This window comes from Cervus canadensis, chromosome 24 (assembly GCF_019320065.1).
Source record: "Cervus canadensis isolate Bull #8, Minnesota chromosome 24, ASM1932006v1, whole genome shotgun sequence".
Taxonomy (NCBI): Eukaryota; Metazoa; Chordata; class Mammalia; order Artiodactyla; family Cervidae; genus Cervus; species Cervus canadensis.
The window spans coordinates 47,776,976-47,849,064 of record NC_057409.1 but is presented as its reverse complement, the minus strand read 5'-3'; the positions used below and the strand labels follow the sequence as shown (position 1 = coordinate 47,849,064).

The window sequence follows — 72,089 nt, the reverse complement described above, 5'->3', positions numbered from 1 at the left end:
TATTGGAAAGTAATACATCATTAAAATAGTATAGAGGAAAAAGTCATCCTATTCCACTAACAGTATTTAAAGTAATTCTAAATCAATTAAGGCCAAAATAATGGAGTTTTACTGTATTTCACAGAATCAGTCTTACAATAGGAAAGAAACTTCAAAACTACTTATTCCAACACTTCCATCCCATAGCCAGATCCCCTCCAGTAGCCCACCAGTAGCTTTGTGGCAAAGCGTTCAGCGCCAGGGAGAGCCCCCCTTCTGAAGGCAGCTCAGTTAGAAGGTGCTTCCTTATGCACGTGTGCATGCTAAGTCTCTCAATCATGTCCACTCTGTGTGACCCTGTGGACTGTGGCCTTCCAGGCTCCTCTGTCCGCGGGGGTTCTCCAGGCAGGAACACTGGAGTGGGCTGCCGTGCCTTCCCAGCCCCGGGGTGGAACCCACGTCTCTTATGTCTCCTGCCTTGGCAGGCAGGTTTTTCACCACTCGCACCACCTGGGAAGCCCCTCTTCCTTTTGCTGACACATAAGTAGACTTCCTTGCAACTTCCTCCCACTTGTCTTACTACTACCCTTTTGGCACCAAACAGAACACACCTGTTTCTTTCATTCGGCAACTTTTCTAATATTTGGAGGTAATTGTGATGGCTTCTCTCATCCTTCCTCTGCCTCCTCCTCTCTAGACTAAAGCTCCAAATTCCTCAAATAGTGGCCATGGTTCCTGTTCCCTCACCATCAGTGTGTATGTGTATATGCATGTGTGTTTCCTGACTATGATCCAGTTTGTCCACATCCCTCAAAGAGTGGGCCCTCAATTCTCTTGATTAGAGTTGCAAATTTAGATACTCCCAGGGCCCAGACCCTATCAAAGGTACATGTGTGGCTATAGCCCATTGTAAAAACATAAAGCTTGATAGGAGCTGGACTTAACCACTGACTTAAGGCTTTCATGTTTTAACTTTAAACCCATGTGCCGATGAAATAATATTGGTGCATGTGAGCCATAATTGCCCTTCTGAGCCACCAGTTATCTGACTAAAGTAGACTGTCACCCCTCTGATACAAAAGAGACAGCTGACATTATGCTAGCTATTGTATGTATTTGTGCATGTATATCCATATTGGTATATATAATATTACATGTTATATGCACTATGTATTTTTTATTTATGGCTTTTATAGTTTATAATATTTTTATGTAATAGCTATGTACTATAATTTGTATATTACATGTAGCTGAAAGTGAAAGTCTCTCAGTCATGTCCAACTCTCTGCAACCCCATGGACTGTGGCCCTCCAGGCTCCTCCGTCCATGGGATTCTCCAGGCAAGAGCACTGGAGTGGGCAGCCATTCCCTTCTCCAGGGGATCTTCCCCACCCAGGGACTGAACCCAGGTCTCCTACACTGCCTGGCAGATTCTTTAACATCTGAGATAAATGTTGAATTTTATCCTAAGTCCAGTAACCATGGAAACCAACAAAGGTTAAGAAACCTTCCCTCTTATGGAAGGGACAAGATAGGGTTATGGGATTAAGAGATACAAACTGCTATATATAAAATAGATAAGAAATAAAGACATGTACAGCACAGGGTTTTATAGCCATTATTTTGTAATAACTTTAAATGGAGTATAGTCTTTAAAAATACTGAAACATTTCATTATATGTATAATGAAACTAATATAATATTGTTACTCAATTATACTCCAATAAAAATGTAAATATATATTTTTAATGGAAAAAAAGAAATCTCTCCTCTTTGTGTTCTGAAGAACATTTTACTGCAAAGAATTGCCACACCTCTCCCCATATGACTTCAATAAAACTCAAGTATGCCCTCCGTTAAAACTCATCATTCAAAAACTAAGATCGTGGCACCTGGTCCCATCCCTTCATGGCAAACAGATGGGGAAAAATGAAAAGTGACAGACTTTATTTTCTTGGGCTCCAAAATCACTGCAGATGGTGACTGCAGCCGTGAAATTAAAAGATGCTTGCTCCTTGGAAGAAAAGCTATAACAAGCCTAGACAGTGTATTCAAAAGCAGAGGTCACTTTGCCAGTAAAGGTCCATATAGTCAAAGCTATGGTTTTCCAGTAATCTTGTACAGATGTGAGAGTTGGACCATAAGAAGGCAGAGTCTGAAAGAATCGATGCTTTTGAACTGTGGTGTTGGAGAAGACTCTTGAGAATCCTCTGCACTGCAAGGAGATCAAACCAGTCCATCCTAAAGGAGATCAACCCTGAATATTTAATGGAAGGACTGATGCTGAAGCTGAAGCTCAGATATTTTGGCACCTGATTCGAAGAGCCAACTCATCAGAGAAGACCCTGATGCTGGGAAAGATTGAAGGCAGGAGGGGAAGGAGATGACAAAGGATGAGACGGTTGGATGGCATCATTGACTCAATGGACACGAGTCTGAGCAAACTCCAGGAGATGGGGAAGGACAGGAAAGCCCGGCGTGCTGCAGTCCACGGGGTCACAGAGAGTCGGACACGACTGAGCGACATGCCCTCCCTTGTTTACAGGACCAACCTTAGACCCCCTCCAAATTTCCTTTCTTTTCCTCATAAATGATTAGCTGAACTGCTCTTCCCAAATAAATTGTGGTTAAGCTTCTCTTTCCTCCAGGCCCCCAAACTTCAGCCCACTTCAGTCTGAGCCGGTTTACAGTATTCAGTATTCCTGAGAAGAAACTGGCTTCAGAACAACCTCTGAACCACTGTCTGATCATGCTACCCTCTCTTCTCACTTTCCCACACCTGATTCTTTGCTTAGTTTTCCCTAAAAAGAAAAATCTTTTCCCTTGATTTTTGAGAAGCTTGAGGATCTCATGCTCAAAGCATTCTCCCTATCTCAATACAGTGATCTCTTTCCCCTCCTGGCAAAAATGCTTCTCAAATAAGTGTCTCCTTCCTAAGTCTGGATTTGTTTCTTCATTTGACAATGTACATTATAATATGTTAGACATTAATAACACAGTAATATTACTATATTTGATCATCTAAGTTTGCATTCATTTCAGTGATAACCTTAGCACACCATTGAATCACAGTGATTATAATTCTGAATCTTTTCCCAGTATATTGCTGATAAATCTCAGTTTCCCTCTTTGAACAAGTCCTCATATCAGTTGATTTTTTTCTTTGACAGGATATCTCATTACTTCTGGCTGGTCAAGATATTTTAGGATCTTAATTCTATAACATCACTGAGGTAAGTAGTTTTCTAACATTTACCAAATTCACCAAAGAAACTTCAATCACTTCATTTATGTTATCAATAAAACATGTTCATGATACAGAGCCAAAAGTTGAATCCTCAAGAACATTTAGAAAAATTTTCCTAGTCTCTTTTGTTAATGGTTAATGTAAAGTTAATACTCCCTGGAGGAGGAAATGGCAACCCACTCCAGCATTCTTGCTTGGAGAATCCCGTGGACAGAGGAACTTGGAGGACTACAGTCCATAGGTTGGCAAAGAGTCAGACACAACTGAGTGACCGTGTGCGTGCACACACACACACACACACACACACACAGAGTTAACTCTCTAGGGAAATAAAGAGGTAACATGTTAAATATGAAAAATCATTGGTACTCCCTTAAGACAGAGGCACAAGGTGAATATCTATGGAATAAATGGTTCAAGAATAACCACATTTCAATGTAATATCCTTTGATTTAACTGAGCATTTTTATTGTTTTATATTTACAAATTAAATATCAGTAGAGTCATGCTGAAAAAAAAAATTGCCCGACTAGCTCTGACCCATTCATTAATCTTCTGAGCACATGATAGTAGAACCAGGTTTAAAAAATTTGTATTCATTCATCCAAGAAATATTTATTAATATTCATTGCATGCCTTCTGGTACCAGATACCATTTTAGGCACAGAGGATAAATAAGTAAGCCAAACCAAGATCATACCCTTGTTGAGCTCACATTCTAGCAGGGAGCACGTAATAAATGTCAGTCAGCTATATAATTTAATAGCTTATAATAAGGGCCTAGTAGAAAAGTAAAGCAGGTTGCAGATAGAGAATAAAGGGAGGAGGTGATATTTATGACAGAGTGATCAGGAGAAAGCTCTCTGAGGTGACATGTGAGCAGAGACCTGAACAGTGCCAGCCACACACACACCTGAGAAGAGAAAATCCCAGGCCGAAAGACGTGCAAGGGCAGCGGCCCGAGCCGAAAATGGTTACCTTACTGGGGGGGGGTGGGGCGCGGGGGGCAGGGGTGGCAAGAAAGAAGGCCACTTTGGCCACACAGAGTGAGAAGGAGAAGAAAATACGACAGACAGGCAGGGCCCAGGCCACACAGAACCCAAAAAGACACCCTCAGAACTTTGGATTTCATCAGAGATGACTGGAAGCCGCTGCAGAAATGAGGCCAGAAGCATGACATGGCCTACTCTTCCTTTTGCAGGGTCACTCTGGCTGTTGTGCAGAGAACGGACTGAATGTACTGTGAGGCACCAGAGAAGACATGATTTTTTTTTTCTTTGTGCCTTTCTTGTATCTCTTTTACAACTTGTGTAAGGACCTTTTTAGAGTTTTTAAATATTTTAGCACCAAGAAATGGATGGAATTAGTCAAGCATCCAATCAAAGTTGCATGAGCTTTAGAATAGTTGCTTCAAAAGTTATTGTAAAGTTCACCCATCCATGAAATGTGAAATGCTTAGGTTGAAAATTACTTCCAGCTGTTCATGAAGATATATGTAATACCAGGAAACTAATGTAGTTTTGCCCATGTTAGAACCCTGGAGGCAAACAGCTGGGGTTTGGTTTCACAATGCTTCTCTTAAGAAAGTAGATGCCAGTGGCCATTTCAAAGGAAATTATGTGGAAGCTGTAAGTCTATCAAGACTGAAGTAAAGCAATTATCCTTCAATTAAAAAATAAGTTTAAAATAAAAAAAAAAAGACTGAAGTAAAGAAGAGGAAAGGTAGTAAAACTCTCTGCATTTTAAATATGCTTTGTTTGCTATTAACAGTGAAAATTACACTTATATTAAAATAGAACTCCAATTTATGATACTCACTGCTAGTGATTATTCAAACAGCACCACCATACTCCACCTTCTACCTTGCTGACTGAACCCTGATTTGGTTTAGAGAAACAATGTACTCAGAAGTCTCAGATGGATCAAAAGTGGCCTAAGAATAATCATTATCATTTTTTCTTCCTCTTCCACCATCCTATGCAGGTAGAGGGGCTTTATGACTCACTTCTGGCCAATGAGGCATAAGCAGAAATCAACCTGAGAGCAAGGTCAGAGAAAGCTTTAGCCTTCCAGATAAAAAAGGCTGGATACAGCTGGCCTCTCCTTCCCCTTCTTCCTGCCTTGTATTTGGGCATGTTGGCCACTATTTGATATCCTGCAACTCTGAGGGAAGGCCAAGAAGTTTATCAAGACATTGGCCACCATCTTTAGCCACCAAAACACCACCATCAGATGCCTACTTCCAGACTTCTCATTGAGTAAGAAATTGAAATTCAGAGTTCCCGGTGGCCTAGTGGTTAGGATTATGGCTTTCACTGCTGTGGCCTGGGTTCAGTTGCTGGTTGTGGGGAACATTCCATAAGTCATTCAGCAAAAAAAAAAAAAGAAAGAAAGAAATTGAAACTCATGTGTTTAAGCCTTCATAAACTGGATTTTCTGTTACTTATAGCCAAATGAACTTTTAACTGAGACCCTTTAAGTCACCAATATTCTAAGGGGAAAAAACATCCACCATTATGACTTATAATTTAATATGAACAAAGTATTATATATCAGTCCAAGTTCAGCAATCATCAGGAAATATTGATCGTACTACCTAAATCCTTCCAGGATATCATCAAGGAGCATCTATCCTGATCTTTCAGGATTCTCTTAGATTTGTGTTGGCTTAATTTAATTAATGAGTTATAAGTCAAGATCAAGATAGGCGGGAGAAACATCAACAACCTCAGATATGCGGATGATACGTCTCTAATGGCAGAAAGCAAAGAGGAACTAAAGAGCCTCTTAATGAGGGTGAAGGAGGAGAGTGAAAGAGCCAGCTTAAGACTAAATGTTAAAAAAACGAAGATCATGGCATCTGGTCCTATTACTGCATAGCAAATGGAAGGGGAAAGGGTAGAAGTAGTGACAGATTTCCTCTTCCTGGGCTCCAAAATCACTGTGGAGAGTGACTGCAGCCATGAAATAAAAAAAACAATTGCTTCTTGGCAGGAAAGTGATTACAAACTTAACGTGTGTTGAAAAGCAGAGACATTACTCTGCCGACAAAGGCTATGGTCCCAGTGGTCACATACAGTTGTGAGAACTGGACCATAAAGAAGGAGGAACACCAAAGAATTGATGCCTTCGAACTGGAGAAGACTCCTGAAAGTCCCTTGGACAGCAAGGAGATCCATCCAGTCCATCTTAAGGGAGAAGGACCCTGGATACTCACTGGAAGGACTGATGCTGAAGCTGAAGCTCCAGTATATTGGTCATTGGATGCACAAAGACGACTCCCTGGAGAAGCCACTGATGCTGGGAAAGATCAAGGGCAGAAGGAGGAGAGGGCATCAGAGGATGAGCTGGCTGCAGCATCACCGACACAAGGACCATTAACTTGGTCAAACTCTGGGAGATGCTGAGGGAGAGGGAGGCCTGGCGTGCTGCAGTTCACGGGGTGGCAAAGAGTCAGACACGATGAGGCGACCGAACAACAACAACAGTTTAATTAAAAGCCTTTTGGGAAAGATAGCTAACTATAGGTAGAATTTTAATAAGGAAGGAGTGAGAACCTGCTGTAGAGAGATGGACAAACCCAAGAAGCGACTTTCATTTGCTCTGACTAGGTTGGCAAGTTCAAGTTCTAGTACTTTGATGGCAACTAGTCACATACCAGCCCCTCTCTCTGTTGTGAGTGCTGAGTCTAGGCTTGTTAAGAACAGAGATGTTCACTTTGATTAGCTCAGAACCAGGATGGAGAAGCACAGAAATCTTGTGAATATGAAACATATGTTACATGTAGTCTACTACCTACTGTCACTTGTGCCAAGTGAATAAATACTCAAGAAGGATTCTAGTGGACATGTGATTTATTAGCATTTGAGTCCTTTCACCTGATTGATGTGGAAGGTGAAGAGGTGTACCCTGGTTCAAGACTGCCTTTTTCTCTTTGTTTTCCTTTCTTTTTTTTTTCTTTTTTTGGCATCTGTAAAGCATTTTGCTTTCTAATTATGGATTTACAGAGTGCTTTCATGGCTCATGTTACTGTCTTCAACTTTAAGCCCCTCTTCCCACCCCCACTCTTAAATACGAAATAAAACAAAATGAAAAAAGAAGTCAGTGGAATTTATTTTCCTCTCTCTGTAGCAGATGTTAAACTTTTAAAATGAAGGAATATTAAAAGAGGCCTCTTTTTATCCCAGAGCAACTGCCCCCGCATCCTGAGTCCCAGCCTCAAGAGGAAGCCTCCCTGGTCTTTTTATGCAGGGTGCTGACAGAGGCCTGGGGTAGGGCTGGCTTAGCCGCTTTCCCATCGAGGGCCTTGGGCAAGACTTTGAATCTCTCTGGGTCTCAGCTTACTCATCTGAGGGGGGTTGGATGAAAGAATCTCTGAAGTTATTCCAACTCCTAAGGGTCAATTAATTTTCTTAAAAGTTCAAATGTAAAACCACTGTCCATTCCTGTGAGGAAAGTCACTTTCTTTTTTCCAGTTCCTCTTCTCAGTAACCAGGGAGCATTTCATTGCTTTGAGCTTATTGCTTTGTTTTGTTTGGTTTGTTGCTCATCTCAGTCACTTGGGGTGAAAGGTCTCTATTAAAGTAGACGCTCAAGAAGCTGTTCCTGTAATTCAGGGATGTAGTTCTAGTCTGTTTAGAGAGTTTCACAAGACGAATATCAGTACTTCTCTGCTTCACTATTTCTGATGTAAGAACTATCTATTGTTCATGTCTGATCACAGCGCCTGTAAGTTGCTAAGTTCTCTCTCTTCCCAGAGCCTCTCTTTCTCTCCCTACCCCGTGCACACGTGTGTGTGTTATGATCCCTCTATCTAACTCAGTTCTTCAAATTGCCGGCAAGAATTGTTTTACTTCCACCCCGCCTGTGTGTATGCATGCACGCTCAGTGGTGTCTGACTCCTTGTGACCCCGTGGATTATGGCCCGCCAGGCTCCTCTTCCATGGGATTCTCCAGGCAAGACAACTGGCGTGGGATCTTCCCAACCCAGGGATCGAACCCATGTCTCCTGCCTTGACAGGCAGATTCTTTACCACTGTGCCACCTGGGAAGTGCCATCCTGCCTGGGAGCACCATCCAATTCACAGGTGTCCATCTCTTTTTTTTTTAATTATTCACAGTCTGATAAACATCATTACCTCACAATGCTCAAACTATAGATCTTTATGGATGGAAGTTCTTGAGTGTGCCTTTTTAGACAATCTGATCAGATTCTTCCTATAAAAGTGGGTTAGAGAAAAAATGATGGGCTAAAAAGAACTTTCTTTGCTCTTTCTTTCTCCTTAGAGACTAGAATTGTAAGCATGAGCACTTTTTCACACAGTCACGGACAGCCAGCATAGTAGAGGATGGTAAGAAAAAGCAAGATCCACATTCACACAACTCTTTTTCAACTCAAGTAAACGCCTGAGGCCAATTCACTTAAGACTTATTTAAATTTTATAGCTTATTTTTACAGCACCTGAGCCTCTGATTCTGCCCAATTTTGTTATATTTCAACAAATGAAAGGTGATTTTGCTGTTAAGCTGCCTCAAGAACTGAAACATTTGCTCAGGAGAAACACAAGAAGCCAGCAGACATAGGCTGGGTTCATATTTCTCATCGTTATCACCCAAGAACATCTAGCAAGTTTTTTTTCTTCTTCCTTGTGGGGAAGTTTGAAGCTTCAAGGCCCAACTCGGAGCCACATGGTTTTCATTTCCTGGCCTCCTCCCTCGGCTGCTGCAACACCCGCAGCACACACAAAAGCCCCATCCTCTGTTTGCAGACTCAAGACGTTGTCGCTGATACATTTTTCACAGAAGCAAATGAGGCATAAAAAGTCCACACTCTGCATACATATCAGCCCGCATAATTAATGGCCGCTTGCTGGTCCCATTCCGTCTCTTGATTTGTATGAACATTTGTAGTTTGTTCAGACCTTCACAGCTTACAAAGCACTTTCACATTCATTAATCTCACAAAACCCTTGCTGCAAGCCTGAGAGAAGGATACATCTTTCTCTTCATGTACAAATGGCAAATGACTGTGTGATGAGGTGAGGTGACTGGCCAAGGTCACACAGTCAGAGGCAGAAACAGGACTCAACCCCAGCCTCTGACCCTGAGTTCGGGGCTTGTTTTTCTCCCCCACAACTATAACCTGTGCAATATTCTCTCTAGTTAAATTGGAGATATACATGAATGAGGGCCTGCATGGATAAGGCTGGGTTCCAGAAAAGCTTGTCTTGGAAAATGCAGTGTGAAGGGGTGCTAAGAACTCAGGCTATGGAGCCAAATAGCCTACATGTGAGCTCTGCTTCCTAATAACTGTGTAATACTGCATAACTCCAGGGGGCTTTGTTCCAATGGAACTTTACATTAATGGAGTCCCTAGAGGTCTTCAGTGCAGCTGTCCTGGGGATTACTTACCTCCCTGTGACTCTGCTGTCCCAGCTGAGAAATGGGCAGAATCATGACTATTTCCAAGGCTGTTGTGGCAACAGAATAAACTACAGCATGGCCTGATCCAGTAAAAGACACTTGAAGATTATTCCCCTGATCCCCACTACCTTGGATATGTCTCCACCCATATCATTTTCTGTGGAAATGTTTGCCTCTGATAAAAAACGTCCCCTTATTTTCTCCACATTCTCTCCTACACCAACAGCTGGGCCACCCTGTGATCCCATCACGGCAGTCACCGCATACTGGGCCAGGCAGTGTGCTCAGCCTGAACATACATGCCCTCCCTTGACCCTGTCTTTCTGCATCTCCCCTGTCCCATCACTAAGCCTGGTCCCACTGATGAATGAGCATGAAGAGTGTCCAGGGGAGTCTGGATGAGGAGATTCTCATCCAGGTTCTGCCAGTAACAACCGAGGTGACCAAAGGACCAGGATGTCCCCTGAGTCTTATCTAACTCATCTAGTAGGAGAGGTTTCTAATACCTGTCCTGTGCCTAAGAGAACTGCTGTCTCTACAAGTAGGATGAAACATGAAAGCTCATGAAAGAAGCTCCGAATTATTATGGAAAGAAATGGCCAGGCTCCTATTACCTGCAAAGGGCCCAGTTTTAAAAACTGCCTCCAAGTACAAATGGAACTTAATAGACAAGGATGGGGACAAGGTCTAACCACCAACATTATTAAAAAAAAAGACAACGGGATGCTCCAGTTAACAAAGGTACTGCAGCAATCTGGGAAGAGGGACATGGGGGAATTAGAGCTGAACCACCTAGGATTTGCGGACTAAGAGAGAGAAGGCATCAGAGAACCTTAGAATACCCTGTTGAATTCTTTTCTATTCCTAGTTCTGAGCTGACCATGTGGGCTAAACATCAACTTTCTGCCAACCAGACCCAGCCCATCTGCACGTGTCTTGCCTGTGCACACGCACGGGGCAACCACATGGACTCTTCCCCTTTTCTTCCCTCCACTCTGCTTTTCAGGATTTTAAATAATAGGACATTAACAGAGTCCGTCAGGTTTAAGATGGAATAGCATGTGTCTATGGCATGTTTCTAAATGCAAATTCCTCACTTTGTGTATTTATGGGACAACGAGATGTGAGAAACAACTCAGAAACTCCCTGGAGAACTTACATGTGATCAGATCAGAGGTGCTTGCTAAATTCCACACGTTTGCGGGGAACCTGCTTGCTGCATGCCAGGCCCTGTACTATCACTAAGCATAAAAAGCACATGAGTGACAGGGATCTGTGATGCCAAGGCAGATGCAAGGAGCGGCAGACAGTTGGGGTTGAGCCCCCAGTGAGCTGAGGACTTGTGCTTTTCTGGTCTCCCGGGCCCACCCCGCCTGGAGACTTGAGTGGAAGACTGTCCTCATGAGCACAGTGCATGTATCCAACCTGCCCTCGTCCCTGGTCAACAGTGGCTTCCAGCAGATACTTTCCAGGTATGGTGAAGTTATAAAGGCTACTATAACGAAAGATAAAGATACCAGGAGGGGCACAGGGGTTGCATTTATTTTATTTTTGGATAAAGAATCTTGCACAAAGCTGTACTAAGTCAATAAACAACAAACAGTTATTTGGTAGAGTGATGAAAGCAAGCATTGCTATTGGCGATGGAAGAGCAGCTGAGTTCATCAAAGATGAAACTGTATAGCTTGATAAGCCTAAGTGTTATGAATGTGGAGAAAGTGGACACTTAAGTTAATGCCTGTCCTAAAAGTACACTTGGAGGATGTGAACCTCCAAAGAAGAAAAAGAAAAAAAAAAAAAAAAAAAGAAAATTCCTAAGCCAGAAGAAGAAATTGAAGAAGACAGTGAAGATGAAGGGGAAGATCCTGCTCTTAACAGCCTCAGTCAGGCCACAGATTTCCAGCAAGTCAAAATTAAAAAACAACAAAAAATGGAAACCCAGTTCAGGGGGGTCCATCAATATCAGATGATTCAAAATGCCCAGGGATAAAGAAAAGAACATATTTCAATGATGAGGAGGAACTTAGTGATTAAAATTATATATATATAAAATGTAAATATCATTAAAAAGTTTTTAAATCTTGGAGTACTAGGTTCCATTGAGACTAAAACATTATTTTAGAATTTGAACATGAGAACGCTTAGTACCAAATACTTTTCTACTTTAAAATGCTACATAGGAAAATGAAAAATAATTTTAAAGTATCACATTTATTTTGCATCAAGATTTGCTAATAATCATTAATCTTGAAAATAGTTCATTTGAAATAAAAAAGAAAATTTAATACTATCATAATAATGCTATCTCCAGAAGAAAGGTAGATAGTAAAAAGATTTGTTTGAGAAGTTCGTTATAAAAGATTATTCATGTATTGAGGCCTGCGCAGGTCCTAACCTGTCCGTGGTTTGGAGTTGCTATCTGCCTCATAAAGCAAAGTAAGTAGAGGGGTGGTCTTCTGAGAAGGCAAGAGTTGTCTTCTCCTCTGAAAAAGCCCCTAACATAGTCGACAAAAAAAAAAAAAAGATTATTCATGATTGGTTTATATGAGGACTTCTGAAACGAATTTCATCCTTAAAACAAAAACTTCATTAAAAAAAAGTACACGAGGGACTTCCCTGGGGGCGCAGTGGATAAGAATCTCCCTGTCAATGCCGGGGACCCAGCTTTGATCCCTGGCCCAGGAAGACTGCACATGCCATGGGCTTCGTTGCCATGAGCAACGAAGCCCATGCATCACAATTTTTGAGCCCAAGCTCTAGAGCCTGAGTCACAGCCTCTGAGTCCAGGTGCCACAGCTACTGACGCCCGGACCTGGAGCCTGTGCTCTGCAACAAGAGAAGACACAGCAACGAGAAGCCTGGGCACTGCAACAAAGAGTAGCCCCCTGCTCACCACTACTAGAGAAAGCCCACGCGCAGCAACGAAGACCCAGTGCAACCAACAATAAGTACAAGTGTTTTTAAAAATTGCATGAGGCATGAGACTGGCTCCCATGTTTGTGATGGGTAGAGGAGAGATGATTTAGACTCTATTTCCTTGCTGTTACTATAACTGATTTCATTGTTTGTTTGTTTTCTACTTTATATCTTTTTTCCCCAAGGCAGCAAAGGGGAAGGTAGCCACAGCATCTGGTAATAATTTGCAAATCTTGACACTCTCCCTAAGACCAGATGAAAATATTTCATGCCTTAACATAATTTTACAAGTTACTGGCAAAAAAACATAAGCACCCATCTTTTTAAAGATGTTGTCATTGTGAAATAATAGAAAATACTGACTTTTGCCCCAAGTTCCTGAGACATAATTCCTAAATCTCTTGGAATTTCCTGGGTGAAAAAAGGCAAAGTTTGGTGGGCTCCTGGGTGAGTGATAGTCACTCAAAAAACCAGCTATGGTTAGAAGTTTGGAGCTTTCAACCCCATCCCTTATTCTCTGGAAAGGGTAGGGAGACTAGAAATGGAGTTAGTGGTCAATCATGACCTTGTGATGAGGCCACCGTAAAAATCCCAAATGTGCATGTGGTTTGGAATCTTCCAGTCTGGGGGCACGTGGAGGTGCTAGGAGAGCGGTGCGCTAGAGACAGAGCATGAACCTCTTCCCACTCACTCACCTTGCATCTCTTCCATCTGGTGTTCACCCATATCCAACTGCATGTCCTTTTATAACAAATCAGTAAGTGTAACTGTTTCCAAATTCTCTGAGCCATTCTACCAAATTATCGAACCCAAACAGGAGGTCGTGGGTACTCACATTTACAGCTGGTGGGTCAGAAATACAGGTGACGACGTGCGACTTGAGATGGGCATCTGAAGACTCATGGCATGAGTCTTGTGGGGACTGAGCTCTTAACCTGTGAAAGCTGATGCTATCTCCAGGGAGATACTGAATTTGAATGTACACGATATCCAGTTGGTGTCGTAGAGAATTCCTTGATGGGAGGGAAAAAAAACCCAACATTTGGTGACCAAAAGTGTCAGCATTGCAGTGCCCTGTGAGTAGCAAAGGTGGAACACACAGGAGGAAGAGTGAGGCTTTCCTACTCAGTGACAAAATGAGGGAGATGATTTGCATTTAAAAAAATGATCATTTTTTTTTTTTTTTTGTGCTCGCTTCGGCAGCACATATACTAAAATTGGAACGATACAGAGAAGATTAGCATGGCCCCTGCGCAAGGATGACACGCAAATTCATGAAGCGTTCCATATTAAAAAAAAAAAAAAAGATCATTTTTTTCCTTTTAAAAGACTGTGAATTTTTTATAGTGCCTTCAGAGAATATCATTAATAAAAGCCAGCCTTTACCTTGAAGTCTTTATTGCAGTGAGGTTTGTCAGATACCAAGGGCTAGTTTCTGCTGAAAATTGTTAACCGTCTGGCTCCAAACGTCTGTAAGCCACCCATCGAAGGGCCTGCCTCTGTTTTCATGGACTCTGCTGCCCCCTCTCAGAAACTAGAGCTGTTACAGGATATACAGCTTTTTGAACAAAGCTTTTCCTCAACCCCATGATGAAACAGGATATGCCCATACCTTGTGAATTCAGACCAGAGAACTACTTGCTTTAAAATGAGCCTGCTTGCATTGCTGCCTAGAAGTTACTGTAATAATCACAGCAGTAATAGTCTGTCTGAAATAATTTGGGGCAAGATGGAGTCCCTCAGCCCCTGGGCCCAGTCTGCAGGCGCACGCCTTTCACAGACCGCTGGGGAAGACACACAGGCGAATCAGCAGCTTCAACTCGGATAAGGAGAGGCGGGCGGGTGCTGGGTGCTGAGGCAGCGCACCGAGGCGGCACCTCACCCAGCGGGCTCCTGACAAAGTCAGAGGACCCGTTCCTGCAGAAAGAGCAGCGGTCAGCCAGATGAAGACGAGAGCGAAGCCTTCTCCAGACAGGGCAGCTGTGTCTGCCAGGGCAGGGAAGCCCATGAGAGGGTGGCAACACACACATACATGTATGTACGTACATGTATGCAATCCTGATACATTCTATATACACAAATGTATACTTTATCACAGATTTTCATACATTTTAATGCAATAAATTTAAAAACTTCAATAAACTTATTTTAAAATAAGGAACTGAATTATGTATTGAGCCGATTCCCAGCAACCCAGCCGTCAGCCGTCTGCCTGAAAACTGCTGCTGCGAGGCCTCTTCACCTCCCTGCCTCAGACTGCGGCGGAGTCAGTGTTAAAACAAAGGGGAGCAGGAGGGATTCCCAAGGAGGTCAGCTGAGCAGAATATCCAGCCAGCGGCTGCCCTATGTTCTGCATGCATTCCATGTACATCCACCAGAGGTGAAACAGTCAGTTAGCTAACGGAGGACACTCTCAAGACTGGAATCGGGAAGGAGAACCATTAAACTGTCAGTAAAGATTTGCACATTTTCAGAAAGACTGTTGGGCTTCCCCGATGGCTCGATGGCAAAAAATCCCCCTGCCAAGGCAGGAGACACAAGTTTGATCCTGGACCAGGAAGATCCCACACGCGACGGGGAAACTAGGCCAGTGTACCACAGCTACTGAGCCTACGCTCTGGAGCCCAGGAGCCACGACGACTGAGCCCGCACACTGCAGCCACTGAAGCCTGAAGACCTAGAGCCTGCGCCCCGCGGTGAGAGAAGCTACCACAGCGAGAAGCCCATGCGCTGCAAGTAGAGAAAAGCCCACGCAGCAACAAAGACCCAGTGCAGCCAAATAAATAAATACTTTTTAAAAAAAGAAAGAAATACTTTTCACAAGACAACAGAAAAAAAAAGGAAAAAAATCCAGTGATCATCTATGAGATTTCAAAACATCCTTTGAGAGATGCTTAAAATCTAGCGCTCATTTCACCTGTTTTCCTTCAGTGCTGGGCATGTTGTTTCACTTCAAGAAAGTAGTTTTGTCTTTGTCAGAATACACATGCACCAAAGCATGAATTATTTAGAGTTTTCCATTATTTATCTCATTTTCGTTTAGTGCATCATCTTTCAGCAAATCTTATGTTTTCCCCTTGAACAGCATTTTGGCCAAGTTTTTCCATTATTCCTTCCCTTTTCTTTAGTATACTCTTGATCAAATATTAAATATACATTTATTTCTATACTCTTCAATAATATTTTCCATTCTCCTGGTCTCCTAGTGACTTATTTGACTTGACTGGTCCTACATGATTTTGGTGAAAAAAAAATGATATGCTCGCATCAAAAAAAATATGTATTTCTCATTAGCCTAGAAGAATAAGGTCAAAAACTAATTTCAATAGATAAGATAGTTCAAGTGGTTAAAAATAACACCAAATGGGAATGTAAATTATTAGTCACTGTGGAAAACAGGATGGGAGTTTCTCAAAAATCTAAGACTAAAACTACTAATATGATCCAGCAATTCCACTCCTGGGTATATATCTGAAAAAAACCAAACCACTAATTCAAAAAGATACATGGACCCCAATGTTCATAGCAGCATTATTTAAAATTGCCAAGATACAGAAACAGCTCAAGTATCCCAAAACAAGTGGATAAAGAAGATGTGAATAAATAAAGATACACACACATGCATGCACACACACAATGGAATACTACTCAGCCATAAAAAAGAAGAAACTTTTGCCAATTGCAGCAACATGGGTGAAGTTGGAGAGCATTCTGTGAAGCAAAATAAACAGAAAGACAAATACAGTTTGATGTCACTTAGATGCAGAGTCTAAAAAATATACAAACTAGTGAATATAGCAAAGAAAAAGCAGACTCACAATAATCAACTCATGCTTACCAATTGGGGGAAGGAGGCGGAATACGCATAGGGCTGTGGGAAGCACAATCTATTGGGTGTAAGATAGGCTACAAGGGTGTAATGTACAACACAAGGAATATAGCCAGTATTTTGTAACAATGTAAAAGGAGCACAACCTTTAAAAACTGTATTTAAAAATTAAAAAAAAAAAAAAATTCAACACTGAATACATGGACCAGTGGAAAGATCATTGGTTTGGGGTAAGACCAGCCATGGTTCAAATAATAACACTACCACTAAACCTCTCTGACCCTTCATTTTCTCCTCTGCACAATAGGCATAATAAATATCTGTCTTTATGGCTGTTGTGCGAAGCAAATGAGGAAACTGATGCTAAACTGCTTTAGAAATTGTAAAGCATTAATCAAATGTAAGGCATAGTGTTTAATTGCTTATTGAATAAATTCAAGTTTCATAATTTTTCCTTTGAATGCCAAGGTTCTAATCTTCAAAACATTCTTTATTTGCTCATATTTCATTGTTTTAGGACCTTGCCAAAATCAGGAATGATTTCCTTCTTTTTGCTGGCCTCAGTTAATTGATTTTTGTTAAACTACCAAGACAAAAAATTTCAGCACATAAGAAAACAGTATTACATTGAAAAAGGATTTTTCTTCACGTCCTTTTTTTAATCCAAGATAATATTAAGGGAATTCCCTGGTGGCATGGAGATTAGGACACTGTGCTCTCACTGCCGAGGTAGGTTCAATCCCTGGTTGGGGAACTAAGATTCCACAAGCTGTGTGGTGCAGCCAAAAATGAAAACACAAAATTATTTCAAAGAACGAAAATCTATATACAAGATAGTATTAAGTAATAAGTAGCTCTTATCCATCCCTTTTCAGGCTACTTTTTTGTTTGTTTTACAAATTGTTTGGAACTCTTTAAGACAGAGGGGTAACTGGTAAGCCATGGCAAACTTCCATGGACTATACTCAGTGACTACAGTAAAGAGACTAAGTAGCTTGATCCCCTTTAATAACATTTCTTGGGCAGAGATGATTGATACCATTCACTTCTAATTATAAACTTATTTTTCTTACTAGAGCAAGAAGAGGCCATTTTTTTCCTCTAAGGAAAAATTAAAAAGTAGGATCCATGTATGATTTCAAGCACAGACAGTGAAGTATCATTAAAATTTGTAGAGCATTAATTACTTCTGTTTCCTTGCCTTCTTATGACAAGTGTACCTGATCTCTTGGGGTGGCTGGCCAGAGCGCTGCAGTGCCCCGCTCCAAGAACAACAGTGACTGACAGCTCATCCATCCCAACTCCCCTGTGGAAAATGTCCGAGAAGTTGCTTAGGCTGCAAGTCAAAGTAGCCATGGTCTTTTGGAAGGTTCACTATTAACCCTTTCCCCCTGAAAAATACAGGATATTCTAGATACTTTGTGGTATAAAAAATAATTTTTCTAACATCCTCCAGACCTCTAAAGACTAGACATCTAGGGAAAGTAGCCAACAAGTAAGTAATTTGAAAAGCATGAAATCAGCTTGTATCAAGTCCTTCCAAAATTGGCCCATTTCTTTTGCAGTGGTTGTCTAGGGTTGGGGCAGCAACCAGCAGGGCCACAGTGTCACCGTTAAGGAGATAGGAGTAGGGTCTTTGGGTAGGGTCTTTGATTTAGTCAGCTTGAACGTCTTCTTTAAACTAATTCTGTCCTGAGAACACGTTCTGAACAAACTTTATGTGTCTATGCTGCTGATCCAGGAAATGAACCAGGAGTATTGATCTTCCTGCATCATCGTTCAATTCATACCATTTCCTTACTTGAAAACCTTGAACAAATATTTGTTGAATAAATGAAGTTTGAATAGTCAGTGGTTACCCACTGCCTATATAAAGTTTAAAAGATGGCCTAGGAAGTGCTCCATAAACTGAAGCAAAATTACACCTCATTCATTCGTTTGCTCAATAAATATGTATTGGGTACCTAGAAGAAGGATCTCTACTTGGTGCTAGAGGGTCAGATATGAAAACAAATCAGATACTGGCCTGAACTTCTAGGGCTATCTGATCTTCCACTATTTCACATCCCTAGGGCTGCCCACTGCCCCACACTTTCTTCAACACAACCCAAACCTCTCTACTTTGTTAGTTTCTCTTCCTTCCCTCCGACATAATCCAGGCAATTCTAACTTATCCTCAAATTAAAGCTCAAGTGTGCCCTCCTCCTCAAGCTGCCTCCTAAACACACGTTCTCTCCCCTCTTCACCATGAAGAAAGCTCTGTCCTCTGACTTCATGGAGAACTTGATGAGCAGTTTTGTTTGGGCATTTTCTCTTCTATCACCATTACATCAATATTTTCTCCACCGTCTTGAAGGGAAGGACATTTTCAATTCTGTTTAGAGCAGCTGGCCTTCAACTAGTTGGCACTTAGTAAATATTTGTCAAATAAATGAATGAGTAAGTGAATACCTCATGACTTAAGTTATAAATACTTCTTTTACACCCTTGAGAATACATTTCTCAAATCTCCTTAAAATTATGCTTTCACAAACTTAAAAGCCAAATAGGTCATTTGCTCAAGTTTCTTCAATACAATGAAAATGTAGAAATGCCCACGAGAAAATGAAATGTGTTATAATGTGTTATACTACAAATCTCATCAGTTATGTATGGAAGGCAGAATTGTGTCGCTATCTCCAAAGACTTGAAGTTTGAGAAGTGGGGTGTGTTTCTATCCACTGCATGGCACCAGTTCTTTCTAAAATGATGAGAAGATTTGAACAGTAAACCTACACTTTCAGGTCTTCAACTGAACCCAGGCCAGTCCCCTAGTCCTCTCACACCTTCTGCTGCACCTGACATCAATCCAATCAAATATTTTCCCCAGCCACTTGGGCTGCTGAGCAACGCTAGAAAATACTTGCAGTTTCATGGGACTATCAGGCAATCCTGAAGGGCCCCATTCTTTCTCAAGAGTGTTTTACAAAGTCTTCTTCTCAAGCCACCTACCAACATCTCTCTCCTCCAATTTTAGCACGACAAAACGGGTTTCCTCTGTCGTGATAATAAAGAACACTACCATGAGGGCCCAGTGTGCAATGGTTGCAAGCAGCAGCCTCCTCAGTAGTGTGTACAACCTGTTCCCACATAGGTTGCCCTAAGGGACCTTGGTGACAACTCTTTCTGGTGGGCATTCATGACTGGCCCGCTGTCCCCAGTCTAGGCTCCAGACAGGTATGCGCTGTGCCTTTGGAAAGCCCCAGGGCACAGTGGCCAGGGCCCATATTGGCTAAGTCATAATATCCATTCGCACCAAGCTGCAGAACAAGGAGCAAGTGATTGAAGCCCTCCGCAGGGCCAAGTTCAAGCTCCCTGGCTGCCAAAAGATCCACATCTCCAAGAAGTGGGGATTTACTAAGTTTAATGCGGATGAATCTGAAAACATGGTGGCAGAAAAGTGGGTCATCCCGGATGGCTGTGGGGTCAAATACATCCCTAATCACGGTCCCCTGGACAAATGGCGGGCGCTGAACTCATGAGAGCATCCGTGCTGTCCCCTCCTTAATCACGCTCACCAGTAAATCCTATTTCCTGTCAAAAAATAAATAAACTATAGCAACATCAAAGCTGTTACTTTTATCAAACACTATGCTTAGGCCTTTTACCTTATAGGCATTATCTCAGTTAATTTTCCCAAAGATCACCACTTATTGAAGCAGATACAATTATTATCCCCTTTCTACAAGTTAGGAAACTGAACTTGGGAAACAGAAGCATAGAGGGGTCAAGTAACCTGCCCAAGGTCATACAGGCCCTAAGTGTTATATCCAGGTTGTAAGTCCAAGTCCCAGTGAACTCCAGAGCCAACTGGTAAACTTGTATTATATTTGATTCCCTGTTTTACTCTTCCCTTAGAAGACGGTGAAGGAGGGAGAGGATTCTGGCCAGGACGTCTGGCTCTTATCCCAGTCCAGTTCATACAGGCCTCCAAAGAGTACGTCTCCATCCCGTCAGCTTAAGGTTCTCCTACCACCAATGTGAACCAGTTAATAGGAGAAACAATGTGGATATACCCGTCACATTGACCTAGCCAGCTTTTCTTGGTTTCTGTCACTCTAACAGAATATCAGAGACTGGGTGGCTTAAAAGCAAGTGGTTGTTCCTCACATTTCTGGAGGCTGGGAAGTTCAAGATCCAGGTGTGAGCAAGATCCAGTGTCTGGTGAGGGCATGCTCGCTTCCTGTTTTAAAGACAGCCATTTTCTCTTCGCATCCTGCCAAGAGAGAGCGCAGACAGAGGGTCAGCTCTCATATCCCTTCTTATTTTTTTAAATTTATTTTATTGAGGTATATAATTGTATTAATTTCTACTGTACAGCAAAGTAATTCAGTTTTACATATATATATATTCCTTTCCATATTCTTTTCTGTTGCAGTTTATCACAGGATATTGAATAGTGGGGCTTCCCAGGTGGTTCAGTGGTAAAGAATCCGCCTGCCAAGTGGGAGACCTGTGTTCGACACTTGGTCGGGAAGATCCCCTGGAGGAGAAAGTGACAACCCACTCTTGTATTCTTGCCTGAGAAATTCGATGGATGGGGAGCCTGGAGCCTGGTGGGGAGTTGCAAAGAATCAGAAACAACTGAGCAACTAAACAGCAGTGGCTGTATTGAATACAGTTCCTGTGCTACACAGGAGGCCCTTGTTTACTCATTCTATATGTAACAATCTGCATCTGCCTATCCCAACTCCCAGTCTACGCTCCCTCCTCCACGCTCCCTCCTCCAACCCTCCTCCACGCTCCCTCCCACTTGGCAACAAGTCTGCTGGCTATGTTTGAGTCTGTTTCTGTTTTGTAGATAAGTTCATTTGTGTCATCACATTCCTTTTATAGGAACACTAATCTCATTGATGAAGGCTCCACTCTCATGATCTCTTTACCTCCCAAAGGGCATCTTCTAATACTATCATGTTAGGGTTAGGGTTTTAGCATGTGACTCTGGAGTGGGGGGGCACATTCAGTTCTCAGTTCAGTTCAGTTCAGTCGCTCAGTCGTGTCCGACTCTTTGCAACCCCATGAATCGTAGCATGCCAGGCCTCCCTGTCCATCACAAACTCCCGGAGTTTACTCAAACTCATGACCATCGAGTCAGTGATGCCATCCAGCCATCTCATCCTCTGCGGTCCCCTTCTCCTCCTGCCCTCAATCCCTCCAAGCATCAGGGTCTTTTCCAATGAGTCAGCTCTCTGCATGAGGTGGCCAAAGTACTGGAGTTTCAGCTTCAGCATCAGTCCTTCCAATGAACACCCAGGACTGATCTCCTTCAGGATGGACTGGTTGGATCTCCTTGCAGTCCAAGGGACTCTCAAGAGTCTTCTCCAACAGCACAGTTCAAAAGCATCAATTCTTCAGCGCTCAGCTTTCTTCACAGTCCAACTCTCACACCATACATGACCACTGGAAAAACCAATAGCCTTGACCAGACGGACCTTTGTTGGCAAAGTAATGTCTCTGCTTTTTAATATGCTATCTAGGTTGGTCATAACTTTCCTTCCAAGGAGTAAGCGTCTTTAATTTCATGGCTGCAGTCACCATCTGCAGTGATTTTGGAACCCAAAAAATAAAGTCTGACACTGTTTCCACCGTCTCCCCATCTATTTCCCATGAGGTGATGGGACCAGGTGCCATGATCTTAGTTTTCTGAATGTTGAGCTTTAAGCCAAATTTTCCACTCTCCTCTTTCACTTTCTTCAAGAGGTTTTTTAGTTCCTCTTCACTTTCTGCCATTCAGTCCATAGCAGAGCCTTATTGGAAAAAGCAGTTGATTTTATTACCATAAAAAAGCAAACATTTCCCCTTCTTTTGTTCCCTTTTTAATTTCACCCAAGTTTCAGCAAGGGAGCATCCCAGGGTGTTCTGACCATCTCGTGGCTATCTGTATCTGTAGGCCAACCTGCTTTCACACCTACACTCATGTTACTGAAGCTCAGCTCTCACCCTCCGAGGTCTAGGTCCGGGCTCTGTTGTTGTTCAGTCGTTCAGTCGTGTCCGACTCTTTGTGACCCTGTGGACTGCAGCACGCCAGGCTTCCCTGTCCTTCACCATCTCCTGAAGTTGCTCAAACTCATATCCATTGAGTTGGTGATGCCATCCAACCATCTCATCCTCTGTCGTCCCCTTCGCCTCGTGCCTTCAATCTTTCCCAGCATCAGGGTCTTTTCTAATGAGTTGGCTCTTCCCACCAGGTGGCCAAAGTGTTGGAACTTCAGTTTCAGCATCAGTCCTTCCAGTGAATATTCAGGGTTGACTTCCTTTAAGATTGACTGGTTTTATCTCCTTGCTGTCCAGGGGAATCTCAAGAGTCTTCTCCATCACCACAGTTGAAAAGCAGCAATTCTTCTGCACTCAGCCTTCTTTATGGTCCAACTCTCACATCCATACATGACCACTGGAAATACCATAGCTTTAACTAGACGGACCTTTGTTGGCAAGGTAATGTCTCTGCTTTTTAATATGCTGTCTAGCTTTGCAACAGCCTTTCTTCCAAGGAGCAAGCATCTTTTAATTTCATGGTTGCAGTCACCATCTGCAGTGATTTTGGAGCCCAAAAGAATAAAGTCTGGCACTGTTTCCATTGTTTCCCCATCTATTTGCCGTGAGGTGATGGGACCGGATGCCATGATCTTAGTTTTCTGAATGTTGAGTTTTAAGCCAACTTTTTCACTCTTCTCTTTCATCAAGAGGCTGTTTAGTTCCTTTTTGCTTTCTGCCATAAGGATGGTGTCATCTGGACATCTGAGGTTATTGATATTTCTCCTGGCAGTCTTGATTCCAGCTTGGGCTTCATCCAGCCTGGCATTTAGCATGATGCACTCTGTGTGTAAGTTAAATAAGCAGGGTAACAATATACAATCTTGACGTACTCCTTTCCCAATTTGGAACAAGTCGGTTGTTCCATGTCCGGTTCTAACTGTTGCTTCTTGACCTGCATACAGGTTTCTCAGGAGGCAGGTAAGGTGGTCTGGTAATCTCATCTCTTGAAGAATTTTCTACAGTTTATTGTGATCCACACAGTCAAAGGCTTTAGTGTAGTCAGTGAAGCAGATGTTTTTCTGGAATTCTCTTGCTTTTTCAGTGATCCAACGGATGTTGGCAATTTGATCTCTGGTTCCTCTGCCTTTTCTTGAACATCTGGAAGTTCTTGGTTCACATACTTTTGAAGCCTAGCTTGGAGAATTACATCCTGGCTAAGAGGAGGCAGATCTCAGTTGGCGGTGCCCTCAGGGCCCAGTCCCGACCCTGCTCAACTGTCATTGCTAAGGAAGCCAGGCGCCCGGGTCACCCCTGGCCCTCAGGATCCTCAGGCCACACAAACGGCAGGGGATGGGTGCTGCAGACTGTGACCCAAGCGACTGCCACTGCCATTAAGTCATAGAGGCGGGGACAGGGGAGAGGTTCACCGCTTCCTCAAGGCCTGCGCCAACCAGTAGTCGGTCTTGGTGGGGGCTCTGGAGCCTTGCAAGACACAGCCCCCAGCCTGTTTCCTGGGTGGGTGGGCTGTGGGGACCTGGGGAGAAAGCGGGGATCCACCTCTTACCTCACTCTCCTCTCGACCACCACCTCTTGGCCTGACTGTTGACTGAAGGGCCCACTAATGGCAGCTCACTGACGTTGCTTACGGGAGAGACCCACTGCAGCGCCGACCCGTGGCTGAGCAGGACCACCAATGGTCCCTAGCAGTAACCATTGCCTGGTAAGGCGGCGCAGGGCAAGGTTGGCACAGCAATGCCCTTGTGCTAAGGGCTGCACTTAGCCAGGCGAGATTACAGCAGGAACTTCCGCCCCTTATATCATTACTACATGGGGAACGCAGCGGTACTGCAGCCTATGCTTCTCAAACTTTAATGTACATATAGGTCACCTGAGAATCTTACTAAAATGCAGATCATTTCAGGAGATCTGGGGTAGTATTTTGCTTTTAGTACCTAAGTCACATTTGACTTTGTGACCCCACAGACTGCAGCTTGCCAGGCTCTTCTGTTCGCGGGGTCCCAGGCAGGCATATTGCCATTTCCTTCTACACTGTAGTTTTAAAAATTATTTCTTTTTGGCTACATCCCGTCTTGTGGTATGTTGTTGCCCCAGGAGGGCCTCTCTCTAGTTGTGGCCTGTGGGCTTTAGTTGCCAGGTGTCATGTGGCATCTTAGTTCCCTGACCAGGGATAGAACCTGTCCCCTGCATTGGAAGGTGGATTCTTAACCACTGAACCACCAGGGAAGACTTGAGTTTATTTCTCAAAAACTGCAAGTGACACTGACACTTTTGATCTCCAGGCTAAACTTTCAGGAGCAATGACCTTGACATCTGGCATCTGAAGTTTTTCCCGGGTGATCATTTTGGAGCCAAGTGATTTTCCTCCCCTATGTTTAAGTTCTATATTCTGCTTTGGTGATCAAACTATGCAGAGCATCCAGTTGCACATTACACTTTATACACATGAGATACTACAGACGCCAGTTAACTACCAGGTTTAATTTTGGGGGGTTTTGATTTTTTGTACATGATTTTCCTCATTTATGACTACTTGCTTCTGAAGTAGTGGTACTACTATTTCTATATTTTGATGCCCATATGCCATGGACAAACTTTTCATGCCTACAAACTACCACATTGCTGTCTTCCTTATGGACACAGGAAAACATGTTTCTCTTCCTGTCCAAGAAAATCCCTCCATCGATGCCCTGACTTCCAACTCATTGAAAACACATTGTTACTTGTTTTGTTTTGCTTATCAGCCTGCTCTATTTTATCTAGTCCCAAACTTTCTCTACAGTAATACTGGTAAAAAATTGTTTCATGAAATTACATTATTTAAGAACAGAAAGTGAATGCAACACAATTTTAATTGCTGAATTTAGCTGAAGGATGTATGGATTTCATTGTACTATTCTTTCAACTCTTCTCAGTGTTTGTAAATTTTTAAGTTTGGGGGGGTAAATACAGGAACAACTAACAATTTATCCTTTGTTTCTTCCTAGCACAAAGATACTCCCAGATAACATAAATTCCTTCCAGAGCCTCTCACTCATTAAAAATTTCCTCCCACAAATTTTTTTCCGCAAAATTTTAAACATCATTTTGTCTAACCTGACATGTAAGCACACCCTTTTATAATCTTTCTGCATTATGAACTATTAACAAATTTTAAAAACTTTAGCTTTTCTAGCATGAACACTAGAAATGTCATTTACTCTCTCGTTTAGTAACTCTTACCTACATTGTAAATCTGTATTCTCTCTCTATTCTGCAGTCATCTTATTTCTACAGCTTCCTATCCACTTTTTCGCCCCCCTCCTCCAGTCATACACAAGCAGGGCCCTGAACACTGCATCCGAGGCAGAGCACCAAGCTGGCGTTCCTGCCTGTGTGTGCAACTGGTTCCAGCCCGGACTGGAACTGCCGTGTTCAACTCTAAGCGACCCCACGGACTGCAGCCCACCAGGCTTCTCTACCCATGGGATTCTCCAGGCAAGAATGCTGGAGTGGGCTGTCATGCCCCCATCCCGATCTTCCTGACCCAGGGACTGAACTGGGTCTCCTGCATTACAAGTGGGCTCTTTACCACCTCAGCCACAACATGTTCTGAGGACCAGTCAACATCCTATGTTTTCAGCTTGGTTTCCCCAGGACTGATGCAGGTTTATCCAAGGTGGGTGTTTTTAATATTTATGAAATAGTAAATCTAGTTTCTACCGAGGTAATTGCTACCTAAAATGAAATGCTTTTTTACATGACCCTTTCATCAGACATATGTGAGTCCTGCTTAAACAAGTATCAAAATAGTTCTCAAGCTAGGGAGATTTTGCACTCCAGGATACATGAGACAGTATCTGGAGGCATTTTTGGTTATCACAACTGGGGTGGGGGTGGTGTTGCCATCTACTGGATAGTCAGGGATACTGTACATCCTACAATGCCCGCAAAGTGACCCACACAATAGATGTGTCTGGCCCAAAATGTCAATAATGCCAAGGTTGAAAACCCAGCTGTAATTTCTGCTTTATCTAAGCTTGTAAGATTTAGGAAGCACTGAACACCAGAGGACCAAACAACTGAACCTATATGGCTCCAACTGTTTTTTTCAGTTCTTTATTAAAAACCAATATTCTTTGGTTTTTCAACATTAAGTCCCCTTAATTGGAAAAAAAACCCCAGAGTTCAATACCATTAAAATGGCACAACCACAACAGTGTAGTGCAGTAATAATACAAAGTCAACTAAGATTAAAAACTGGTCTAAGACTTTGGATATAATAAGTTTTATTCATCTGGTGGTACTTGATGCTCACAGGGCACCATACAACAAACTTTTAAAAATACAATAAGAAAAAAATTGAACAGCCAGAGAGATCAATTCCATTAGAGGGCCCACAGGAAAATCAACAAAAGCCCACAGAAAAACCCACCCACTGTCCCCTCAGAACATTAATTTCTTCCTTTTTAAGTTTGGCTTTAAGAAACACCAAAGGAAAGTGCGAAAGAAAAAGTCTTTGTTAAAACTTCACATAGCGTCTTTCACATATGTATCTCACAAAATGCTTTCCTTATTCCAGAAGCATATAAAATAATTCAAACATTTGTGAGCGTCATTTGGTCCCAACTTTTACGATCACAGGCCTCAGTATTTGCCTCACCTCTCTGTCCTCAAGTTTTTGTATCAGTAAAAAACCACTTCCAATTGTCTTTGCTCCACACTGCCACTAAAAATCATAGACGTTTTACATAAACAGCAAGGGCCAAAGCAAATTGAACTTATGCAAGAACTTGAATATGTAACTAAATTTTCCAAAGACTGGTTTAAAAGCAAATTTTGGCTTTGAAATTTCATTGTATTCTTTAATTTTCACAATTAGTAATTACTGAAGGTCATCTGACATCGAGCATAAAAGAGAACAGCAAGATTTAAAGTTGCACTAGGGATACCGTTACAGTAACTTCTAAAAATAGATGAATTTCGAAATTTTGTACCGTTGACATTTGTCATGAAGTTATGTCACATAAGAAACTAGTTACTAATTCTGCCTGATCAGCTAATGCTCAATTTTGTACAAGTCAGCCAATTATAAGTTATTTCTCAAGGTTTAAGCCTCCAAAACAGGGAGCCCTAAGTATTAACAGTTCAATAAATTAACCTAATCTCAGGATATTGGTTTTCCTTACTGTGGCAGAGCCATTGTATATTTAGGCTGCTGCGGCAGCTCATTTCTCATCAGAGTTCCCGTTAAGTACTATTACATAAGGAGATAAACTAAAATAGCTATGGGAAGATTAACAACTAAAAAAGTTTATACTTTATTATAAAAAAAGTACTCTATTAATGCTTGGTTCTTCTAGATTTGAATGGCATTTCAGTTTATGCTCAGCACCTATTGATCAATTATTATCTGATAATTGATTGATATTATCTGATACTTAAGCAAAACTAAGCAAACCTAGACATTTCAGCTGCTGCCATTGTGTAGTATTAGTACATAAGTAATCTGCAACTAGATGTTTCCCCTTTTCCATTACACTGTATTTCTTAAAGGCAAGAGGCAGGTCAGAAGCACCTCTGCATCCCTACAACCAACCACAATGGCTGACACACAGTAGGTGCCTAACAGGTAGTGGCTTGTGACATGACATGGGCAAAGATCTCCAAGACTGTCTTATTCTAACCAGCATGACTTAGAGGTAGCCGCACTCCCTACAGAGAGAAGTTTAAGCTCCTTTTCCCACATTCTAAACAGAACAAGAGTTGGATATGACTTGAATTACTTCCCTTAAGCAAATTCATAAGCATTTTGAGAAATCAAGAGATGAAAGGCGCTATGCAAGTGCAAAATAATATTAAAGACAGTTCAGCAAAGGTGCTATATTTTCTAAGGTGATGGAAGGGTTGTGCTAGTTTGAGGTTAACACCCCCAAAGCTACTCTTCCTAATGTCTTTATCAACAGAGCAATGGAATTTTGACAAAGATACCATCACTTTATATAGCTTGTATTCTACTAACTACTTTCTATAAACCAGGTGACAGAAAACGATATTAAGTCACTTATTCTACAGAAACCAGTACTTTATCAAAGTTCCGCATTTTACAAGTCATGTTCAAAAAACACACACGAGTTAGCATTTTGTACACAAATGTTTATTTCTCAATTAAACATTCCCTTTAAACACAAGGAATGAATTCTAAATCTTCATAAACATGAATTAAAAACGAAAGCCCTCCAGCATAGTGTGTGTCATCACTGTTCGTGGTCACTACTGGCGTTTACTGCTTAACATCAAAAACAAAGGTTATTTAAAAATCATGCTACTGGGTTTCTAGCTCTTCCTCTATGACCAGTTCTACGCTGATCTGCAATGTTTAAAAGTTTACATCACCAAATCAAAGCAAGTTTAATGTGTGAAACAGCTGTGCATTAAACACAAAATAAACAATAAAGTTACAAGATATAGTCAAGTTCGTAACGAATATAGGTGTTCTTATCATCGTTGTAGATTCTTGGGTAATGTGCTATGAGAGCATCCTGTGAACCGATGTAAATGGAGTTGTAAATTTTCCAATACACATCTCTGACTTTCCGGGCTGGGTGAAACAAACCCTAGAATAATTAAAAGGTTACATTATTTCAATAACTACATAACCTTAACACAACAAACAAACCATAAAGATGTGGTTCTAAACATCTCCCTTTGAGAGAAAAAAAAAAATGTCAATTGCATAAAACTGCAGTGGCTAAGGACAAAAATCTAATCTTCTCTCCCCTCATAACTGTTTTCCCATATGGCACAAATATATCCTCCCTAAATGATAATTAGGGACAGTGAGTTAATTCAACTAAATTATTTTTTCAATGAGTACTGTTTAAAAAATCTTTAACCTACCTGTAAACAATACTGTAGCATTCTACATGGTCCAATAGCAACTCTCAGGCCCTCCAGGGCGCCCATAACTGCCTGAATTACATGGGGAGATGTCTCGAACACATTGGGCCATACATAGTTCAACAAGTGATTGAGCGAATCTTCGCAACCAAATCCATAAACCCCAAGTGACATGTGTTGCACCACTGCACTAGCAGTCTGTCTGTGTACAAGGTCCCTGTAATGGAGAGGGAAAAAAGCTTTCTATTAAGATGCAGTGTTAATTTCACAGAAAATACTTGCCTGCCCGTTAAGAAACTAAATCACAAATTCAATGCTTGGAATGGATGCAGAGTCATCCTTATATCTCATGTATCTGACATAGGATACCTCTAGAGTGACTAATGATTCTACTTGAGAACTTTTGCTTTAATGATTCAAATCTGCTCACTATGGCTCAAAAATAAGCTGTACTTTTCTTTCAGAGTAATATGAGCAAGAAGGCCCAGCACAATGTATATTTTTGCAAGCTACTAAAAATAAGAGGGGATACATGACTCTTAACATACGAATGATTAATATCTCATTTTAAACTCTGTAAATTTAAAATCTTTGAAAGTAATTCAATACTATATACAGTAGATAACTAAATTGAGATTAAATCCCTTCCCTTGTGGTTTTTTAAAAAGATTCATTCAAGAATTCAATTTGGGGAAAAGGAAGAGAAGGACTAATAATTTTTTCAAACCCAGAAAAAAGAACTTTTATCACCTCCCATGTTTTGACTGACTTTATGACAAATCATTGACTTATTTATTCCACAATTTATTCAACTGAGTACAAGTATCAGATAAAGGTCTATGACAGGTATAAAAACAAGTTCAAACGTTTTACCCTCAAAGGCAGGAAGAGAACCTTAAAAGTATTTAAGAGAAAAAAACATCTTTTTCTCTTAAACCTTAAGAGAAAAAAAAAACACCTGAACCTACTTAGTTACTAGCATCTCTTTATTTCTTATTTATTATAATAATCTATCAGGCACAGATTATAATGAAGCTGTATTCCTCCTTGGTAAATTTCCCAACTAAGTTTCTTGGTATTAGGACTCGATCAATCACCTCAAGCAATACTTTATCAGGGGTCACCATCTGAATAACTGCAGGCCTGCAGTGACAACAGTGTGGCTCTGGCAGGCTGTGTTCAGTAGTTAAAAGTGTCTCTGCTTCACCTGCCATAACAAAAAGCTAAAAAGATCAGGTCTCTTCGTTATATCAATAAGCTCATGCTCATCATCTTTTTAAAACAAAAGTTGACTGGAAATTTCCTGATGGTCCAGTTGCTAGGACTCAGTGCTTCCACTATTGGTGCCAGGGTTCAATCCCTGGTCAGCTAACTAAGATTTCACAAACCTCATAACATGGCCAAAAAAAAAGGGGGGAGGGGTGTTTAAAACAAAGACGGGGCACACTTGGGGAAAAACTGGGGGAACCACTACAGTATGTATCTTTTTTCCCTTTGGCTGTGCAGGGAGAGTCTTTGTTGCTGCACAAGGGCTTTCTCTAGGGCAGAGAGCAGGGGTGACTTTCTTAATTGTGGTGACTTCTCTTGCTGCAGGGTACGGGCTTAGCAGTTGCAGGGCACGGGCTTAGTTGCCTCATGGCACTGGGATCTTCCCAGACCAGGGACTGAACCGATGTCCCCTGTATTGGCAGGTGGATTCTTAGCCACAGGGCCACCAGGAAAAGTCCTATATCATATACCTTATTTGGAGATAGTAGTCACATTTATAGTTTCATAAAAATCCAGGCTAGTAGTCCCTTCTTTAACTACACCACAACAAGCAGGTCCTGTAATGATTACTTCATTAAGTTCTAAAATAAAAGAATTAACTATTTTCTTGTGCTTAGTTCAAGTCACTTACCTATCCATTAAAGCATCCTCAAGTAGTGGTGTTACAGCATAAATGTAGTCCTTTCCCATTTCACCAATATATTCAAACAAGAAGGAAAGTGATTTTAACACTCCATTTTGAACATTCAGTTCAGGAACTCGGTATTCATTCATTAAGGCAGGCAGCACTGTGAAGGGTGAACATGTTTCAGCAACAATAGCTATGGCCACAGTTGTACAAACTCTGTTCTGCCTTTCCTGAACTTTTAGGTTGTTGAGAAGTGTAGCCAATACATCATGAGGGCTGGAAAAAAATGTGTCAGCAAACTGTTAGTATACAAGTCAAAATTTTTTCAGAGGTTAAGAAAAATAATCAAAGGATGGGAACTCAGTAATTTTATGCTATGGCATTACTGTTTCTACTTAAGAACTTCATTTTAATTAAAATGTTCACTTCAATGAAAATATTCAAATAGATTCATTTTCAAATATAATTAGTTTTTAATAAATTTCCTGAAATAAAAAGAAATTTCATTACATGTTTAGTCTGAGTAATTCTTTGAGTAGTCAGAACGTGGTCTCCCATTCCATGACATACAAAAATCTGTTTTCCTTTCATCTTCCCACCCACACACCTTTACCACATTTATTCTCCTTCTTTAAGGATTTATCTTACCACAAAGTTAAAGGGACACAGGAACTAAAAGGCTATATTAGCACAGCTATTCACTGCAAATTGCTTGACTTTCAGCACAAATGAAAACATACTACAGCTCTACCAAAAAAGGGGTGGGGGAGACTCTAATTATATAATCAACTTTTGTTATGTTTGAGAATATCTTGTTATTCTGCCATATGTACATGAAATATCTCATTTTCTACAATGTCTGTTCTAGTTTGGTTCTGGTGGAGTGAAAGCAAATAACTACAGATTATCTAACAAAATAGCTATAATTTTTAGTTGTCTGTGGATTAATTCTAGAAAAATATTTTCAAAACACATGAAGTATTAACATGAGAAGTAAACTATGTTAACTGTTTTAGCAATATCCAAAAAGAACTGGCCTTAATATTTTAAACAATAACCAAAAAGAATCAACAAAGTCCAAAATCCCTCTGAAATGTTTCCCTCTCTGAAAACACTGAAGTGTTATTAAATGAAATTTTATACCCTTGTTTGAAATCAACTGAAGATGAAAGAAAACATTTCAAAAACTGAAGGTCAGTAGTTAGTCTATTTTAACTGCATTACTCATACCTTACCTTGAAAGAGCTTACAGAAACATCTTTTAACACTAAATCAGTCTACTATAAAGTAAAAAAAAAACTACATAGACGTAAATAATACTCACCCAATGGCCTTTGCAATATAACCAAATGTGTTGACTGTGGCTCTACGAATAGCTTTTTTGTGAGCTTTTAAGAGCTCTAAAAGCTCAAAGCAAATCCTCATCCATTCTCTTGCAGACACATATTCAGCTCCCCTAGTTTTAAAAATAAAAGTTAATTTGTTTGTGACAGTAAGTTTTAAAAGGTAAATTTACAAATTCAGTTCTCAAAACATGATTACCAACTCATTTTAAGCCTTATATAAGTTATTACTGTTCAGAAGAGATGGATTATTTTTAAATAAAAGCAAAATTTAAAAATATACTGCTACTCCCTCATTATCAAACTGAAACTTCACTGAAAATATTAGCCTGACTATATTAGCAAATTTGCAAAGTGAATAAAAATGTGAAAACCAATACTACTTATAAAAATATTTAGGTAATCTGCTTACCTATCAGCAATACGCCCAACAAGATCAATACAATTCTCCTGTACTTTTTCATGCCTATTCTTTAAGATGGGGGTGAGTCTAGGCAGCAGATCTTTAATTGGTGGGGTCATCTTATGCATACCTATTTAACAAAAGTCAACAGACTATCAATTAACATGTAAACTGCAAGCTTTGCTCATTTTATCTTTTACTTAACAATGTAATATATGTGACCAGGCATAAATACAAACTTACAGCTGCCTATGGAAAGAAAAAGTCCCAGATTCTGACCAAACGCAGAATTTTTAACTTTTCATTAACAACTTCTGATTATGTATAAAAATGAAAGAAATTAGTGAAGTGATTTAAAGAATGATGGATACTCAACAACAAAAAAATTCCATTTAGTTCTGAAATGTATTTGTACACTGACATTTAAATATGGGGACAGCTTATGTTCCGGCCATACACAACAATATAAGCCAGAGGGAGACATGTAAATTAAAGCAAAATTTTCCAGAAAGGGCCCCCTTACCCTTTAACTGCAAAACAAACAGATCTCCAGTCTCCCTGCAATGCAGGGCATACTTGGATGGTATTTACACCTATGAAGAGAGAAAAAAGGAGGCAGCTGGCAGGGGCTCTTGTTCTAACTAGAATTGCTTGCTCTGATTCTCTCTCCATTGCTTTTCCCATGTTTCTCTGACCAACAATATGGTTTATAATTCCCTGCAAACCAGAGCCCCACAAGTGGCCAAGTAACTGATTTTTAGCAAATATCTCCAAATATAGAGGACAGGGCTCAACTGCGATTTATATGTAAATGCAATGGTTCAAAGACCTCCTATATTGCATAAAAACCCCTTACTAAAATGAGAAAAATAGTGGCTTATTTCAACCTCCTGATAAGATTATTTCTGCCCCTCTAAACTCTGCACAAGTCTACAATAGTTCTATTCAATTACAGTGAAACATAAAACACAAGACCATATTTACTGCTCCATCATTAAGACCTTTAAAGAATAAAAGCTTCATTCTCCACACCCAAAAGAATTTACTTGTTTTAACTTTGGGTAAAAAGCTGAAAGGGCAGTTTAAAAGAATTGGATTTAAATAATGAGATTATTTGATCGATTCACTTTTCTCCCTCGTTATCATTCCTCGAACTTAATGGCAAGCAGGAAAACCTACCATAACCATTTTATTCAAGTTGAGTAAATATACCATATTTAGTCTTAAAATTTCAGAGTTCTCTCCACCCACCACTGCCCTCCTATATATTCCAGGTGAGACACTGTATTTTTAGGGCCCTCTTACCCCATGACTTCAAAGTTTTTGAGTTGTGACTATTCTCGCTCCTCTCTTTCAGGTCCTAAAACTTGCCCTCTTTTCTCTTTTAAAGTAAAATATAAATAGGTTTTGGGAGGTAAGATTCTTGTGACATCCCAACTTAACTATATTTTTTAGTAGTTAAAAAATTGTAACAGATATCATCACTCAACTCCTAAATAGGATTCTGTATTTTACTTTCAAAAAATCCAAAGAAGTTTTAAAAAGCAAAAAACAAAAAATTCTTCGATAACCAACGAATACCATACCTATTACATTTACAATGGCCTTCAGTGCTCCAAGAATGCTGCCCAAGACTTCAGGGTACTCTTCACCCAAATACTCATACAAAACAACACCCAAATGTCCCATCAATTTTTCCTGTTAAAAAAAAAAAAAGATGAAATGTTACTGTTTATGCTATTTCTTTTGGTGAATAATTAAGAATCTGATATAAAAGTTTACCTCTTGACAAGTCTTCATGACAACAGCTGTTCGAGAGATCAAGTCAGCTGCCTGCTGCCTAACTTTTGCTGATTTGTTATTTAAACGCCACAAAACTGTACCACAAATCTGAGGCAAGTAAGGTTTGACTCGTTTGCCGAGAGCATTGACCACTGTACCAAAGCCGTTCAACATTACTGAGTCCTTATAAAGTAAAATTAAAAAAAAAAAGGCCAAGTTAAATTTAAAAACTATATTCAATGTGAACAAGAATTCAGTTTGTGACAAAACAGTTAAAATATACTAATATTCAGCTTCCAAAAATCCATTCTAAAAATGTGATGCAGAAGCACATTTCTTTGTAGTTAACTGCATACACATGGGCATTTAAAACTTTTAATTACTCTTTAGTGATAATATTTGCTTGAAACTCCTTTTTACAAATATGAGAACCAATGGCAACTTGCCATAGTAATTAGTATCATTACCTCTGTAGTCTGTTCTTGGAAAGCATAAAGAATGCCATCAATCAGTTGTTCCTCAAGCTTATGATCAATATCGGCTGCTCCCAAGTTGCCCATGATTTTCTCGATGGTCTCCATCACCATCTTTCTGTACTGCTCCGCCTCGTCCTTCAGATCATCCACGATCCTGGATATAATCTCTGCCGCACCGACTTTGTTTGCCAACTCCACAGTAGTATCAACTAACTAAAAACGAGGAGGGAAAAATTAATTTACTGCTTTTCCAAGGAAATAGAGACATCATGAAGATGGAATATTCTAAGGATACTATTTAGCTACTCAGTGTGCCGAAAACAGCTGGCTCCTACTATTAAAACTTTAGACGGGACCGTCCCTGGTGGTACAGTGGGTAAGAATCTGCCTGCCAATGCAGAGGGCATGGCCAGGGAAGATCCCACATGCCCAGACCAACTAAGCCTGTGCACATAATTATTGAGCCCACACTTTGGAGTCCATGTGCTGCAACTACTGAAGCCCAAGAACCCATGAGCCAGAGCTCCACAACAAGAGAAGCCACCAGAATGAGAAGCCCATGCCCCGCAACAAAAAGGAGCCCCCTGCTCACTACAACTAGACAAAGTCCAAGAGCAGCAACAAAGATCCAGCACAACCAAAACCATTTTTTTTTAAATAATAAAACTTTAAGAAAAAGGTGGCCAAAAAAATTAAGTATGAGTCTATGTCAAGGGGATTAAGATTATATTCATGCTTCATTTAAGCCAGATTAAGTAGTTCATTTACTAGATAAAAATGTCAATTCATAGTTGGCTATTTATTCTAGAATGCAAACTCAAAATGAAAATTGACTTGCTGACTAAAATCCATCCTCTTTCACAATCAAGCAAACAATCTATGAGATCCTCAAGGCAAAGTATGATTTATGTAATATGTAATCAAACTAATGGATTAATTGAAAGAATTTCTGAAAATGTTCAACAATAAAAACTTACCTGTCGGTAATTTCTTCTATCCAAAGCCATTCTATGTTGCCAAAAGTGTTTAAAAAAGGGAGGAAGGATCTCTGTTTTAATGTAGTTTGCTTCTACACCATCTGTTCCACAACACTGCTTTACCACCTAAAATGTTCAAAAAAATAATAATAATAGCACACACAGTCCTGGTCTAAAATATATTTTTTAATGATATAGAATTCTCTTTCAACAATGAAACATATCCAATTTAGATTAATAAATATGGAACAATCTGGAACAAGTACCTTTAGCACAATTTTCTTCATTTCTTCATCAGGAGACTGGAATTCTCGAATAAGAATTAACATCACTTCTCTAGTATAGTAGTTGGCATATTCTGCATCCATGAGAGGAATAAGATACCCAATAGCCTTTAAGAAAGCGGCAAGACCCTATTTTAAAATAAAAAATATATATATACTTAGTAAATTAGATTTAGGTAACTTGAACTTCAATGAGTACAAATAAAAAACACAACCAAACTGGTGAATTTACCTTTCCTCTGTGTTGGCGGATACCCTTCCATAGAGGCTTTAACACAGAATCAAAAGATTCGATACCATAAGGGGTTGCTGCTTCAGCCAAGGCAGCAATAGCCAAAGCGCTAATGGTCCGAACTTTCTGCTGCTCATCCACAAGACCTATAGAAAGCCAAACACAGGTTTCAACTAAGCAACATTGCCTAATTTTAACTCAGATAGTACTACTGAGATCCCGGCAATACATCTAACCACTTAGTCAAACTGCAGAATCTGTTCACACTGGACAAAGTTAGGCAAAAACCAGGATGAACTACAGCCTATTAGCAGCTATTACAAATCATAAACTATATGGTGTTTATGTAGGTCACCTTCCACTTCTCTCTTCAAAAAGCAGTAGCCCAAATTTCAGGAAACCTATCTGAAAACAAAAGTTATCCTACAACTTACCATGTTCAATGATTTCAACTAAACTTCTGAGATGCGGCAAGATGGCACAGCCCATGAGAATAGCTATCTGCTGTACAATCTTTATACCAGTATGTCTCGCTTGCCAGGACTTCTTGCTTTTGCACACAGCTTTTAAGAAAGGCAATAATGAAGGAATGCCCAGAGCAGAGGCTACAACAGCAAAAGCTCGAGCTGTTGTGTTACGGACATACTCATCCATGTTGTCTATATCAGGTCTCATGGTAGAGATCATAGTAGCCAGTCCAGCAGCCTGAAAGTTCAAGAAAAAAATGATAATAATGAGTTGATAACATTAACCTTCAATCATTTTGTTCTAAAATTGAATAATCCTATCAACAAGTATAAAACTTTCTTTCCCAGAAACATAAATACCTTTGCCAAATTAGAAATAATCTCTCTGCCTTCCACTCGAGCGTAGTAATCTTCATCAATCAACAATGGCTCAATGACCACTAGGATCTGAAAAAGAGAAGGAGCTACATTTTCACACCAGTTACTGGTGCAATGCTCATGTAACAGAGTACATATAAAGAAAATTTTAATTTCCAGGAATGTGTTAATTAAGGGACAAATTAAGAATTTTAATCACACAACTTTAAACCCAACATAAAAATCAGTATTTGGGAGAAATGGTAATATAAAAATTATTAAATACAACATACACACACCCCCCTATCTGCATTTTACAATTCTAAGCCATAATTACCATCAGCAAAAAGATGGTTCTTAGTACTAAATGGCTAATGATACAGGAACATACATTTTCACATCCTAATATCAATAAAAGCAAATTAAAAATATGAGTACTATGAACCCATTATACAGGATGGCCAAAAGTTACATCTATTTATACACGTATTTGTATATGTACCTACATGCAAATAAAAAGGTCTGAGGGCATGTAAATGAAACAATGGTTAACTGAGTATTCTTTAAAAGGAGCTGAAGTTTCCTTTTTTTATTGTAAATGTATAGCATCAGTTGTTACTTTTAAGAATTTTTACATTTCACAAATATATCTATTGATAAGTTGGTAAAAAAAAATTATGAATTCTTTTTATATCAAAATATATCAAGTCATTAGAAACACAACTGAAGAACAAACCTTGTGTACATATGGTCGAACTAAGTCATCAAGTTTGTATAATATTCTATCAATAACTTTCACAAGTAAATGGCGCTCTTGATCCTCAAGTGTAGGTGACATCAGCAGAGGAAGAATCTGATTAAACAAAGGACCAGCTCCAAATTCACGAGCTTTATCAGTAATCTGACGCAATGCAGCCTGGAAGAAAGAGTAAAAGGTAGGTTTCTGGATTACAAGCATTTTGAATGGGAGCAAAATAATTACTCCATGGTTTTCTGTAACTGAATATTTTAGTGTAAACTTCACGGATATTTTACGTACAGAAGTATGTGTTCATTCCCATCAAAATTACTCTGAAGTTTGAACTCCTGTGATAAAGGCTTAATCAATGTTTTCAGATAATTCTAACAGGGTAACTGAATGCTAGAGAAGGTGTGGAGAAAAGGGAACCTTCCTACACTACTGGTGGGCATGCACGCTGGTGTAGCCATTGTGAAATCAGTATGGAGGCTCCTCAGAAAACTAAAAATAGAATTATCATAGGATCCGGCATCCCACTCCTGGGCATACATCCAGACAAAACTCCAATTCAAACAGATACACACACCACCTATGTGCACAGCAGCTCTGGTCACAGTAGCCAGGCTGTGGAAACCACCCGAATGCTCACTGAGAGAGAAATGGACAGATATGATGCATGTGTACAACAGAACACTACTCATCCATAACAAGAACAAAACAACGTCATCTGCAACAACATGGGGGCAACTAAGGATTACTACTGAAGTAAGTCAGAAAGAGAAAGACAAATACCACACAATATCACTTAAAGGTGGAATCTAAAATATAACACAAATGAACCTATCAACAAAACAGACACAACAAACAGACTTGTGGTTAGGGGGCGGGTGGGATGGACTGAGTCTGGGGTTGGTAGAATGCAAACCATTACATTTAGAAAGGATAGAAAACAAGGTCCTAGTGTATAGCACAGGGAACTGTACTCAATACCCTGTGATAAACCGTAATGGAAAAGAACACTAAAAAAGAATATATATACGAATATAGCTGAGTCACTTTGCTGTGCAGCAGAGATTAGCACAAAACAGTAAATCAACTATACCGTCACTAAAAAAAAATGAAAAAATATAAGAAAAAAAGGGTAATTTAATAGAAAGAGTCACATCAGTATAAGGTAAAACTCCTAAAGTTCTCCTAAAGGACCATTTTCAAACCACATATGATACTAATTTCCCACATAACTCTACTAATTCTCTTATCTTCGGCATGTTTCAAAGGCTTAGAGGATAAAATGGAGAATCTCTAAGATTATAATGAACATGATGATTTAACAAACTGGTACTTACCTTTCTCATAGGAGGTGTTCCATTCTTAATTTTTAAAAGCAACTTCATTATTTTTCTCTCTTTTTGCTCTTCTGGACTAAGAGTTGATTCATCGACATCAACCTAACAGTAAAAAGTAAAAAATTTAAAGGTTAGTGGAGATGTGATAACTTGTAACTGCTAAATGAAAAGTTAGTATTTTATATCTGTTATTATCACTTACCAAAAGTTTATCAAAGTACTGAATATCATCAGGTTTTAAAAACGGAAGATTTCCAGATGGTTGGTCATTAACATTTTTCATAGTTCTATCTTCCGTTTGCATGTGGAAACCTGTCATACCACCCAAAGGTGTTGGAGTTGCGGTCAGCTTTCGAGCTGGAGTTCGAATAGGAACATATCCAGCTGGAGGAGGAAGTACCTAATACAATTAAAAGACAGTTTAGGACTTTCTTAGCTTTATATAGTAAATGATAACAAAAATGAATAATATGTGCACATAAGCAGCTTTTTGCTTAGACAGAAGAATTAACATCAATTAACATAAATCTCATTTTTCTATTTTAATTGTATGTTTAAAATATATAGCAAGTATTACTCTTTCTCATCAAATTTAAATTTAGATTAAGTGTATTAAAAGTGTGGGGAAATGAGATACATGAAGCAGGCTTACAAAATTCTCATCACTTTCAAACATTAGTCTATATGACATATTGGTGAACCAGTATCATATAAATGCAAATAAGCTCACAAAGTACACAGAATGCATAATAAAAGATTAATAAAAAATTTAAAATTAATTAATGGAAATCTCTGCGCTACAAAAGCAAATCTCTTTTAAGACTGTACAAAAATGAGTAACTGCATAAAAATCCAAAATGTTGAGCAAAGAGCAAAGCCCTATAAACACACACCATTTGACTAAAATAAAAAAATTCACTCAATATTCACAAGGGAGGATTTTCCCCTTCTACTTATAAAGAAATCAATGAGTGAAATTGAGACACACACTCAGGCAGTCAACAGGAGGCTGGAGAGTGACTATACCCACAGTATTACATGGAAATTTGTGGTGATTTACTCGCTAGGTCGTGTCCGACTCTGTGACCCCATGGACTGTACTGCATGCACCAGGATTCCTCTGTCCATGGGATTTTCCAGGCAAGAACACTGGAGTGGGTTGCCATTTCCTTCTCCAGGGGACCTTCCCCACCCAAGATTACAAAAAGTTATGAAGAAGTTAATTCATGCATACTTAAAAAAAAATACTCTAGTACAAACCTAATGAGGAGAGAGGGGAAAATACATAAAACTGTTAAAAAGCAATAGACACTGGCAGAAAAGGCCCAGTAAAGACCATCAAATTACTTAGGTTCCAGCCCTGATTATAACACATCAGTTATATGACCACGTTTAGACCATCAAAAGGTCCTTGAGTCAGAGGTACCTAACAAAATTTTATACTTCAAGTTGCTATGGTAAAGCAAGAACATTCTTTGTGTTCACTGGCAATCCATGAACTAAATACGCAGGATCTTGTGAGACATCAAGTAAAATAACCATGATCTAATGTGGAAATGAAACACACTTGGAAATATCTAAAGAATGAAACAAAGTAGTAAATTTGGGCAAGACCAATGCAAACTTGACCAGATATTTTCAAAGAATATTTAAAACAAAAACCAGGCAATTCCCTGATGGTCCAATGGTTAGGACTTGTCACTTTCACTGCCGGGATCAATCCTCAGCCCCAGAATGACTGGGAATTGATATCCTACAAGCCTCATGGTGCACCTCTCCCCCGCAAATCCACATTCTAAAAACCAGATTCGTGTTGTTATTACCTTATATCCTTCTGGGAACATAGCATCTAATTCTTCATCAGACAATGGGCGATTTCTCTCATCAATTTCGCGCTCCCACCGCCAAGCCTGAAGCTGCTCAGGAGTCATACTCATTATGTGACCTACCAAAAAAGCAAGTATCTGTAATAATCTATATAGCGCAAGATTTTTATCATTACATAGGTCCTTGGGATTGGATATTTAAGACAGTTAAGATAAATTCTAACATTCATTTTTATATTATAAACTCAAGACTTCCTTTTATGTCCTGTTATTCTTGCTAAAAATAGGCATTAATAACACACAGAAAACCACAAACAAAAAGTTCAAAACACTAACAGGAAAAAAAAATTATTTCCAATGATAAAGTGTCTACCTGGAGTAGGGGTGGCCATGTTCATGGCTGGTGTGCCGATTGGCGTCTTCCCAGGGGTCAGAACAGGTGTGCTCCCACCCATCTGGCTAGCTGGCGTCTCATCCCAACGTGACTTTCTTTTACTGGCTCCGGGAGTTGGCGTTTCACCAATGGAATCTCCACCTCGATCCGTTCGAGGAGTCTCAGCCCAGCCACTTCCATGCCCAGGAGTATCTTTAAAGAAAAAGAGTGAATAAGCCTAAAATTTTAACCACTGTCAAAAAATGACTATTCTCAAAGAGTTAACAAACTCAAACTGATGAAGTTCAGAAACAAGAAAAGGAAACAGGAGCAAAGAATTTTTTTAATCACTCATAATACCACAACCCAGAAATAGCCACTTTGTGTATCTTGAGCCATTTTTCATTTTTCCAGAGTGAGGTTACTCTGCATGTGCAATTTTATACTGCTTCTCTTATCCATTACAGTACTGTTTTTGCGGGAGGAGGAGGAGGCGGTGTGTGGTTTGCGGAATCTCAAGTCCCTGACTAGGGATTGAACCCAGGCCCCTGCAGGGAAAGCACTGAGTCCTAATCACCGGACTACAGAGAATTCCCTACATTATGTGTTAAAGCACTCTGCCCTATCATTAAACATTCTTCATAAGTTTTTAATATAGCAGATATACTATTAAATCTTAACTTTCAAAAACTATTCTCACAGCTTCAGAGAATTCATACAAACAACAAGATTTAGGCAAATTTACACAGACAAAAAGTAGATGAGAGGTTACCAGACGCTGGGATGAGAAAGAATGGCGAGTTATTGTTTAATGGGTTCAGCTTTTATTTGCAATGAGAAAGTTCTAGAAATGATAGTGATAATGGCTGCACAACACATGAATGTACTTAATGCTACTAAATCATACCCTTAAAATGAGTAAAATAGCAAACTTGACATATGTACAATAACGATGATATTACATGACAATAATTGATGTTATTATACTACAATAGAGTATAGATTATGGCCTATAAACTTCATGTTCTCCTAATGTTCTTCCTGGGAAGCCCTGATGGCTCAGGCTCAGCAGTAAAGAATCCACCTGTAATGCAGGAGACGCAGGTTCGATCCCTGGTTCAGGAAGATCCCCTGCAGGTGACAACCCACTCCAGTATTCTTGTCTGGGAAATCCCATGGACAGAGAAGCCTGGCAGGGCTACAGTCCATGGAGTCACAAAAGAGTGGGACACAATTTAGCGACTAAGCAACAAGAAATGTTCCTCCTAAAATAAATCTTAAACCTCTTTAAGAAGGGAAAAGATTTACACATATAATCTGCTCAGTTCTTAAACTGTCCTGAAAACATCTGGTTATTTATCTGCCTATCCAGGACCAGAAGAACTGAGTTTCACCCACAGACATACCACTCATCAAATCAGCCTTTTACCCAAACACATGCCCAGATTCCACTAGAAGTACCTCTTTCTGTTTTGGGGGTCTCATCCCATCTGTTTTTACGAGCACTGGAAGTTGCGCCTCCATGGCCTGGTGTTGCATGGCCTGGTGTATCGCCTCGTCCAGGAGTAGCAGCTCCCGCAGGTGTGTGACTAGGGGTAGGATCCCATATTTTTGAGCCTGGAGTTGCTCCAGGAGTTTCGCTTCCCTTTGCACGACCTGGTGTTTCATCCCATCTTAAGGAAGGGGTATGTCCAGGGGTCTTAACAGAGTAAAACATTTTTATTTCAGACATCCACATGAAAGTAACTAGAAAACTTAAAAAAAAATTAAATGTTTCAATTCATGATTAAGAGAGTAGATTATCCTTCTGCTTAAAAGATACCTACTTTCTAAGCAAACATGTTTATGACTAAAAACAATTTAAAGATTTAATTTAAAGCAATGAAAAAAGCCCTAGCTTAAAAAAACAACATATTTTGGGTAATAATCTTGTTATGCCACTAATGGCTCTGTTAACTTTGAGAAAACATTAAAGTTTCTCTGTTGAGATCTCAAAAACTTTCAGTTCTAATGATATACACCTCTCAAATCTGGGGCTTAGAAACTTAAGCACCAAATTTCCCACTAAGAATATTTTTGTATTTTTGTTCAATTTTATGTGTTTAATTATTTTAAGCATGTTTTGAATCACTTGAGTAATTGTAACTTGATATTGCCACATAATTTCAAATCCTTGAAATGAGGTTATATTTATAATCATCTTTATATTACTCTCAAGATTAATGAAAACAAAAAATTAGAAGCTGACTTAATCAAAAGTTCCATGGTAGTTCAAATAAAGACAAATAGTGAGTGATATACGGCATCAGACAGTGTGATAGCAAAATAACCTGCACAATGCAGACACTATCATATCAAAAATGGTAGGTCATCAGTGGAAACAAAATTTGTATTTAAATAATTCTATAAGTTTTGTAGTATATTTTTACATATTTCTTTTAAAGTTGGATGCTCCACCCAGAGTTCTATTTAGCTTTATGTTTGCAAATAAGAATCAGTTGTTTTTTTCTTTCAAAAGATTCTATATATTAATCAGGGTTGAGAAATTCTTAATTAGGTGAGTAAAGCATATAAACAGTTGGACCATAAAGAAGGCTAAGCACCGAAGAATTAATGCTTTCAAATTGTGGTGCTGGAGAAGACTCTTGAGAGTCCCTTGGACTGCAAGGAGATCAAACCAGTTAATCCTAAAGGAAATCAACCCTGAATATTCATTGGAAGGACTGATGCTGAAGCTCTAATCCTTTGGTAACCTGATGTCAAGAGCTGACTCACTGGAAAAGACCCTGATGCTGGCTGGGAAAGGAGGAGGGAAGGAGAAGGGAGCAACAGATGATGAGATGGTTAGATGACATTACCACCTCAATGGACATGAATCTGAGCAAACTTCAGGAGATAGCGAAGGACAGGGAAGCCTGGCGAGCTGAAGTCCATGGGGTCGTGAAGGGTCAGGCTCAACTTAGTGACTGGACAACACTGAACAGTAACAAGGCACATAAACTGTTAAAAAAAAAATATTTTTGGCAACTGCTCTTCCTGCTCAATCAGGTAGGAAAAAATTCTTCCTACTATCCACTGTAATTCCTACAGACATGATTAGAATGGAATTGTGTTAAATGAGAAGCATGAAAGAAAATATGGTCTGAATCTCTAAAGTTTTTATAAAACAGACATCAACTCTTGGGTTATCTTTTCTGTTAAAGAGATACAAGGTAAGTTCTTTTTCTCAGTTTTAAAAATGTACACTGAATGCCAACCACAGAATTTAACTTAGTAATAATATTTCTCTGCAGAATCAAGTCCTCTCATGTATCAGCAAGCAAATGGGAAGTCCTCAAGATCTACCTGAAACTAAATTGTTTGGAAATTATGTGTTAGGTTTAGAACTCAGTTATGAGTTTGGAAAAACACTGCCATGGCCTGACATGCTTTTCCTCATTTGTAAATAAATCTGCAGTAGCCTATACTAGAGTGGACAGTGACTTAGACTAGGGTAGTGGGGACAGAGATCATGTAAAGTGGCTAGATCCTGAATATATTTAAAAGTGGGGCCAACAATTTATTTTGGATAGGATGTCAGATTAGAGAATAACAGGAATATACGATGACCCTGAAGGGTTTGGTTTGAGCCAATATACATGGGAGCAGGATGGAAAGAGTGAATAGGGAAAATCAATTTTATTTTAGAAATACTGATTTTGAGATGCCTATCAAATACACATCAAGGTAAATGTGTTGGGTCTGAGGAACAGAGAAGTAAGGATGGATTTATAAATTTAGAAGTTGTCTTACAAAGACAATATGTAAAGACAGGAGCGAGATCCTAGGAGTTAATTTAGACTGAAAACAGATCTCAGGATTGAGCATTAGAGTACACTAAATTTAAGGAAGCTGAGGATGATACAGCAAACAAGACTAAAAAGTAGTAGCCACTAACAGGAGTATTAGGAAAATCAAGAAAAACTGAAACCCAGAAGCTAGGGGAAAAAAGGGTATCAAAGAATGTCTACTGATACGCTGAGTAGTCTGAAGATTGAGACCTGACTTGGATTTAGCAATGGGGAAGTCACCTTGACAAAATACAATCTGTTAGAGGGGGTGCAAGCTAAAGCACAGAGTGTCAAGTATAGATAAATGACTCACTCAAAGCATTTAGTAGTAACAAGAGAAAGAAATGGGATGGTAGCTGGAAGGGGATATGAGGATCAAGAGATGATTTCTTGCAATTTTTTTTTTTTTTTAAAAGATAACAATCAGGAAAATGTGTTTGTTGATGATAATAACCTAGAGTACAGAGAAAAAAACTGATATTATATGAGAGTCCTTGAGTAATAAGAGATGGGAAACGGTACATAAACAGACCGGTTAAGCTGTATATAGTCAATCTGTACCAACAGTCCATATTATAAGAGATGGAAAAGCAGAGTAGATGAGAACATATACAGGCATACCAATAGGTTTCACAGTGGGAACATTTATACTTTTGTCTTTTTAACCATTCCTATTTGGGGTGGGAAAGAAACAGAAAGCAAAGTCACAAACTAAAAAGCAGCAGCTGAGCAGGTACAGGCTTCACAGAACATAAGGAAGTCATCTGAAGGGAAGGGGAACAGAGCCACTGCTTGATGATCAGTGTTTGTCTGAAGTGATGAGAAAGTTTCGGAATATAAATCATGGTGGTTCTCATGCAAATAAATCTTGGTGGTTCTTGTACAACATTTTAAGAGTAATCAATATCATTAAATTGTACACTTAAAAATGGTTAAAATGGCAAATTGTTATTTTACCACCAAAAAAAAGTTTCTAGGAAAATAAACTGACAAAGAAAATGCAGTAGTAGTGTATATCTGACAGCTGTGGTCAGACTTAAAATCATCCACCCAGAAAATGAAGAGGGCTGCTATGTTATACTCAACCTCCATATAATGTGACATACTTCCATATCTGTATTTAATATTTCAAAACAAACATCCCTTTACTCCAAGTTTTAAACAGAACTGTTTCCCCCAGAAGTCATGCTGAAGCCCTTATCCTTGCTATAACTGTACTTGGAGACTGAACCTTGGGTGAGGTAATTAGGTTAAATGAGGTCACAAGGTTGGGCCCTAACCTGACAGGACTGGTGTCGTTACAGGCAGAGGACAGACACCAGAGCTCCCTTGCTCTTTCCACGTGTGCAAAGGCCACATGAGGACACAGCAAGAAGGCAGACATCTGCAAGTCAGGAGGAGAGCTCTTACGAGGCACTAACCCTACTGGCACCTTGATCTTCAAGCCTCCAGAAATGTGAGAAAATAAATGCCTCTTGTTTCAAAGTCTGAGGTTATCTTATTAAGTCAACCAAAGCAGATCAATATATTCCATGAGAGAAATAAATTAAAAATAGTAACAATAAAAAATAAAAGGAAATTACCTCTGCTTGATCCCAACTTGATAGCTTTTTTGGAGTGGCACCAGGAGTCTGATCAGCTGTTTGATCCCAACGTCGTTTCCGTTTTGAGGGAGGCTGGGATGCTGCTGCTCCATTGACGACTTTTAGTTCTCCAGCTTTAGCTTTTTCTGCTAGCTGTTGCCTAATTTCTCTCTGAAAAATACACAAACAGTGAGCATCTTTAAAACACTTTCAATATATTTTCATACCATTAGTAGAATTATTTCTACATAACACCATTTTATTCTTCACTCATTCTCCTTTCTATGCTACTGGTATTTCCATTCCTTATTTTCCCTTTCTTTCCTGTATTTTGAAGCTTTATACAGTCTTTCTACGTAATAGATGAGCAAATATGGAACGTATTACATAGACAGCACTGCTTTATATATAGCTAATGAAGTAAAATCTTCAGTCAATGGCAGCAAACCAAAGTGTTTCCACTGAAAAATACTTCAAAAAAAAAAAGAAAAATGCTTCAAGTAAAACTCATAAAAATAGCAATTAAGACTATGTAATGAGTTGGGAAAGTGATAAATTTTCAAAATGTTATTGTAATTATAACTACAAAAGTATTATATATAATATAGTCACAACAAATATACATTTAATTTACCCTATGATTTTAAAGTGGAGTTCTATAACCCCACTAGATATATGGAGTTCCATGACCTCCAAATCTAATATATATTCATAATAAAGTTATGAAGACAAAGTATTAAAACAGAGCAATCTCTGCAGGCCAGCAGGAACTCATCAGAACATTCAAACTGAATTTCCACACATATTCAAACTGAATTTTGTGGAAGAGTAACAGGCTTTTCAAAAAATGATTTCACTATTTGACTTTTCCCTTACACAGTGACTTCAGGGACACACCATTAATAGCCCCCACAGATACGTCCACTATAAAATATATATGTATACACATATATATACAATATGTAGCATGTGTGTATATATATGGCCAAGGGGCCAGGCACTAGAAAAGGACAGTACAAACATATGAAAAGTTCAATTTGGGAGGTGGCAGAATTCTGGATAAGGTTCTTTCTCAGCTTTTTATTAACAGTAACAGAAATAATAAAGTAAGCAGTATTTGCACAGCAAATAAAAAAGGAAATATAAAAGTCTCTCAATCTCAGCTTCCTTTACACTCTTCCAACACCACGAAAATAAAAAGCAGGTTTACAGACCTCTTCTTTAGTTAAATGCTGTTCTCGCATTACATCCATGTAAGTCCTAGCATTCATTTTGGGATCAGGGGTCTTCCCTCCTGCAGAAAAGAACAGCAACAGGACAAGAGTACAATAAATAAAAGATAATTAGGTTCAACGGATTTATCTGCCCTGCTCTAATATTACATTATTCCATAATCATTTAATTTATTTTTTGATGAAAAACTTTAATAATTATACATCTTACTTTTTATTGAGTTTGCTGATCAATTTAACCTGTTTGAACACAAACATATCTACAGCAGTTTAAAACAAAGATTTTAATGCATATAAAAACAAAATGACAGCACAGTTTAGTGTCTTCAGAAGTGATGGGTTCCTGGGTTGCTAATCCGGAATACGTACACTTTCGTGCCTTTGTCTCCATCAGCAGTTCTGACTTCAAGCAGCAGAATAGAAGCCTAGAAAATTATCTCTTTACCATTAGTAACACTTTGGAAAGATATTTATATTCAAAACATTACCTGTTGCAAGCTGTTAAAATCCTGACTACAAGTAACTATGACTAGATAAGTTCTTCATACAATGTTCTAAAACAGTTATAGTTTAGAAAATCTGACTTTTTAAAAATATACCTCTAATCTCATTCTGATGTCATGTTACTAAAAAGGGCTTCATGGGCTTTCCATGTTTTGTTGACCCAGAAACATATTTTTATCTTCTTAGAAAGTATAAATAACTGGAAACATATTACTTGAAATATATTACTTCTACCAGTTATTATGATGCATATAGAAAAAAAGTGGTGTACAAAGAGATGTGTTAGTCTCTTGGTTAAAGATTCAGTATTTGCTTTTCAAACTTCGAAATATCTTAAAGAAGCCCAAACAAAATAATACAAGATTCACAGAGGCACACGATGTTTTAGAAATGTGATAATTAGCTATACAAGTAGTATAGCATCATAATTTAGGAAAATATAATAAAATTCTAAGACATTTCCTATGCTGAAGATCATGCCCAATTGATAGTGTCATTCTTTCTGACACTAGCTCTGATAAGACTTCCTTTGGAATACTTTTTCACCATAATCTAGAGAGGATGTGTTGAACTGCACCCTTAAGAATGCAGACAGGACTGGCATATAGCAGTACTGCTGTAGGAAAGAAATTAAGGACAGTTAGTATGGGCCTGTGAATTCTGACATACATGTTTAAATCAATTACAATTATGCAAGTAAAAAAAGAATATCCCTACTAATTCATGCAGGCTGAAAGTCTAATTTATAAACCTGCAGCAGAATCTAATTTTAAGAAACAGGCACCTAATTTTGACTTTGAAACTCACTCACCTGAGGAAAGCATCCATCAGGCTCACTATGCCCCTTGTGCTGACCTGCACACTAAAATCAGCAAAACAGACTCCAACTATTAAAAATATCAAAGTCTTTGTATACATACTTCTGTTTTAACTTTAAGTTTGCTTAGAGCAAAGTAGGTGCATTTATTAAACTATATTTAGAGCAATATGGGGGGAGCTCTAATGTGGAAACAGTTTCTCAAAAGTAACAATCCTAAAAATCTAGATTTGGGATGAAAACTTTCAATAATTTGAAAGTATCTTGAGCAGAAAAACACATTTGTTCAAAGTAAAGAAAGCGTACCCAAAACAAAAGTAAAAGAAAAACCTTTAACCCTTTGCGTTTCTATGGCATTGGCTCATTAGTTTCTTGTCCTTCTACCTGGAAAGAAAACTGGCATTATAAAGATGAAGAATATGGCATCTGTGACTTCAACCAAATCTACACAAATCTATAGTAAGGGGGATTTTAAAAAAGAAAAGCAAATTCATAAGCATGCCAAAAAAAATCAAAGGGCTAAAGACAACTTAACACAAATAAATTTCTGAATACTTATAGAAAAGTGGGAAAGAATTACCATCTGCAAAAGGATCAAGACGCTCAGGGGAAATTATCATGGTCCGCCTGTGCTTTTTGTATTCATCTTCCCGATCTGCAATCTTTGGAGGTCGGTGCTCAGCAAATGGATCATACTGAAAAGAGGTATGTCTCACTTAATATTCACTTATTAAATAACCAAACAGAAAATCACAAACAAAAGTCAGAACATTATAAAACATAAAAATGTTTCATAAATGCCTACTAATATTCTTTATCATTACTCACATTAATGCTACTGTGAGAGTAAGGTATATGAGAAATTTCCATAGTTCAATCCCCTTCATCCAATGATCACCTTTGTAACATAACTATTTCTAATTTTCTCAAATCAACTCTCCTCAAAACATTAATTTGACTCCTAAAATAAATGAGTTTCCCTGGGAGTTGAGACATTCAGTTTTCTTTAACTGAATAAACTCTGGTTTCATTTTTTTTTTAAGTTACCTGTTCTGTTGACTGTGGTATATCGTTAAGCAATGCCACAGGGGCATGATATCCTGGCTTCTTCTGACCAAGCAAACTTGTAGATGATGAGTAGTCATCGTCATCCTGCAATGGAATGTCCCCAAAAAACCAAACAGAAATGTTAGAACTTAGAAACTAGAAAGTACATAGAGATTCAATATGAAATCAAAATACAGTATGATGAAACGGGTTTTCTGTTCAACTCAAAAAACTACTTAAAAAATTAAATTTAGTTTTCTATGCTCTTAAAAAGATTAAATAAAGACTGCTTTCTGTGGAAGTGTATTAAAATAAGTTATACATGGACTAGAAAAATGTGAGCATTTCATTTTTCTCAGTGGGCATGATTAAATTTGTTTTTCAGATTTGGAAACTACAAACAGCTTCTTTAGAATTCTCCAGTTTCCTGGTCTAACTCTTCTTTAAAAAACATGGTTTAACCACAGAAAAAAGTAAAATGTAATTAATTTTAAACGTATTTCCCTCATAGTATTACTATGTTTCGACAGAATAATGTTATATTATTATTTTACTAATGTAAGAAGTGCCACAACAAGCAGATCTCAAGAAGATCTTAACGCGTCATTGATTTTATTTAGAACTGAAAAAACGATTTCCCGCTCAGCTTCTGGAACACAGAGCCATTATTGCCTCTTACCATTAAGGTATGATATGCAAAGAGGCCTGACTGACTTCTACAAATTTTGCTTTGGCACTTTGCTAACTATAAAATAAAATATGGCTTGAATTTCATAAAAACAACAAGTTTCACAATCTATATACACAGGTTACTGAATCACACAAAAATGATAAGCTACTTCACCAAATTTGGATATTTGGGATGGTCTGACAAGATATAAGCTCTGTGGAATATATGAAAACACTTTAAGAGATGTGTTTCAAAATGAGAGGTAGTCATCCTTCAGAGTAACTAAAACAGGCTGAAAAAAGCCCATTAATGTCAGTACCAAGAAACAGTTCATTCATATTAAGATACCAAGGGAGGAAAAAAACCAGTACCAATCAAAAATCAGAGGTCACAAGCCATTTAAAATGAAATCACTTCTTACAGGGCTCCTCCAGATAGAGCTCAGTAGGTTACTTTTACAATGGTTAATGATTTCCAGGTGCTTTGCTGAATAAACTAGTTTTAAAATAAGAGTCAGAACTGAGCACTTCCAGAAGTCTCAGAAGAGAAAGACACCTTCAACAGTTTATCCTCCCAAATAAAAGATTTCTCAATCTCCAAAATGTCTTGCAAAATTAAATCAGATGACTCAAACAGAAGATTCCTTTATATTTCTTGCTCTCCAACAAAAAAATGCTTGGACTCTTTGTATACTATGAAACTTACATCTTCAAGTTCAGTTGCAGCAATTGATGTCACGTATCCAGCAAACCTGCTGTCACTTCCACCGTAAATTTCCTGGTCATAATAACCCGTAGAATCAAGGCCCACTCCTTGAGCTTCATCAAGAGCTGCCTTCTTGCCTTGAATTTCTCGGATCTGTGCTTCAATATCTGTAAGAAAATACATATTTTCTTAATCTCGTTTTCCAAACAGGACTCAACATAATATATTTCTCTATTGGGTATTATCAAAATAACCATAAAAAGTATTGATTTTTAATAAATTTAAAATATCTCCACCTCAACAGAAGGTACTTATGCACACAAAAGAAATCCTATTTCATCAACTACAAGTTACTCTTACCTTAAAAACAGCTTGCCAAAGTTTATTAAACTACCGTGATATTCTAACCTTTCCCAACTGAAAAAAATCCTGGTGATGTTGATTAGGGAGCTAGAACAACACTTAAGATCATATAAACACTACCAGAGGTAAAAACAGTACTGTAGAGAGTGGGTCTCAAACCCAAATGTACAACAAATAGTCTATGGGTTCTGATTTTGTTAGAATGCAGAAGGCCTAGATCAGACCCAAGTTTCTGCATTCCTAACAAGTTCAGAGGTAAAAACCTAAACATCTTCAAGAGTAAAACAACAAAGGATAAAATCTAAATTCTTAAGCATGTAATACAGAGCCCTACATTTTGGCTGCAACTACCATCATATCAGATTTATAATTTAGAGTCCGAGCTTTAGAATAAAAATGTATGCCTTAAAGGCTCTTTACCTACTAATTAATACACTGATCTATGTATCTCAGTTTCCTACAACAGAGAGTTTCATTTTAAGGATTAAATGACATAATGAGCATGAAACACTTAAGCATTCAATGAGTCCCCCAAGCACTGTGTCTATAGGTCTGACATTCAGAAGATGCACATATGGTGAATGAAGTCAACTCTTCTTAACTGCTTTGCTAATTTTTAACTCTTCATCATCTTATAATCTAACTTCATATCTCAACCAATTATCTAAATCATGATGTCCCAATCATTCTAATAACATCCTTCACATCCTAGTAACACATTCTCTTGTTTCCTGATCCTATCAAGAACCACATATTGCATATAGTCATGTCTCTTCAGTCTCCTTTAAATACAGACTAGTCTTCCAACCTTTTTTTGAAAGTCTTTCCTGACACCAGATAACTTTAAATTACAAACTAATGTTTCATTTTAATAATCTGAATAATATATAGGTGTGTAAAGAAAAAAAAGCATTTCCACGGCCAGCAATCTGTGACCTCACAAATAGGCATTTCTTGCTAGCTCATTACCTTCAACTGATCTAGTCCTTTGATACTAGGCACTACTGAAACACTCGTTTATTAGTTTGCAAGCACCAAAAGGAAAAAATTCACGTGGTACAAATAAATGCCTGACCCCCACCCCCAGCTAAGGGAGAAAACCCTAAGTCTTCAAGATGTGTGTGGTTTAAAGTAGAAAATGTAGGGATTTCTCTGGTGGTCTGGTGGCTAAGTTTCTGTGCTCCCAATGCAGGGGGCCCAGGTTCGCTCCCTGGCCAGGGAACTAGATCCCACATACTGCAACTAAGACCCAGCGCAGCCAAATAATTATTAAAAAAAAATAATAATAAAAAATAAAGTAGAAAATGTAATAACATTATCTAGTCCAAGGCACAGCATGCGGGAGCAAGTCTCAGAAACTCAAAATAATGCAACAGAGTTAATACTGAAATTAGCAGCCCCAGTTTGTAAATGAATCTCTTACAGTGTATCAGAGCACTACCATCCCCACTCATTTTTCCTGCATTTCTCTCCTCAAAACTGTTACAGTAGCCCAGGCAGCCAAGGGCCTCCATCACAATTAACCACAAACAGAAATATCATCATCTGAGTTGACTGCTTCATTTTACTATTCTCTCTACCGTTGTTTATATATTTATATATATGTTTAAGCTTTAACCCATATCAGCTCCCCCCCACCCCACCCCCAAGAACACTTTTTCTCCTGGTATAATACAAAGAAATCTCTCAGGGATTAGTAAGATTGGCTCAAGGGTGAGTGGAGATCTAGTCTCATTTTTTCCTTTTTGAACATTCCAGTTTCAGAAATGTTTATGGTCTAAAGAAAACACAACCACCACTAGGTGCATGTTATCATTTTTGAAAGTAAATAGTTTTTTTTAAAAAAAATAACCACAAATGCTACTGTCATCAGGACTCAGGCAATAAACACAAATGGGTTAATCGCGCCAGCCAAATATTCTGCAATCTCCTCTCCACAGCATCAGTGTAGTCTACTAACTACTTACATCGAAATCACCTGATGAATCTGTTACAAGAACTGACTCCTAGGCCTCAAATATACTAAATCAGAACCTCCAGGGTATGAACCCAGGCTTCCACATTATCAGGAAACTCATACCTAGCCCAACACCTCTCCATTTGCAGCCCCATCCCAGTCTCACCAAAATCACCAATTTTATATTTTCCTCTAGGTGATATACAAGTAAAAAACCAGAAAGGGGCACTGTTTCATAGAAACTGCATCACACTATCCTATCATTGTGCAGCGTGCTCAGTCCCCAACTTACATCACAGACAGCTTTATTTCCCCTCTACAGAACTTCTCCGTTGTAAGGTTTCACCAACTATGATCCCTTTATTTGGATAATATATTTATTCAGAAACTGTCATCTACTGAACTTTACCTACTAATTTTATGTCTTTACTGTTTAGCAACAGTTTTCTTATTGTGGAACAATTATAGCAAAATATTAAGAATTGGTAAGGCTGGGCAATGGGTTACACTGTGTTCAGTACATTTTTTCCCTACACTTTCCTATATTACATTTCATAAAAGAAACGTGATCTGTAGAAGTCTCTGAAAGTAATTTTTCAAAGTTCTCTCTCCAGCAAAGGTTTATAAAATTCCACAGCTTTCAAATTTTACATTCTACATCTCTGGGAAAGACAAGAGTTGTCTTTAACTCTTTATTTTCAGTTACCTAACACTACATTACAGCCACCGGGGTACACAAGTATTCCTGTACTTTCTTAAATATGAACTGACTAAAAATAAGCAAATAGATAATTTCAGACAGCAAATGATTAACATGTTAAGACTTGTTAGCAAATATGAAGAAAACCAAGGTGGAACATACCCAAAAGAATAAACCAGAGGTCTAAAATATTAAAAAAAGGATGTGAGGAGGCAAAGAAGGAAATGTTTATGCTAATCTAGCTCTAGTTCAATTATGACCAACATGAACAAATCCTCTATTACCATCTAATCCCTTTCCAATCTAGAATCTCTATAATTTAAGACATTCAGATGTGAAAATAAAGAAAAATGGATACCGTATGCTAGAGTTGAACAAGATTGGGACCGCCTAATGGTCACAAATGTGCCTGCCAAGAGCTAGCACTCTTAATCCACCAAAACGTGTAAGTATGCCAGTCTTCACGTTGTGTGTATCAATAGTGTATGCCTTTTTATTACCAAGCTGTATTCCACAGTACCAGAGTGTTTATCCATTCTCCATTTGAGTGGCATTCAAGTTGTTTGCAGCTTGCAGAGATACAAACAAATGCTGTAAACATTAGTGTACAGGTTTTTGTGTGAACACAGATTTTAATACCCCCAGAGTAAATACCTGTGAGTAGGACTGCTGGGTCTTACAACAAATACATGTTTCATTTTATCAGAAACTTTTGGAGCCCTTTTTGTGGGTTTACTTGAGCAAGTTTAAGAACAGAGGAGAAATGAATTATTCTGTATAACAGAAGAATTTTGACCAATACAATACAGGAGAGAAATTAAGGGAACAAGTAAAATGAAGAAAAGCTGGAATACGCAAAATTGTAAAATCCCAGTTTTATGGCATTAAAGGGTAACAGGAGATATAAACATCTAATATGGATTTCTAAATTATCTGCGTAAGCGCCTCACTTCTGTTCTCTACCTAACCCTACCCCCATCTTCAGTAAAATCTATCAAGGGGGAAGGAGGCTTCTATGATGGCACTCCTGGTTATTAATGCTGAAACTTTAAAACAGATAAAAGCAGAATCAACTACACTCCAATAAAAATTTTTAAGAAACGAAAAAAGAAGCAGGAATTCCCTATCTTGATGGTAGATTTAGAATCCTAAAATTAAAATGATGTATGGTTCTTCAAATCCCCAGAGCTAGCATATTCTGGAAGTGGTTAAAAAACAAACAAAGACCTAGGGGAAAAAAATCAAAGTATTAGTTAGGTATTAGACTTGTATTTACCAAAGAGCCTGCAAGAGCCTCACTAAAGGATGATTCGAGAGGATAACCTGTCAAGAACAGAGTTTTTCTTAAGTTAGTATTTCCATTTTAAGGTATGTCTATCAGTAGGAGTTAAAAAAAAAAAATTCCAGTAGCAATAAAGATTAGAAAATTTTGCGAGTATATTCATTGCCATTATGGCGCTAGTGGTAAAGAATTCACCTGCCAATGGAGGAGACACAAGGGTTCGATCAGGGTTTGATTCCTGGGTCAGGAAGATCCCCTGGACAAGGGCATGGCAACCCACTCCAGTATTCTTGCCTGCAGAATCCCATGTATAGAGGAGCCTAGAGGGCTCCACTCTGCAGGGTCAAAAAGAGTCTAACCAGACTACAGTGACTTAGCAAAGTTAAGAGTGGGAGGGACACGTGAATTTCCAAGTCCTTTGTTAGACTTCCTTGCCTTGGCTAGTCTAACCAAAACCCGGAGTATTATTTCAGAACTGTACTTTTCCCAAAAGCCATTAATTTTCTTGAGCTTCCCTTGCTTTGTGGGCCACCTGACACCCTGACTGTCACAGCAGTGGTGGGAGTGTCTAACAGGTAGTTGTGTTTTTATTGCCATTTTCTCCTTTCCCTCCAGACTCTGGGAAACCCTACAGGACAAAGGCACTGCAACCAATTAACTGCAAGAAAAAATAAAAAGACATGAAAGAGGAATGTACAGATTTAAAATTTAAGTTTATTTAAGTTTAAAAGTTTATTTGGAACTTAATTCAAATGAATTGTAAAAAAAAATGTTTATAAGGCAATCTGCAAAATCAAACACTGATGGATATTTTGTTAATCTTAGGTTCAGTAACAGATTTTTTTTTTTTTGGCTGTGCCATGCAGCATGCAGGATCTCTGTTCCTCAACCAAGGATTGAACCTAGGCCATCACGGTGGAATTGCTGAATTCTAACCACTAGACCACCAGGGAACTCCCAATAATGTTCCCCCCCACCTCTTAATAATGGTATTTTTTAAAGTCCTTATATTTTAGAGATACACACTGAAAAACGTATGGATGTATGTAAAATAGATAGCCAATGGGGATTTGCTACATGACTCAGGAAATTCAGGGCTTGGTAACAGCTTGGGGGGGGGGGGCGAGGGAGGGAGGTGAGAAGGATGTTCATGTGGGAGGGGACTTGGGTAAACCTCTGGCTGACTCTTTTGTTGATGTTTGGTAGAAACCAATGCAATACTGTAAAGCAATTATCCTTCAATTAAAAATAAATAAAATTTAAAAAGAAATTAGGACTTACATAGTTTATATTTGCCATGATAAGACTGAGAAAAAGGTCTAATAAACAGAAAATAAATTTATCCGTTTATCTAAAAAAATATATAGATAAAATTATGTATCTGGGATTTGCTTTGAAATAACAGGAAAGGTGAAAAAGACTAGTGAAGAGATTAAGCAAAGGTGGCTCTGCCTTTACAACTGTTCAAGCCACATGATTACATGATAAGCACAATATGGGGGTTTATTTCACTATATTTTTGTATGTTTTCAGTTTTCAATAAAAAGTTAAAATGTTTTAAAAGCAATTTAAAGTTTCTCCTTTTTTTCTCATTCTTGGTTCTCATTTCTTCTAACCCTTTGAAAACACAGCCTCTGGCCCCATGCAACAGAAAATAAAAGCTCTCTCTTCTCTGAAATGGAATCCTCTGGTATACAGAAACAGAATTTTTTTAAGTTCTCTGATACACTATCTTAACCCTTAAAAGTTTCAATTCTTGTCATTTTTTTTCTTTTCCAGTTTTACTGATCTTGCAAGTGATGGTAATGTGAAATCTTCTAAATGTTAAGATATATATATTTTAAAAACTAACTATGCTCCAGTGATCTACAGAAATGTCATCATTCAACTGAAACTCTTCTCTTTTTGGAGGGAAACTGATCCTAGGATGATTTTCAACTATCAGAAAACAAATCCTTCCCTAGGAGACAAGAGGTTGATTATATTAACAGTGTGAATTCATGAATAAACTTATGAAGTGGCCCATTTGAAATCTCAAGTCATTCAATAAAGCAGATTTCCATTTTTTATTTACTTAAAAATTGTTGTATTACTAATCCAAAAATCGTGATAATTTAAAACTTAAAATTATAGACATTTTCCTGACATAAATTCATCAAACGTTTCATCTGGGAATTGAGTTTGACATCAAAAAATAAAATACTGCTGGAACTTGTACCTTCTAAAAGATGGAAAACATCTAACCTACTGTTTGTATTTTAAACTAAGCCCTAAATATCAAACTCTGAAATAAACCATCACTGGTCACATCTGATACAACTGTTTACCTGCTCCCCACCAATTCTGTCCTACTGGTTTCCCCTTCTGTGCCTTTCCTTTTTTCTATGCCTCAGACAATGCTAAGTCTAGCGTATAGCACTTCCTCCTCCTTGACACATCTTTACTCCTCATTTTTAGTCTGCACTATTTGCGACGTTCTGTAACTGATCCCTCTGCACTACACAGACACAGCCTTTGGTCCTGCTGCAAGGCTTGTGGGATCTTAGCTCCCTGGCCAGGTATCGAACCCGTGGCCCTTGTAGTGGAAGCTCGGAGTCCTAACCACTGTACTGTCAGGGAATTCTCCCAAACACAGCCTTTGTACGTTAATCATTTACTGACACTTTTCAGTCTGATCCATAAGTAACACCTAATCACCACCAATCAGAAGCAAGTGGTAAACAAGGATTTCTCAAATACGAGACTTCTAAAAAACATGCAGAAAAGTAGAAAGTATATTCTGTATACCAACTCTCAGTCTTTTCCTTAAACAAAACCCTAGTAGGACAACTAACTATAGTGGTAAACTATTTTACTGAACACTACAAATAACAGTTCCTAAAAGATTAATTCCTAACTAATATATCAATTAAATTCTTGCATAATTCTACAGGAAGAAAAATTTTGAAATCTTTAAAAAACTTTTTTCTTTTATTTTGACTAACAACATTCATACTGCATGTCTACAAAACTGAAATAATAACTATTCTGGACACAGGAAAGTAAAAATCTCAGAAGATGCAGAGAAATAAAATGATTATTCCAAGCCATTCTGCAAGCAAAGAATTAGGGAGAAAACTTTTTCAGCCTTGTGATGCCCCTGAAAATCCATTCAAGGGATAGTGGCCCAACAAGCCAATACATGCAATTTTTGGATAATCCATCTTTTTTTCTTTCCAAACAGAACAGCGTGGTTCCCTCATGGGCCAAAATCTGCAGTATCTGAAGAACTGCTGGCTGGCAAGATTACGCACACTAACAACTTTATACACTTGACACAACATGCAAAAAGGGATTACATATGATTTGAATAAATCCAGTTCTTTTTATATTTCAATACTGGAAAGCTTATAAGTCACAGTGACCCAGGATTAAAAAAAATAATTGGGTTGGTTAAAGAGGATGTTAAGGGTTGATCCTAACAAATATTTGAAAGAAATATGACAACAAGAGAAAAAAAAATTGGTTTGGGTCAATGAAGGGAAATAATAGCCAATGGAAAAAAACTATATTGGAAGGTACAACCACAACTTACTTCAGCTTGAATACTAAAGTATCATTTATCTCACAAGACTCAATTACAAAGTACCGATGCAGCCATATTTTAACAATAAATTACCAGTTACAACAAAGAAATGTCTACCAGAAGCATTATTTAGGATGAAAAGATTGTAATTTTTATATAAAAAAGCAACATGATGGACAACTCTAAGACAAAAATTAAACAAGTATTACATACTTCTAAAAGCTGGTCCAGGGAGTTCCCGGGTGGTCCAGTGGTTATAACTTGTGTTTCACTGCCATGGCCTGAGTTCAGTTCCTAGTGAGGGCATTACGATGCCGCAAGACACGCAGCACAGCCCAAAAAACCCAAGACTGCTCCAGTGAGATTCAAATTCAAGACTTCCTCTCAACTGCTTCAGCATCCTAAAAGGTTGCCCTTACTCCCTCTAGATCATCCTTTACCGCAACCAATGACTTTCGTAAGTCACAGAAGTAACGTTAGCTCGGAGAATGAAGAGGGGTGCTTTATCCTGTAGATACTGCAAAGTCAAAGTCAAGCCTAGCCAAATATCCTAATTTGATGTTAACTTAACATTTTTCTCAGGAGGTTCCCAAAATATAAGCTAGGAAGTTCCCCAAATTTAAGTCCTTTCCACTTATCTTAGCCAAACAGAAGTATTCAAACCTACCGAACTGTTCAAAGGTCGGTGTTTAAGTGCCCCCTTTCTGTGATAGTTTTAATACTTTCAGTATAATCTCTCAATAAGTGTTGATTAAAATATTCAGCATTCATACATCATGAACTGTGGATACTAAAGGACAGTTTCTGTACATAACTGCAAAGTGGAAGAGAAAACCTTAACACTGTAAAATATTATAAGTAATAAAGATTAGGAGTGCTGTAATAGCAGCACACGCAAGTCAAACACACAAACAAAAACCCAAGAAAGTAATTCTGATCCAGTTTATCAGAGATGGCTTAACAAGTAAAAACAGAGATGGACTTTGAAGGACTAGTATTCTCCAGGAAAATGTCATGAGGAAGGAACAAGGAACTATGTAACATTCATCACACTTAAGACTCCAGTAAGTGATTGGACAATGTCTTGTATACAGATAGTGTTCACACCTGAAACTGAATGCTCCAATACTTTAGGTCTCAGCTAATTCATGAGTATAATCCCATATAAAACCAATTCCGGTAAATGAATTGTAATCTTCTACAGACCAAAACTTTCAACTGTGCTTCTAAAACACAGGAAAACTAATCATAACTTTGATTTTCCTATCCAAGTTATCCTATCATAAAGATACTGATAAACAAAGTAATCAAGGCCACAAAATGCCCCAAATGAAAAATCTACAAGAATAATCTCCAAGATAAACAAGAATAGCCAACATCTTTATGTTTTCTAATTATTTTACAAAAGTAGTAGTCTAAGGACAGAAGTGCCCAAAAAACACTTTGGGATTAAAACAGTGTTTCAATCCCAAATACCTAACAAGAACAGTAAAAGTATAAAAGTCACTGCCACTTCATTAGTCTGTTTCATAAGTTGCAGAAAACTGGTTTTTTTCCTGCATTCCCAAGGGTGACACAATCATTAACGGCCCCAACCAACGTTTTTCAGAAGCATCTACTTTTTTCCTCCTTGAACTCTTTTCCTGCCACAGACAACTAGCCAAACACATCTTCACGAGTCACTGCTTAGGTACAAGACGTCGTCTCAAGTTCCAATGTCCTCCCCTACTTTAAAACCGATTGATCCTTTTAGACCAGGGATACGTCACCTCCTCTATGAAATAGCCCTAGGCATAAATTAATGACTCCGTTAACCAGGTTCCCAAAATACACTGTAGCTTATATTTGTTTAAGCATTCAATTGCCTCATAAAGAATGAAGATAGATACCTGTTTCCCCACTAGACTATAAAACTTGATGACCTTAGTCTTTATTACCTCCCACAGACTAACACCAAGCCACGAACCCAGAAACGACGTGTGAAATAAAAGTAAAAAACGTCTGAAATAAAAGTAACTCTTCGAAGCAGTGTTTGATGAAAATTTCAGATTTCAAGTCAAAAATCAAGGAATGCAGTTCCAACTTCCCATACCTCGTCTTTTCTCAAAAGCGCCCCTACTTCCTGTCATTTCTGAACACTCCCTGAAGGGGGACTACAGCCTATTTCAACATTTTCCTAATTTTGCACACTCTGTATTTCACAAAACGGCCAACTTATTCAAAAGCTTTGGCTATTATTAATGTGCCTTTCTCTGTTCCACCGAAAATCAGTCTCAAAAGAAAAAAGGCCCCTATTACACTAAAAGTAATCAAGGATGGAGAAAACTACCAGATTGTATTTCCAAATCATTTCGAACAACAACCAAAAAAAAAACCAAGGTGTATCTTAGACGCCTGAAGACATACAAATTAACCAAGCTTAAAGAGTAACGAGCCTCAGTTTGACTAAACTCGACTGAGTGCTGCCCGGAAAGCGGCTGCCGTATTTCAGGGCTTTTCTGACCCTCCCCTGCAGACTATGCCAACGACAGTTCCGAGAGGTGAGAGAGACTTTGTTCCCACGCCTTTGTCCCCGCTCCCTTACCCAGGAATTATCCTTAGAGGGCTGTTTAAACGAGGCCCCCAGTCAGAGAAGAAAAGCAATGCTGAAGTAGCAGCACCCAAACGCGGAACAAAGCGCCTGTCGGGGGTGTACGAGTAGGACGCCATTACGCGGGGCAGTGGCCTGCGGCTCTGGCGCCGAGCAGACAACCCGGGGCCCAAAACGCGAGTTCGGACCCCCAGAAAAGAAACCACAGGAAGAGGCAGAAACCTAGGAAAGCAAAGTCGTAGCAGGTTGGCAGTGGAGAATCTACGTAACAACGGGAAAACCGCTTACCTTCGTGAGTCTTGGCGATCTTCGCCATTTTGTCCACTCGAACACACAGACGGAACTGGCGCTCCCAAGAACTTCCGCTCGTCACCGCTGCCACGGAGAAAAATAGCTGGGGGCCGCTCTCCGCGCAAGCGCCAAGCGGGAGCGCGCGCGGCCGGTGACACGTGACAGAGCAGCCACCTAGGTAGAACAGAGAGGTGCATTGTGGGCGGAGGGAGGAGTCAGGGTTGCTCCCGCAGACGGTTTCCGTGGTAAACCCGAAAAGGACTACGTGAGCCTTAGCGCCCTATAGCGAGTAACTCTGCCGTGGAGGAAAGTGGATTCCACCAGGGCAGTTAAAAACAGTCGCTGAGAGAAACACTGAGGTTTCAGGACTGGAAGAAGCCTCAGACCTTCAGTCCCCTTTCTCCAAATCCACCAGACGGCGTTTTGAGGCCAAAAACTTTCCTCAGCACGTCTCAGCTGTTGTAGTGCTTAGTTATGTTAACAGTTACAAGTCTCATCCCTCACTCTGTAATTCAAGGTCGCTTTCTTTTTAACTACTTACCATTTGATTAAGAGTTTTGTCTACAATATACATTCCCAATCGCTATTGAAATTCACATAAAGAGGGTAATTTGTTGTTAACCCCATAACTCCCACAAAGTGGATAAATTGTTGCTAATCTCATTTAAGAAATGACGGGAAAAAGCTAGGACAGGGTTATATGTAAGACTGTACAAGGTCACACAGCAGGAACTCTGCCACTCTTTTCTGAGTTCTTAAAAAAGTCCCGATTGTCAGCACTAACACTAATGAAATGCTTTTGATAATCCTAAATGTCATTCCTAAATCAGGAATTTTTTTTCTCCTAAACATCAGCTGTACAAGCATAACCTTGTCACACTGGCTTTGGACTCTGAAGAACGTAATTATTTAATAGGGAAATTGGTACTGGAAGCAGCCTAGTAAGGCAGGTAAGGGTCAGGTTATAGACATCACAAAACAACTTACTTTGCTGTGTGACAGACTCAGAATACAAATACTTAGTAGAAACTTAAGTAATAAAAAACTGAGGTGCTTTTTTTCTTTTTTTGGCTGTGTGGGAACTAGTTCCCTGACCAGGGATTGAACCTGGGCCCCTTGCATTGGGAGCACAGAATTTTAGCCACTGGACCACTGGGGAGGTTCCCCAAAGTGACATTTTAATAGCATCAATGAAAAAAGCAATTTGATGGGTTAAAGTTTTCAGTTGTTTAATTTAGGTTAAACAATAGTTGGAGGAGGAAGGGGATGAGATAAGAGAAGAACATGTAGATTATTAAATCAATTGTTGATAAATTCTAGTTCTTGGATTGGCAGAGGGTCCATCAGTTCAGTTCAGTTCAGTCGCTCAGTCGTGTCCAACTCTTTGCGACCCCATGAATCACAGCAGTCAGGCCTCCCTGTCCATCACCAACTGGAGTTCACTCAAACTCATGTCCATCGAGTCGGTGATGCCATCCAGCCATCTCATCCTCTGTCGTCCCCTTCCCCTCCTGCCCCCAACCCCTCCCAGCATCAGGGTCTTTTCCAATGAGTCAACTCTTTGTATGAGGTGGCCAAAGTACTGGAGTTTCAGCTTCAGCATCAGTCCTTCCAGTGAACACCCAGGACTGATCTCCTTTAGGATGGACTGGTTGGATCTCCTTGCAGTCCAAGGGACTCTCAAGAGTCTTCTCCAACACCACAGTTCAAAAGCATCAATTTTTCGGCGCTCAGCTTTCTTCACAGTCCAACTCTCACATCCATACATGACCACTGGAAAAACCATAGCCTTGACAAGATGGACTTTTGTTGGCAAAGTAATGTCTCTGCTTTTTAATATGCTATCTAGGTTGGTCATAACTTTCCTTCCATAGATATTCCTTAAATGGCTTATAACCTACACATAGATTACATATATTATTTTATATATATAAAATAGCATATTTTAAAGTAAAAGAAAAAAGAATAAATGAGAAATAATGAATTAAGGAAAGGTGTTATGCCCATCAATAACCAATAAACTAAAAGAATTCACCCGTGTTGACAAAAAGAATAGCAAGAATGTTGCATTTCTTTATAATTTTTTAAAAGATAAACTCATTTATACAAGACATCACTGTCATGTAAAAAACATATGAAAAGGAAATTCACCAAAATGTTAAGAATGAATGTGAATGATAGAATTGAGTGATTTTTTTCCTTTATATTAATAATTTTTAGTATTTTCCAGATACTCTGCTATGAGCATGTATTATTTTTATAAACAACAAAAAAAAATGAAAAGCATTTGTAAAGTAGGCATCACATGTCCTCTGTCTTTCCCAAGATATAAGTTGTGCCTGCTGGCCACTTTGTATTATGTGCATATTTCTCTAGGTTCCTAGGTATTAAAAGTTACTTTTGTAGGGCAAGGGCATGTATTGGGAAGTGAGATATGAGAGACTTGGTCAAAGATCATTGGAGACTCCCTTCTCCTAATCTAAAAATGAATTGTCTTTTTTTTGTGTGTGTGTGTGTAATAAAGTTTTATTAAAGTATAAAGGAAATAGAGAAAGCTTCTGACATAGGCATCAGAAGGGGGCAAAAGAGTACCCCCTTTGCTAGTGTTAGCAATAGAGTTAATATACTCTCCAATGAATCCAAAGAATGTCTGGAGGTTGTAAAGACCTCACCAGACCTACTCCCATAATTTACATTTTAAGATAACAGAGTTGGCCAGAGACTGTCCTCAGGCAGGATACACCCTTGTAAAGACCAGACCTACTCCCATAATTTATGTTTTAAGATAACAGAATTAGCCAGAGGGTTTGATCCAAAGAATGTCCTCAGGCAGGATACATTATTGTTATATAATCCTAAGGAATGTAGAGGAAAAAAAGTAAAAAAAAGTTTGTCCTTTCTTCCTCCTTGAATATCCCAGACCTCTCTCTCCATGGGGACCCCTAGACTTCTTATCAACCTGCCTAGGAAATGACTCTCATTCCCCCCTTTCCTTTTAGGAGAATTATGTTGCCTAGGGAAAAGGGGCATCGTTCTCATTCCATAACTGCTTCCGAGCTGACAAGGGGCGTTGTCCCTAAATTGGTGAGGCAACATATTCTCCTAATCCTCATAGTGAGGATGTCTGATCCAGGGGCTCCAAGTAATAGTTGGAGGAGGCTGTGGCACTCATAGGAGCTCGGACAACTATTTGTAAATTAAAAGCTTTTAAACGGTTAGAAAACCCCATTATACAGTTACAGATGTAAGGCAAAATAGTCATTAAACCAAGTTAAAATCAAAATGAAAAGTCACATTATGTCCATAGTTAAGGTACAGAGTATTGCACCAGTCCATTCTAGGGTTGTTAGATGTCATCAGATGAAGAAGAGGCATCACATGTGATTGTTGTCGAAGGTATTCGCAGACTTGGAGAAAGTCTTTTCCTTGAAGTGGAGATGTCCACCAGAGGAAGCCTTCCACTGATGAAGAGGGGAGTGCTCCGCAGACCCAGCAGTTAGACAGATTGTGGAATGCAGCATAGGAGTGAGCCCAGGACAGGAAGGCATTGTCCTGAGGATCAAACGGCAGACTCAGGATTTCTGGAGTCAGCAGAAGTAGGCTCACATAGATTGTCAGGCCCATCTTGTCCTGAAGGATCCCGGACAAGACCCCAAGATGAAAGGTTGTTGCTGAACGATAAGACGCGGGATTCTTGGCCTCCGGAGGAGACGAATTCAATCCGGGGCCAGAGACGAGGCTGGATCACTCAGAGCTATTGTGTAATAAAGTTTTATTAAAGTATAAAGGAGATAGAGAAAGCTTCTGACACAGGCATCAGAAGGGGGCAAAAGAGTACCCCCCTGAATTGTCTTTTATAAAACAATAACTTGAATTTTTAGACAGTAAGAAATAAGAGTTTTGTTTTTTTTTAAATAACTTGTTGTTTAGTTGCTAAGTCGTGTTCGACTTTTTAGCAACCCCAAGGACTATATCCTGCCAGGCTCCTCTGTCCATGGGATATCCCAGGCAAGAATACTGGAGTGGATTGCTATTCCCTTGTCCAGGGGACCTTCCAGACCCAGGGATCGAACCTGCATCTTCTGCATTGGCAGGCAGATTCTTTACCACTTAGCCACCAGCTAAGCCACCCTTTACTTTCCATTTCCAATATTAATAAATATTAATCACATATTAGTTAAAATGGATTTCCTACACATTTTTTATTTCAAAAGTCAGAAGTTGGGGGTGGGGGGGGGGCCTTCCCTGGTGGCTCAGTTGTAAAGAATTCACTTGCCAATGCAGAAGACACAGGTTCAGTCCCTGATCTGGGAAGATCCGACATGTCACAAAGTAACGAAGCCCCTGCACCACAACTATTGTGCCTGTGCTCCAGAGTCCCAGAGCTGCAACTACTGAAGCCCGAGTGCCCTAGAGCTGGTGCACCACAAGAGAAACCACTGCAATGAGAAGCCCGTGCACCACAACAAACAGTAGCCCCCACTCACCACAACTAGAGAGAAAACCATGCAGCAAAGACCCAGAACAGCCAAAAATAATAAATAAAATTTTTTTTTTAATCAAAAGGGCTTTTCTGCCCCTGCCTGCCTATATATAACCCAAATCATTGAGAGTGATGACATCCAATTAGAAGGAAAATATAATCCTTATCAGTCTCAAAAAAAAATATTGCAAAGTAGCAATTATACATGATTTTTCTAGACAAAAGTGAAAGTTGCTCAGCCGTGTCCAATTCTTTGTGACCCCATGGACTAGGGACTTCTCTAGAATTCCATGGAATTCTCTAGGCCAGAATACTGGAGTGGGTAGTCTTTCCCTTCTCTAAGGGATCTTCCCAACCTAGGGATCAAACCCAGGTCTCCCGCATTGCAGGCGGATTCTTTACCAGCTGAGCCACCAGGGAAGCCCAAGAATACTGCAGTGGGTAGCCTATCCCTTTTCCAGTGGATCTTGCTGACCCAGGAATCAAATCAGGGTCTCCTGCGTTGCAGGCAGATTCTTCACCAGCTGAGCTATCAGGGAAGCCCTTCTAGACAAAGAATAAGATATAATTTTTCAGAATGGTAAATGCTAGCTGTACTGCACAAATTACCGTAGGAGATAAAGGCCTTGAAGCTCTATGCTACTTGAAAAGCAGTGACAATTTATCAAGCCCATCTTTTCAGGAATAAAGGGGCTGTCAGAGGACAAAGTGACCACAGTCCTGATGTGTAGTGTTGAGCTTTCCAGAAATCTCCTAAATCAAAGGTACTTTAGACTCTATGTACCCCAGGGAAAACATCTACTTTTATCTGCCTTTCAGTTATGCCTAAACTTCCAAAACTAGAGCTTTATTCCTGAAAATTTGGGCATTACTCAGCTAAATAACAGATAACCCCAAGATGATGTTCTGAATGTGTTGGTCAATGTGTCTGTCATGCCTGACTTTCCCTTCCAGCTTCAACTGACCTGACCAAACTGTTCAGGGGAACAGCACTGGGTTGTTCTGAATAGACAGGTACCTGGCCAGCTACCTAGAACCCGGCCTGGAATACAGCACAACCTGTCTAAAACTAAGGAAGCTATTGGCTAAGTCAAGATGCCTTCTCTTGGGAATTTTAACTTGAAGTAGTTGCTACTAACAAAATCAGTGGGAACTGTCACTTTGTCTGCAGAAGCACGTGCTCCTGTTGCTTGAGTCCCCCCACCACCTTGAATCCAGAACCACCTCCAGCTCCGAGCTTCCAAAGGGTCATTCTGTAGATGCTACTTTTCTTGCAGTAGCTTGGGTGATCTCTCTTCCTTTCAGCTATACCAGCTCTAACTAGAACTGAAAAGCATATATTAATATATTAGTGTGAATTCATTAACTAGCTTTTTTTTCTAACTAAAAGTCATCAACCAAGAGCAGTCTTTGATTTGTAATGGTAAAATATCTAGATTCAGAGCACACATAAGTAGGTGTCCCAGGTAGCTAGGAGGATTGTGTCTCAGAAGCGTCCAGATGCCTAGAATGCCGTGATGGTCTTCCAATGTGTCAATGTAGCTAAGCTACAGTCCCGGTTATTCATACAAATACTAACCTAGGTGTTGCTATAATGGCCTTGTGGATGTGCTCAAGTGATATAACTGACTTTAAGTAGATAGTCCTAGATAATCTGGGTGGGTTTTAATTCAATCAGCTGAAAGGTCTTGAGAGCAGAACTGAGACTTCACTAAGAAAATTCCACCTGTGCAACTTCAGCCTGTGCCAGAGTTCCAGCCTGCCCTTACTGATGGCCTGCCCAATAGATTCTGGACTTGTTTATTGGTTGATTCCCACAATTGTGTAAACCAATTCCTTCCAATAAATGTCTTAATAGGTATCTCCTACTGGTATGTATATACAGTTGAACCCTAATTAAAATAAAGGTAAATTTCACCATTCATTTACTGAAAAAATATTTGAAAACCTGTCAATAAATAACCAATAAGGACCTATCATATACCAGACATCACTTTAGATGCTGGGAATACAATGTTGAATAAGATACTGTGCTCACAGAGATCAGAATCTTTGAGGGAAAGAGATTAAAAATCTGTATTTGGGGACTTCCCTGGCGGTCCAGTGGCTCAGACTCCATGCTTTGGGCAATTAACCCACTGCAGGTTCAGTGCATGGTGGGAGAACTAAGATCCCACAGGACTCATATCACAGCCAAAAAAGAAAAAAACCAAAACTGTATGTGTTTGCATAATTTCAGGTACTATCAAATGCTATTAAAAAAATAAGGCAAAGTAAGGGGAGTTTGGGCAGGGTGGCAGGACAGGATAGGCAGAAAAAGCAAGATGTCTGGGAGGATGACTTGTGAAGAGGTACGTACATGAAATAAGGGAATGAGGACAAGGGGGAAGAGGTATTCCAGACGTGGCAAATGCCAGCGTGCCAAGGTGAGCACGAACGCGGGGCTTCCAAAAACAGAAAGGTTGGTGAACGGCGTAACAGGGGAAGAGTCGTATGAGATGTGGTACCTGACAGAACAACATTGTTGAATGGATAATTAATACTGAATGAAGCAATCTGAACTGTCTTGCTATCTAATATAGAGACCTGCCACATAATTTTGCCACTGGATTCTCAATGACAGATGCACTGTACAAGGGCAAGAAACCTTGTCATTAATGATTCAGTTTAGGATGGCTATTTTCACTAGCTGAACTAAGAAACTGGCAGAAGGCAGAGGAAGGTGGGATGTCAGGACTAGAGAAATAGGGTTTGTGAAATAGGGTAAGGGATGTTCAGCAGGTAAGAGTCATTGGGTCAATGACAGGTAATCTGTTTTAGGCAGGTACCAGAGTCAACCTAGATATGTTGGCAATTTAACGACAGTTGCTATAGAGTACAAAGCTGGCAGTTTTTTATGTCACCCAAAGAAACCCACGAGGCATAGTGTTCTTTCCTAGTGATGGGAGGTACAAGATGCAATAGTGTGTCCTTTACTTTGGAGGGGGTGTCCCGGCATGCCCCTGGACACTACCCCTAAAACACTGGTTCTCAGCTGGGAGTGACTGTGTCTCCCAGGGATATCTGGCAATGTCTGGAGGTGTTTTTGGTTGTCACAACCTAATCCTCTTTTACTAGAAGGCCCTCCTTCCTATTCCCACCCTCATTTCCTGTACAGCTCTTCCACCTGACATTGACCCAGTGTCACTCCACCCAGGAACTCTCACCCGAGGAGTGAGATACAGATGGCATGCTGTGATACTGCTGTGCTCCTAAAATAGCAGAACATCTGTAACTACTCAAACCACTACGTATTGTCATTTTTTCTATGTGTGAGCAATTACTGGTGTCTAGAGCATAGGGTACTGCTGAGTCCTATGTTCCACAGGAAGGCTCCCCACAACAGAATTTTCTGACCCAGTATGTCAACAGTGCCACCACTGGGAAATCCTGCCCTATAAATATAACTAACAAAGCAGACCTCAATTTTCATTGGGTTTATCTCCTGCTCTCTGGAATACATATGTTTTTCCAAAGCCTCTAGTATACCTAACATTTTGTGGTCATTTAATCTGACTGACAAGATTAACACAATGCCCATCCATATGATGAATTGATATGACTTTCTGCTGTCTGGGTCCTTTAAGACTATATGTATTATGATAGTTATTACGAGAGACCATATTATGGAAGAAATAACACAATCCAGGAGTCAAACTTAAAATATATACACTTGTGCAGCTCAAGTAAGTGTTTTAAATCCTTGTTAGGGATGGAAAACAACTCTTTTCCTCAAATCAGTACCTACTTATCACGTACTTGAGGTCATGTTAATCTGCTGTAGCCACATCTGGCACAGCAACTGCAACTGGGGCTATTCCTTGGTTTAATGTGTGATAATTCACTGTCATCCTCCAGGGTCTGTGCAGCCTTTTGAAGGGCCAGACTCCAGTTTAGACATGATGGGGACCACAACCTTTGTATTCTTCAGGTCTTTAGACACTAATATCTGCCATACTTCCTAGGCTATGAAAATGTTTCTTATCTGCTATCTTGGCGGAGTGTTCATTAGCCTTCCCCACTATGTTCTTATTCCACAGGCCAAGCAACCAATATGAGGGGTTAGCCAATTTCTAACTATATTCATTCCAATTAAACATTTGGGAACCTGGGAAATGATACTTAGCACCATGAGCCAGACCTGGGCCCAGACTCCACTTGTGACCCTAGACTTCCACTCTAACAGGGACCATTATGACAATTTGGGTATCAGTGTCAACTTGTAGTGTTCATAGGACTCAAAACATTTGGTTATTCTACTTTCCCCAATGTACACTTACCAGAGCAAATGATAGGGGTCTTTGAAGAAGTACTAGAGGATTCTTTAGCTCCATGGTGTTATATGGGCCCACTTCCTGGGGATGTGTTTCAATCAAATAGTCTGAAATTAGAGTTCTACATCTGAAAGCTAGCTCATGCACAGAAACTATTAAAGGATCAATTTTAAAAAATTTACTGGAATAGCTGCCTTCAGCCTCCTGAAGAAATCCACCCTTGATTTCTCTTGGTTGTATAGAGTAAGCAACATCCTTGTAGGCTGCCCATCAATCTTGCCTCTAAGGACAGCAGGTTGGATTAACTGTCTCTGTATCTTTTCGCAGGGCAGGAGCCCCCATGCAGCCA

At 39.3% G+C, this 72,089-nt stretch overlaps 1 protein-coding gene, 1 non-coding gene and 2 pseudogenes across 7 annotated transcripts; 3 read left to right on the top strand and 1 right to left on the bottom strand.

Moving 5' to 3' along the window:
• Positions 1-11,050: 11,050 nt before the first annotated feature.
• Positions 11,051-11,683, top strand: LOC122426142 (annotated as a pseudogene).
• Positions 11,684-13,752: 2,069 nt separating this feature from the next.
• Positions 13,753-13,859, top strand: LOC122426974. The gene has a single exon (XR_006265319.1). It is a non-coding gene; the product is annotated as a U6 spliceosomal RNA (small nuclear RNA).
• A 5,571-nt stretch (positions 13,860-19,430) lies between these two features.
• LOC122426913 lies at positions 19,431-19,555 on the top strand (annotated as a pseudogene).
• A 7,123-nt stretch (positions 19,556-26,678) lies between these two features.
• SF3B1 (splicing factor 3b subunit 1) lies at positions 26,679-63,113 on the bottom strand. 6 transcript variants are annotated; one of them, XM_043446043.1, is made up of 25 exons: positions 62,942-63,093; positions 52,197-52,363; positions 50,822-50,926; positions 50,355-50,469; positions 48,436-48,515; positions 47,222-47,392; positions 43,270-43,507; positions 41,809-42,021; positions 41,433-41,554; positions 39,812-40,009; positions 39,610-39,711; positions 38,261-38,440; positions 37,528-37,614; positions 37,135-37,405; positions 36,701-36,846; positions 36,451-36,597; positions 36,185-36,310; positions 35,199-35,420; positions 34,732-34,914; positions 34,536-34,647; positions 32,959-33,079; positions 32,528-32,659; positions 31,207-31,479; positions 29,307-29,523; positions 26,679-29,023 (listed from the first exon to the last, which is right to left on the bottom strand). In XM_043446043.1, exons 1-25 carry the CDS (start codon positions 62,967-62,969, stop codon positions 28,865-28,867), a joined length of 3,915 nt encoding a protein of 1,304 aa, XP_043301978.1. In that variant the 5' UTR covers positions 62,970-63,093; the 3' UTR covers positions 26,679-28,864. The 6 variants fall into 6 exon arrangements, 4 of the variants coding, with proteins under 4 accessions (XP_043301978.1, XP_043301980.1, XP_043301979.1 ...); XM_043446045.1 differs by lacking the exons at positions 50,822-50,926; positions 52,197-52,363; positions 62,942-63,093 and adding an exon at positions 48,823-48,878 and having other exon boundaries at positions 50,355-50,418; XR_006265243.1 differs by lacking the exons at positions 26,679-29,023; positions 29,307-29,523; positions 31,207-31,479 and adding an exon at positions 33,473-33,542 and having other exon boundaries at positions 32,588-32,659.
• Between the last annotated feature and the right edge of the window lie 8,976 nt (positions 63,114-72,089).

Bases quoted from the DNA above. Each gene is read 5' to 3' on its own strand.
- SF3B1 (XM_043446043.1), bottom strand. From the start codon at position 62,969: ATGGCGAAGATCGCCAAGACTCACGAAG. The intron at 42,022-43,269 runs GTACTTCTAGTG...TTTTCTTTAAAG, and splicing joins GACCCCCAAAACAGAAAGAG to ATACTCCTGGGCATGGAAGT. The intron at 33,080-34,535 runs GTATGGTATTCG...TTTGTTAAATAG, and splicing joins GGCCATTGTAAATGTAATAG to GTATGCATAAGATGACCCCA.